This window comes from Amblyraja radiata, chromosome 37, assembly GCF_010909765.2.
Source record: "Amblyraja radiata isolate CabotCenter1 chromosome 37, sAmbRad1.1.pri, whole genome shotgun sequence".
Classification (NCBI taxonomy): domain Eukaryota; kingdom Metazoa; phylum Chordata; class Chondrichthyes; order Rajiformes; family Rajidae; genus Amblyraja; species Amblyraja radiata.
This window is the reverse complement of record NC_045992.1, coordinates 517,241-588,995: the sequence shown is the minus strand read 5'-3', so window position 1 is coordinate 588,995 and position 71,755 is coordinate 517,241. Positions and strand designations below refer to the sequence as shown.

The following is a 71,755-nucleotide window of genomic DNA, read 5'->3' as shown; positions in this document are numbered from 1 at the left end:
CGCTCTGCAAGTCCTTGTGTGACGACATGTGGGCCTGGATATATCCCCAGCCAATGTTCACACTGATCCAAATGCAAAGGATTGGGAACATTGGTTTCATTACTTCCGCCCCGGTTCGAAGTGAGACAGAAGCCAGCAGTGATGTCTGATAACCTTACATCAGCTGAATATAGATGAGGTATTTCTGATGCTGAACATTCTTGCCAAATGGTCTTGGGAGCGTCAACAAGCGCACGGTAGAAAGAACAAACTGACTGGTTGCATCGGGCCTTAATTTGGTAACTCTGTCCCCAGGAACAAAAGAGGCTGCAGACAGTGGTGGACACTGCCCAGTCCATCACAGGTTCTGACCTCCTCACCATCAAAGGGATCCATAGGATGCATTGCCTGAAAAATGACAGCCAGTATCATCAAAGACCCTGGCCACCCTCCCATCTCGCTGCTACCATTGGGAAGAAGGTACAGGAGCCTAAAAACCGTGACCTCCAGGTTCAAGAACAGCTTCTTCACAACAACCATCTCGTCCACACCACATAACCGAACCAGGATCTATTATTATTTATTGATATTGTTATTTACTGTAAATTTATTTGTGCGTTATTGTGTTGGTGGATCTGCAGAGTAATCATTGTTCTGGTGCCGGTACATGTGACAATTAATCATCCTTGACTATGGAGTTGGTGCAGCTCACTCCCACTGTTCATTGGCGGTTAATCTTGGTCTCCTCATCATTGCAAGACGTCCACACGGCAAGTTCTGGAGACACCTGCTCTTTGGGAAACCCTTTATTTGAGCTTTCCTAGATTTGTTGTGGATGTCACGTGTCCTCCAGATCCAGGTGTGGGAAGTTCAATTGCATCCCTTCCTCTGAGAACAGAAATCTCCAGGATATAGTAATCCTGGACATTCACTCCAGAAAATAGGAATAACGTTTTTGTATACATTTGCATTAAATCTGTCCAAGACTTACTATTGAGTAGGTTTGAGTAGCAAAAGCTTTCAAGTAGAGAAAAAGGCGAAACAAGGAACTGCAGATGCATGTTTACAAAAAAAAAGACACAAAGTGCTGGAGTAATTCAGTAGGTTCAACATATAAAACACATTTGGACAGGTACATGGATCGGAAAGGTTTAGAGTGATATGGGCCAAATGCAGGCAGGTGGGTCTAGTGTAGCAGACAGGCAAGTTGGGCCAAAGGCCCTGTTTCAGTGTTGTATTTGACTCTAAGACACACGACATTGGAGTAACTCATCGGGTCAGGCAGCATTTCTGGAGCATGTCGATAGTTGACGTTTCGGGTTGGGACCCTTCTTCAGACTCCAGCACTGTGTGTCATCACAGCGATGTTTACAAACAGCCATTGGGCAGGTTTCCTGAGGATGTTGGCAGGCACTGAGCCCTGTAGATGGACAGCATCACCTCATGTAACTATGCAACTCAACATTACCCCATGTAACTATGCAACTCAACATTACCCCTCAAATGCACCACATGATCACAGCCTTGAAGATCACAATGTTCAAGGAACATTGAGGCAGGTACACGGATGAGACAGTTTTAGATGGATATAGGATCAACACAGGCAGGTGGGACATGTTGGCCAGTGTGGAAAAGTTAGGCCGATGGACCTGTTTCCACACTGTAAGACTTTATGACTACGGAGATAACGTCAATGGGGTTATCTTCAAAGCATTTTGATATCCTTTGTGCTTCCTTTGTAGGAATATGACAGCAACTGAAACCACTGGATAACTCATTAACTATTATCTCATGGATATTCTGGAGACAGAGCATCCTCTGTGTACGAACTATATTTTTTAATTAGTAAAGGCTCAGTTTTCTCCCTTTCAAGTTGAGACAAACAAGCCAATCTCGAACACAAAATCATCTCATTCAGTAAATCTGTTCTATGCTTCAGGGAGAAGGAGGAGGATGTTTCTCTGACGTAAGGTGGTGGCAAATGTTGACACGATTATAACATGTGCTCTGGCAGTTCACAGGGTGCAGACTCTGCTCCAAGTTCCACACCACAGATGCTGTGAAAAGAGAGGTTGTAGTGAAGATATTCTGGGTACTGCCCCACTCCACTCCACTCCACTCCCTCACCCGCTTCAGGTGAGAGGGGATAGGTTTACGAGGGCCCTCAGAACAACTTTTTCACTCAGAGGGTAGCCTGTATCTGGAACCAGCTAATGAAGCAAAATCAATGATACATTTGGACAGATATATGGATAGGAAGATTTTAGAGGGATAAGGGCCAAATGCTGGAAAAAGTCTGCCAACAGTCTGCATGGACAAGTTGGGCTGAAGAGCCTGTTTCAGCACAGACACATAATCATGTATTGTCTTTCCACTGACTAGTTAGCTCACAATAAAATCTCTTCACTGTGCATCGATACACGTGACAATAATCTAAACGCAAACTCTACCACTCTGTGGCCAGTGGTATCCACTGCCTTCTGCAGCAAGTGAGTTAGGGTTCCTCCAGCACCAGCTTTGTCAACACAATATTTGAGGTAGTGTGTATGTTCCAAATTCACCCTGTTTGCTTAATTCTCAATAATCCGCAAGCTTTCTTTGCCAGAGCTGTCTCCTAGTGTGCCTTTGTTAGGCGGACAGGGATTATAACACAACACAAGCTCAGACTGACCTTTCAATGATGTACAGCAAGGCCGTTGCACTGTTAGAGGTGCCGGGCGTTTAATCCTGTGTAATCTTCACTGAAAACTTCACTCCATGGTCAGCCCACACCACCAGAGATGTCCTCTACAACAGATATAAAGAGAGATTGTGGAGGCTGGGACTAATCTCACTGCTACATAGGAAGACAAGGGATAACTATCAAGCATTATAAAACATTGGATCGTGTAGATAGAGTTTTTTCCAAGGGTGGGGAGACTAAAACTGGAGCACATGAGGTGATGGGGGAGGAACTCAAATTAGGTCTGATTGATATATTTTTCACCCAGAGAGGTGTATGAACGGAGCTGCCAAGGGAGGTGGTGGGCAGGTGCAGTAACAACATTTAAAATGTTTGTGGACCAAGGATGGGAAAGGAGTTGAGGGAAACGTGGCAGAGGAAAGTGATGAAGGCAGAGCAGATGATGTGGTTTACACGGAGTTAAGAAAGGGCCTAATGTGGACAAATGGGGTTGGCACGGACAGGCATGGTGATGGGTGTGGGCAAGGTAGGGCCAGTTGCTGTGTTGGACATGTTTACAGTTCTTTGCTCTCAATTCAAACACTTTGGGACCTGTTAAAAAGTTGTTTGCTACCTCCTGTCTTTCAGAAGCCCACTGGCCAGCCTTGACCCCCTCCACTGGCCAGCCTTGACCCTCTCCACTGGTCAGCCTTGACCCCCTCCACTGGTCAGCCTTGACCCCCTCCACTGACCAGCCTTGACCATCTCCACTGGCCAGCCTTGACCATCTCCACTGGCCAGCCTTGACCCCCTCCACTGACCAGCCTTGACCCTCTCCACTGGCCAGCCTTGACCCCCTCCACTGGCCAGCCTTGACCCCCTCCACTGGCCAGCCTTGACCCCCTCCACTGGCCAGCCTTGACCCCCTCCACTGGCCAGCCTTGACCCCTCCACTGGCCAGCCTTGACCCCCTCCACTGGCCAGCCTTGACCCCCTCCACTGGCCAGCCTTGACCCTCTCCACTGACCAGCCTTGACCATCTCCACTGGCCAGCCTTGACCATCTCCACTGGCCAGCCTTGACCATCTCCACTGGCCAGCCTTGACCCCCTCCACTGGCCAGCCTTGACCCCCTCCACTGGCCAGCCTTGACCCCCTCCACTGGCCAGCCTTGACCCCCTCCACTGGCCAGCCTTGACCCTCTCCACTGGCCAGCCTTGACCCCCTCCACTGGCCAGCCTTGACCCCCTCCACTGGCCAGCCTTGACCCTCTCCACTGGCCAGCCTTGACCCCCTCCCCTGGCCAGCCTTGACCCCCTCCACTGGCCAGCCTTGACCCACTCCACAGGCCAGCCTTGACCCCCTCCCCTGGCCAGCCTTGACCCACTCCACAGGCCAGCCTTGACCCCCTCCACTGGCCAGCCTTGACCCCCTCCACTGGCCAGCCTTGACCCCCTCCACTGGCCAGCCTTGACCCTCTCCACTGGCCAGCCTTGACCCCCTCCACTGGCCAGCCTTGACCCCCTCCACTGGCCAGCCTTGACCCACTCCACAGGCCAGCCTTGACCCCCTCCCCTGGCCAGCCTTGACCCACTCCACAGGCCAGCCTTGACCCCCTCCACTGGCCAGCCTTGACCCCCTCCACTGGCCAGCCTTGACCCCCTCCACTGGCCAGCCTTGACCCCCTCCACTGGCCAGCCTTGACCCTCTCCACTGGCCAGCCTTGACCCCCTCCACTGGCCAGCCTTGACCCTCTCCCCGACCAGCTTTGACCCTCTCCACTGGCCAGCCTTGACCCTCTCCACTGGCCAGCCTTGACCATCTCCACTGGCCAGCCTTGACCCTCTCCCCGACCAGCTTTGACCCTCTCCACTGGCCAGCCTTGACCCTCTCCACTGGCCAGCCTTGACCCTCTCCACTGACAAGGGGCACAGAGCACAACAGGTGAGAACACCAGCTGGGCGGTAACCAAGTGAAGCGCTGCCTTCCCTGGGGACCGCTTGGTCTGGATGTTGTGAATTAAATCCCTTAACATTGATTCCCTAGCACACAACAAAAACCTTTCACTGTACCTCAATACACGTGACACTAAACTAAACTAAACTTACAAAACTCAATTGACCGTTTCATGGGCTGATAGCTAACGAGATGATTTACAAACCTTCAATTGACAATGAACAGAAGATGCATTTTGGAGAGGTTTGGTTACCTCCAATTTTCTTTTATGTCTGAAGAAGGGTCTCGACCTGAAACGTCACCGATTCCTTTTCTCCAGAGATGCTGCATGATCCGATGAGTTACTCCAGCACTTGTATCTATCTACGATTTTATTTTGTTCCTCTGTGTCATTTGTTTTTGGAGTAATTGACTCTCAGTAAGGATAGGCTCTGTCCCTGCTCCCTGTAACTCTCTGTATCGCCCTGTGGCGTATGTACTCAAGCCAAGCCTGCTGTCCAGCTCCCAGCTGCTCTGGTGGACGGGCACAGATGGGCTGTTTGATCCAGACCACCAACACCCCTTCCACTTTAGTATCTGAGGAGCAGACAAGCTTTTATCTGACATTAGCCTTTATCTGGAGCCCAGGCCTGGTCAGGGCAGCGAGTTCTGTGTCACTCTAGGGAGCAATTGAGGCTGCAATACACGGCAGATAAAGCACCAGCAAGTTGCCCCTGCCTTTTGCCCAGGGCTAAAGCAAGCAATAATATTTAATTTAAACTCTCTTTTCAATGGTGGGAGAGGGAAGGAAGAGAGGAGATGAACAGAGAAATCTGAGTCAATGTTTCTGGTGATTTATGCAGACAGGTGGCGATCACAGGATGATGTGGAATATCCGAATGATTCTATAGCGAGCTACTTAACCGGTGCAGAGATAAGATATAGACAGAGATAACATCACATTATTATCTTAACCATCCAGAGCATAGATCACAGAATTGTACAGCACAGGAACAGGCCCTTCGGCCCATCATGTCCATTCCAAACACAATGCCAATTTAAATTATTCTCATCTGCCTGGACATGATCACTACCCCTCCACTCTCTGACTATCTAAAGGTTTTTTAATCACCACTATCTCCAAGAATTACTCCTCATTAATAAATGAAGTATAATTGTGGGCGATGTCTAGAAATACCCTGAGCTAAGACTGATGATGTTGATGTCAAAGAGGAGAATGCACACAGCCCTGAGAGATGACGCAGGACAGACCGTGAAGATGAAGTTTGAAGATAGCATTCTTCAATAATCGATGTGATGCTCTCTAATCTATTTTAGAACATGAGGGCGTACGTACCAAGGATGTGCAGGTCAGAATTACCACGCTCGGGGAGCAACCTGGCACCACTCCATGTCCTAGAGATAGATTCTAGCCCAACCAAAGTGTTGTAGCTTTTATCACCATACATAATCAAATCTTATTAGTGTTTAAATATAAATCCTTTCACAGCTTGTCCCACACAAAGTTTCATGTGAAAGCACATGATATTTTCAGCCTTGACTGTATAAGCAGTAGTGTTTTGCTGGGATGGGCTGGGATTTTGCTGAAAGATGCCTTCTCTGTGAGATTGCAGGATATTATTTACTGCCAGCTCCTGGTTTGGAGAATTGGACTCTGCGATGTCATGAGTCCTGCTTGGATGATCCTATCCAGATCCTAGTTAGTTGGTATGTCCTGGTTAGCTGGTAGTAACCAGGTGCTGGTGCTATTTCAGCAACCTAGCACAGCCCCTCCTCTAAACCACGGGAGCAATGGGCAGCTAATGTACAGTATAAAGATTTACACTCCCCATTCATTGTTGTGGGTTCTAGACACCAACGTCCCTTTGAGAAGCTTCTCATTTTATGTAGCCCCAAATATATTAATCTCCTGCCTGCTGAGAGACTGGGGCATCGGTGAAGTTAAATTCCATTCACAAGCTGCACTGGGATACCCATTTGTCAGAGACTCAACATAATGGTTTGGATCATAAGACGGTATTTATGCCCATGGTAACATGCTTTACAATTTCGGGTCTCAGTCACAAACCGTTCCCAGCAATGAATGTTTTGGGACAAGTTCCACACAACCATAGCTGGCAGCAAGATTTTTCTTGGCATGGCTCTGAGACAAGTTGAAGCATTCTGAAGGCTTGGTTGACAGAGGAATCTGAAATAAGAATGCAACCTTCTGCAATGATCTTATTTACAGTGAATCAACACTTTCTTAACTTCAAACCGCTCTTTCCAACAACATATTAGTGCCCATCGCAGTGATTCCAGGTCATTTGCCTTCACTTAGGTAAAAATCCATCTCCATAGCCAAAATCATACACGAAGGAACTGTTTTGTTGTGAAACTTCTTGTATTGCCACTCTCACGGCTCCAATGGACCAGACTAATTATTCGGCAAAGGCCCTGAATAACCACCCAAAAAACTTGTCCAAGTCTATTGTGGATCTGAGGAGCGGTCCTTGAATGCTCAAGTCCCCTCATGGTGAAAGGGAATATGGAGTGTGTCTATGATGAAACAATTGCAATAAGGGCCAGCTAAAAATACAAAAGCAATGAATACAATGATGCATCCCATTGTTTAATGTGTATGGTATTCTTGACAAAGTGTGTTTTGCATGTTATTTCACCCAAGGGCTCTCTTGGGGAAAGTGACAGTGAAATGCACGTCAGGTTCTTGTCCACTGCCCAGGGCAAGATGCCGTAAAGCTCTTGATCAAACAGCTCTTTAATCTTGCAGCAAACATTGCAATTAAATCTGCAAAAACGTTCATTTAAACAAGGATCTGGGATGCCAGTGCATGACACAGGATTACACAGTGGAGCATGTGGATATTCTCGCTTCATAGGTTACTTGGAGTTTTGGACAAAACTGTTTTGTGATTTTTAAACTGAATTAAAAACAGCTGTTAATTCAAAACTGAGAAAGCAGCTCCAAACATGTATTCAAACTCTGACCTTCCACTCTTCTATGATGCCAGCTATTTTATTCAAGAGGTTATTCAGACCAGGGCTGCCAGCTCTACAGTGGCGGATAAGTGGTGATCCCATTGAGATGGGGACTGGCAGGGACGATGCCATCTATTTTTGTAACTAACCTTTCACAAAGTTCAAATGGAATAATTAACTAATCTGGGGTTCGGTTCTGCGAGTAGGTTTAGAAAGTGAATGAATGTTCACAAAAAATAAATCCCTTGCTGGAAAATAAAATTTCAGTAGCTGCAAGAAGCCATTCTGTCCAGGTGCCCATACTATCATGAAGCAGAATTACAACTGAACTCTGACCTCAGTGCCACCCTCCTACATAAAACACCATTTCCCTTAATTCCCTAAATATCCGGAAATCCATCGATTGGTGCCTGGAAAATGCACAGTGATTCTGCCTCTTGTGGTGAGAATTTCAAGGATTCACCAGCCTCCCTGAAGAGATTTCTTCTCAACTACATCCTGAATGGTTGACTCCTCACTGTGATACTCTGACCTTGTGTATTCAACCCCTCAGTTGGGTAGACAGTCCCAGCATCATCCCGGCCATGTCCCATCTCAAAGGTATCACCTCTTTCTCCACCACTGTTGACCCGACAGCCCTGGTCTGATTAACCTCTTCACTGGACAAGGATTCTAGCCAGTGTCCATCTGATGTACCTGTCCTGCACTCCATTTATTCCAAGTATATCCACCCTCAGGCACAGTGACCAGACTTCAACACAGTGTTCCAGGCTGTAAGTTACTGCTCTCGTTCTCAAAACCAATAAAAACCACCATCTTCCCTGGAGTAATATTTCATGTCACTTTGCTTGCAAGAATACATGGATAGGCTGGGAGGGACGAGTGTCAAACACAGGCAATGGGACTAGTGTAGATGGAGCACGTGGGCCAGCATGGGCGTGTTGGGCCGAAGTACAATTTTCACAGTAGCAAGGAGGCTTTGAGGTATGGGAGCATCAACTCCAATGCAGACAATCAAATAGCCTGATTGCTGCTCTGGCACAGCAAGTCTTACATTTATATAACAACTTTAATGTCCATTGGAATAAACGTATCACAACTCCATTAAATACGACCAAAATTGATAGAAATGCGCAAATATGATCAAAACATTCATCACAACCTGAGCTCAATTACCATCTACTATGGAGTTGTATAGATCGCATTACATATTGTGGTTTGTACTATTCTGGTCTGGTTACCTAATATTACTGATAGTTGATTGTTTCATTGATATTTGTATTGTATATTTATTTGTTGTTGCAACAATGAGGCTGCAAAGCTGCAGTAGGTAACAATGTCATTGTTTCTGTTTCTGGTGCAAATGACAATTAACTGCTGAGTATTTGTTATCCTTCCTGGTCACTTTAACTTCAGACTGAGATGCGTTTCCTGCCCTAGACACCGAGACAACTTTCTTGTTCAAGTGCAGCTCACAGAGTGAACAGCGCAGGTACAGAAGTGATCAATACAACGTGACTAATACTGCAGGATAATTGTCACCAATGATCAATAACCAAATCGATATTCATTTCTCAGAGATACTGAACCCACCAAGAGAGAGCAGAATTGAGAATCCCAGTGAAAGTTTCCAGAAGTATATTTCTTGCACGTAGCATTACCCCAACCCCAAACACAGTTTAACAAGATATTTCTACCGAGACAAAAATTAAAGTTTTATGAAGAAAACTTTGAAGTTATTTGTGACTTGACCTTTGCAACAAACAGTGCAGTTAAAGATCAGAAAGTCAGTTGTGAGTCTCCTGATGCGGTCTCACCAGCACCCTGTTGAGATGCGTCACACCTTCACACTCCACCCCCTTGAGTTCTGGCCCACGTTCCATTGCTCTAGAGTTGGGGTTATTAATGTATTATTGTTGGGTTTACAGCCTGTGATGCTGCAGCAAGTCACCTATCGCCTTTTCCCTCGTTGCTACATACGTTAATTAACCACCCCGACCGTGGGCCTTGGGAGCAGAAGGCCCAAGGGTTCGTTGGCCTGTTCAGGCTCAGCCTGGGGTCTGCAGCAACTCAGGGGGCAATGCAATAGTATCCCCATCTACATCTACAACAGCCTCGGCTGTGATCTCAACGTACATTGCATTTACCTGGCATGATCACCATGAATGTCGGTGCTGGCTCGAAGGGCCAAATGGCCTCCTCCTGCACATAGTTTCTATGTTTCTATGATTTTAATTGATCCATCCTGTGGTAATGTATCACATTCCCAAACCTCTGCTCCCTCTCCTATATACACAACAATGCATCTGGAACCAGCCGTCATTTAGAAGTTTATACAATTACGACTTTTAAAAGGCATTTGGACATATATATGGATAGGGGGGGTTTAAAGGGATAGGGGCCAAATGCAGGCAGATGGGACGTGCAGTAGGGACAAGATGGGCAGAAGGGCCTGTTTCCCTGCAATACAGATCCATGACTCCACGTAGGATTTCCAGCATAGATTCTGAACAACAATTAAAAGGAAAGAGAAAGACTTCTGTTAACGAGAAATCATTCATTTTGTGTTTGCATTCTTTGCCCTGAGAATATTTGAGCTTCCATGTGGCTTTGGATGACTTTGGGGGAAGCACTGGTCTCTTGCCATCTGCTGCATTGAACCCAGCGCTCCGTGGGGCCTGGTTAGTGCAGGTAGTCACTTGTTTACTCAGCCTGTAGCAAGCTGGGCCTTTGATGTGGCAACCCACGTCCAGTGTCATTCCGTCAGCCAGCCCTGGCCCCTGCAGCAGCAGCAGAAAACCCGCCTTCCCCACATGAAACACATCCCACACTGGGCTCCGGCAGGATGAGACTAGTGAACAGGAGGCGGTAGGGAGAACGCAGCACCAGCGGGGCCGGGAGCAAGGGCCGTCACCACTACAAGGGAAAGGAAGTCTCTAGTTGAGGCTATTTATAGGGCTGTGGTTTATATTAGTATTCCTAAAATAACACCTTGACTGGCCCTTGATCCTTAGAACTGCACCACGTTCAGCAGTCACCACACGCCAGTGTAGCAAAGGCCAGTTGCTAAACTGTGTCCTGACTTACTGGTCATTCATTAAACTGGGGAGCAGTTTTACAATATTATGGTCTAGTTACAGAGTATCACTGATTGTTAATCCGTTGTAAGTTTATTTGTGTTACTGCGTTAATGGGCCTGTAAAGGCTGCAGCAGCAGAACAGAGGCCTCAACCGCCACTCCGTGAGTCCACACTCGCAGTATAGTGCATAGTGTTAAACTCGACACACCCTCGCTCACTACAGTCTTGGTCTCCACACACTCACTACAGAGTTGATCTTCAAATATTCCATCCTTCGTGGGAAAACAACTCATACTACATCAACATGAGACACAGTGCTGGAGTAACTCAGCGGATCAGGCAGCATCTGTGGAAACATAGAAAATAGGTGCAGGAGGAGGCCATTCGGCCCTTCGAGCCAGCACCGCCATTCATTGTGATCATGGCTGATCGTCCCCAATCAATAATCCGCGCCTGCCTTCTCCCCATATCCCTTGATTCCACTAGCCCCTAGAGCTCTATCAAACTCTAACATGGATAGGTGACGTTTCACAGAGTGCTGGAATAACTCAGCGGGTCAGGCAGCATCTGTGGAGAACATGAATAGGTGACGTTTCACAGAGTGCTGGAGTAACTCAGTGGGTCAGGCAGCATCTGTAGAGAACATGAATAGGTGACGTTTCACAGAGTGCTGGAGTAACTCATGGGTCAGGCAGCATCTGTGGAGAACATGGATAGGTGACGTTTCACAGAGTGCTGGAGTAACTCATGGGTCAGGCAGCATCTGTGGAGAACATGGATAGGTGACGTTTCACAGAGTGCTGGAGTAACTCAGTGGGTCAGGCAGCATCCCATCACAGTTCTTACTGTCTCCGACTACATTCTATCTCTGTCCCGCCCCCTCCATTGACATCAGTCTGAAGAAGGGTCTCGACCTGAAACATCACCCATTCCTTCTCTCCAGAGATGCTGCCTGTCCCGCTGAGTTACTCCAGCATTCTGTGTCTTCCTTCGTTTTAAACCGGTCTACAGTTGCTTATATTTTGGCAACGATATTCCCTCTCGAGCCTGACGTAACAATTCTAAGATATTTTATAGATCTGTTAACTCATCCCTGACTATTTCCATCAGCTATTTGCATGAAAATAAAATATGACTTTGTCTCTCCTTCGCCTCCCACCGGGCATTTGCAGCTCTTTGTAGGGCAGCTGCTGTTGCCATAGCGCTGGTTCTGGCATGGTCCCACTAACCCTAGCTAATCATGGGCTGCGGCCCCAACATCACCAAATCCGCCCGCACTGCCACATGTTGCCGCTCTCCGACCGGCATCTACCCGCCTCAACCCGCCCCCCACCCGCCCAGACCCGCCTCAAACCTCCTCAACCCGCCTCCACCCGCCCAGACCTGCCTCAACCCGCCCCCCACCCGCCCAGACCCGCCTCAAACCTCCTCAACCCGCCTCCACTCGCCCAGACCCGCCTCAACCCGCCCTCCACTCGCCCAGACCCGCCTCATCCCGCCCCCCACCCGCCCAGACCTGCCTCAAACCTCCTCAACCCGCCTCCACCCGCCCAGACCCGCCTCAACCCGCCTCCACTCGCCCAGACCCGCCTCAACCCGCCTAGACCCGCCCCTCACCCGCCCAGAGCCGCCTCAACCCGCCCAGACCCGCCTCCACCCGCCCCGACGCTGCTCAGCTCAGCTCAGCCCCTGAGCGGGAGTCGACACCTTTCTGCCTGTCGCAGACCAAGTGGTTTCAATACACGGTCAACTGCGGCTCTTCCCCCGCCCGAACCACTGGCTGAGCTCAGTCACTCGGGACTTCTCTGGACCGTGCCTTTGGTGACACATAGACCTCCCCTCCCCTCCCCCATCCCTCCCCCCTCCACACCCCAATTCTAGAGTGACCGGGAGATTATCTTGTGTGATATGTGGTATATCTTTATATACTAGGTAACCATCATAGTTCCAAACTGAAGTCCATAATGTAGCCAAAGACACTGCCCATAGAAGGCCACAGTTGCTGAGGTTCGTGTTGTGTTGGTTGCGGGCAAGCTGTGGAGAGAGTTACTGTTTTATCAGAATGTTGCTTTTATACAGCGATTATAATATCGCTCCATTACCGCTATTTATTTATTTATTGTATTATTGATTAGTGTATATTTATATGTGTGTCGGGCCTGCAGAGCTCAGCAAGAAGGAATGGCATTGGGTCAGGCAATCTGAAGAAGGGTCTCGACCCGAAACCTCGCCCATCGCTTCTCTCCAGAGATGCTGCCTGTCCCGCTGAGTTACTCCAACATCTGTAATCGGCCCAGCATCTCCCTCTGGTGGCAGAGTTGGGATTGTGCAACCGGCAAGACGCTTGGATACTCAGACCGATCTGTCTCCCACACTGAGCACAAGAGAATTCATTCTATGACACAAAGTTTGGAGTAACTCATTGGGTCAGGCAGCATTTATTGCAGGACGTGAATGGTCTTGAACCAAAAGTCACCTGTCCACGTTATCCAGAGATGCTGCCTGGCCCGCTGAGTTACTCCAGCACTTTGTGTCTTTTTTTTGTAAACCAGCAACTGCAGTTACTTGTGTCCAAGGATTCATTCTGTTGGCTTCCCTGCCCTCTCCTCTCCACAAGTGACTCCACAGCACAGAATCAGGCCCTTCGGCCCAACGTGTTCATGCCGACCATCAAGTAGCCATTTATGCTAACCCCATTGACCAGAACCTGATCTGTCAGTTTCCGTGCCTTGGCGATGAGGCTTGTCTAGATACCTTCATAATAATTCCCTGGGTCCAATTCTCGGACTAATCACAGCCTGGAGCCGGTCGCCTGGCAAATCCTTAACTGTTATTGCACACCTATAATTATAATAAAGAGCCCACTCAGCAGAATTCCTGACATTCACAGGGTACGGGTTTATGGAAAAACCAAAACCCTTTTTGCAATCAAGTCACTTGCTGCATTAGGCTGCAGTCTCAATTCCTGGAGTTCTATTTTACTAGATTCCAGGTGTCAGTGATTTGTTGTGGTTGATCTTTGACCTTGAACATAAAGAAGTAAAGATGAGAGAAAATAGCCAGGGAAATATCCAAAGAGAAAACAAATGAAGTGATATGACCCCCCCCCCCCCCCCCCCCCCCCCCCAGTTAGACCGATTTAAACCAGCATCTGCAGATCTTTCCACGACATTATTCCAGGTTTGGCAGGAGGCACCACTCTGGAATTGGGAAGTGGATCAGAGTTTCCAGGGCTGTTGTTGGAAGGAAGGGGCAGGTGGATAGTATACGGCAGGGGTAGGTGGATAGAGGACTGTTGCCAGGTGTAAAGTCCGTCCTCTCCAGGGGACCAGCGTCCACATGTGGACAAAGCCAGCACCATCTGCCGACTGCACTCACTCTGCGGTTCGGGGGAGTTGTGTTTCTGGAGTGTTCATACTGACGGTTAAACATTGGAACATAAACAGCACAGGAACAGGGTCTTCAGCCAACAGAGCGGAGAGGGGGAGAGAGAGTGAGGGGTAGAGAGGGTGCGAGGTAGAGAGGGTGCGGGGTAGAGAGAGTGAGGGTAGAGGGAGTGAGGGGTAGAGAGGGTGCGGGGTAGAGAGAGTGAGGGGTATAGGGAGTGAGGGGTAGTGAGAGTAAGGGGAGACTTATATCTGGTCTCCCAGTAACCTTCCTGTAGCTCATATCCCCTAATTCGCGCATTATTCTGGTAAACCTCGCCCTCTCCAAATCCTCCACGTCCTCTCTGCACCGGGGCGTCCACAAGTCCAATGCGATTTAACCAAAGTCCTATAAAGCTGCATCATTGTTTCCTGACTGTAATCCCCTGTGCCTGTGACCAACCCACACATTCCCCACACGTCCAACATTTGTTCCCAATTAACCACAGCAAGTCCCACATCATCCAGCTCCAGATAATAACCACATTTCACGATCACTTCCCAATCTGTCCCAGAGCTGAAGAATGTTATGTCATATTTTTTCAAATAAACTCAGGATTGCCAGGATACAAAGTTACTGAGTCCTTCAGCATGGAAACAGGCCCTTCGGCCCACTTTGCCCATGCCCACATAGTTGGCATACTTGGCTAGTCTTATTTGCCCGCGTTTGGCCCATATCCATCTAAACCCTTCTGTCCACATCTCCGTCCGTTTGTGGTAAGATCCCTCTAGAAGCAGGAAGGTTTGTAAACGTAAAGGGCGAGGGGGCAGAGTGAGGGGGCAGGGTGAGGGGTGAGGGGTGAGGGGGCAGGGCGAGGGGGCAGGGTGAGGGGGCAGGGTGAGGGGTGAGGGGGCAGGGCGAGGGGGCAGGGTGAGGGGGCAGGGCGAGGGGGCAGGGTGAGGGGGCAGGGTGTGGGGGCAGGGTGAGGGGTGAGGGGGCAGGGCGAGGGGGGTGAGCGACCTGTGCGAGGGGGCCGGGCGAGGGGGCAGGGTGAGGGGGCAGGGTGAGGGGGCAGGGTGAGGGGGCAGGGTGAGGGGGCAGGGTGAGGGGGCAGGGTGAGGGGGAAGGGTGAGGGGGCAGGGTGATAGGGAAGGGTGAGGGGTGAGGGGTGAGGGGGCAGGGCGAGGGGGCAGGGTGAGGGGGCAGGGTGAGGGGGGAGGGGTGAGGGGGCAGGGCGAGGGGGCAGGGTGAGGGGGCAGGGCGAGGGGGCATGGCGAGGGGGCAGGGTGAGGGGGCAGGGTGAGGGGGCAGGGTGAGGGGGCAGGGTGAGGGGGCAGGGTGAGGGGGCAGGGCGAGAGGGCAGGGTGAGGGGGCAGGGTGAGGGGGCAGGGTGAGAGGGCAGGGTGAGGGGGCAGGGTGAGGGGGCAGGGTGAGGGGGCAGGGTGAGGGGGCAGGGTGAGGGGGCAGGGTGAGGGGGGTGAACGACCTGTGCGAGGGGGCAGGGTGTGGGGGCAGGGCGAGGGGGCAGGGCGAGGGGACAGGGTGAGGGGGCAGGGTGAGGGGTGAGGGGGCAGGGTGTGGGGTGAGGGGGCTGGGCGAGGGGGCAGCTCCGGCTTGGCTCCACACCTTTGACCGCTGAGGCCGGGCCCGTGCGGTTTCCTGTGGCGAGGCGAACGCGGAATGCGGCGAATCTGCATATTGAGTGCGGACGCCCATTGTCACATTCTGAACAAAGTCACATTCCGAGTGAGTGTCTGAAAGAGGCTTTGAGTGCGAGTGGCTGCGGCGCGGGTTCACCTGCCGCGGGAGTCTGGAGCCGCCGAGCAGCTGTGAGCCTGGGCACCGAGTGGGATGCGAATGGGAACGAGGGATGGGGCTGAATGTGGAGCCACTGTGACAGGAGCCATGTGCCAAACTGCAGAGAGACGAGGCAGAGAAGCGGAAGCCGCTCGGCCGGCTGGCTGGCTACTTGCCCCTTGTGGACGGTGCCGGGACGCCATCACCGGGGGCTTGTCCCCAGTCAGTGAAACGGCCCGTGATTATCTCCGGGCGCCTGCAGTTTAGACGCGGCTGGACTCGGCCCGCGCCGGCAACACAAAGACAGTATCTCACGGCAGCTAATTTATGATGCCCTCAACGCGCCTTTCGCAGCGAGGAAAGTGCAATTGCATTTTCCGCCCCATTAAACAAGCCCTCAACAAAAGGCGTTCAAACTCCGCTCAGAGGCAGAGTTACATTTACTGTCTCCCCCCCTCCCTCTCTCTCTCTCTCTCTGCCGCTCACACAACCTACTCCCCAAACCCAACTCCTTTTCATAGCCGGGCAGTTCATTGTGAAGAGAAGATTTAATACTTGTTTATTCAGGATCCCATTGTGGGCGCGGATGAGAAGGGTCCGCGCCGTAACACGGCCACAACCAAGCCCACCTATTTGTTCTGACCTTTCTCTCCCAAAAGCGAAGCCATCCCACAATCACACAAGCGCCTGTCACAGTGGTAAAGGGGAAAGCATTTTATCACCTTCTTTCAGACTCCGTATTAGACTTCAGTCTAATTATAGCATCGCCCTGTTCACCTCTTTGATTCAGGGTGATGAAGCGAGCGTGGACTCGGACAGTACAGACTGTCTGTAACATTCAGGACTCTGCTTGCAACCTGACCGTTTACTAAATATAAAAACAATCGTCAGTCTGAAAAAGGGTTTCGGCCCGAAACGTTGCCTATTTCCTTCGCTCCATAGATGCTGCCTCACCCGCTGAGTTTCTCCAGCATTTTTGTCTACCTTCGATTTTCCAGCATCTGCAGTTCCTTCTTAAACCTAAAAACAATCGTCTTTCTTTTAGAAACATAGAAAATAGGTGCAGGAGTAGGCCATTCGGCCCTTCGAGCCTGCACCGCCATTCAATATGATCATGGCTGATCATACAACTCAGTATCCTGTACCTGCCTTCTCTCCATACCCCCTGATCTCTTTAGCCACAAGGGCCACATCTAACTCTCTTTTAAATATAGCCAATGAACTGGCCTCAACTACCTTCTGTGGCAGAGAATTCCACAGATTCACCACTCTCTGTGTGAAAAATGTTTTTCTCATCTCGGTCCTAAAAGATTTCCCCCTTATCCTTAAACTGTGACCCCTTGTTTTGGACTTCCCCAACATCGGGAACAATCTTCCTGCATCTAGCCTGTCCAACCCCTTAAGAATTTTGTAAGTTTCTATAAGATCCCCCCTCAATCTTCTAAACCTTCCTCGCGTTAAAGCTCAACTTTTAAAAACGGTAAAACTTCTCTCTGGTTAAAATTAATCGCTGTTGCTGAATTTCTAACCAAGTAAACGGCGACACTCCTCTCTCCTAGTGTCGCGGAGATGTGTGAGTGATGAGACGGGACTGTGGGACTAACACACGCACTGTGCTATCCATGCGGTGCCTGAGCGCCGGCCCGCGGCATTACCGCCCGGGTCATCCGCTCAATGTTCACCCCACCCGCCCAGCGTACATCATTGGCCTGGCTGAAGACCACAGACATCACCTATTCCTTTTCTCCAGAGATGCTGCCTGTCGCGTTGAGTTAATTCAGCATTTTGTGTCTAACTTCGGTGCAAACCAGCTGCTGCAGTTCCGCACACACTATATATATGATTTGGAGGAAAGAACTGCAGATGCTGGTTATATAGGAATATGAATCAGAGTTTATTTGGAGGTATTTCGTGGTGTTCAATAGTGGATGATTGTTGGGAAGAGGCTGTTCCTGAACCGGGACGTTACCGTTTTCAGACTCCTGTACCTATGACATGAGAATGAGGCCAGAACTTGTTGAGGTGGCGACCCCGGTAGATGCCGTGATGGACCGGGCAGTGTTCAGTGGGGAATGGGTTTAGTGAAGTGAGTGCAAGGGTGCCTGGCCTACACTGGCAACGTACAATCAATGAAAGGACCGAGTTACTGGGAACATCTGTGGCGGGACTGGGCCTCCAAATAACTAGTGCTGGGTTAATGCGGTACATTAGCTGGGACGGGTCCGCCCTCTCCTCACACTGTGCTCTCTATGTCCCTCTCCTGGCTCGAATGAGACTCTCTATCTGCGGCCTTTCACACACAGCAGGAGGTGGCCATTCAGGCAATCGAACTTCGAGCACGGCTGATCTCCTCTCCTGAGCCTTTTATATTCATGGTCGATCACTATTCGTCATCTACATCAATGATTTGGATGAGAACATACAAGGCATGAATAGCCAGTTTACAGATTACACTAAAGTAGATGGCATTGTAAATAGCGAAGATGATTGTCAACAATTGCGGCAGGATCTTGATCAGTTGACCAGCTGGGCTGAAAAATGGTTAATTGAGTTGAATACAGAGAAGTATGAGGCCGTTGCCTATTTCCTTCGCTCCACAGATGCTGCCTCACCCGCTGAGTTTCTCTAGCATTTTTGTCTACCTTTGATTTCCCAGCATCTGCAGTTCCTTCTTAAACAAGGGTGAGGTGCTGCCTGTTGGGAAGTTCAGCATGGGCATGGCCTACACACAATGGCGGGGCTAGAGCACAGGGACATGAGAATGCAGGCAGATATACAGGGGGGTAAAGAAGGCTTTCGGCACATTGGACTTCATCAGTCAGAGTGGTGAGTGTAGACGTTGGCAGAGCATGTTACAGTGTACAAGGCATCGGAGAGGCCTGTAGTAAACTGGAAAAGGTGCGGAGGGGATGTACGAGGATGTTACCAGGACGCCGAGGGCATGAGCTATAGGGAGAGACTGAGCAGGCAAGGACTTTATTCCTTGGAGTGTAGGAAGATGAAGGGTGATCTTATAGAGGTGTATAAGGTCACGAGAGGAAAGTGCACAGGTTTTTTTAAACCCAAAGTAGGCGAATCAAGAACCAGGGGATATAGCATTAAGTTGAGGGGGAAAAGATTTAATAGGAATGCGAGAGGCAAGGTTTTTACACAAAGGGTGGTAGTTATATGGAACGAGCTGCCAGAGGAGGTAGTTGAGGTAGGGACTTTCACAACGTTTAAGAAACATTTAGACAGGTACATGGATAGGACATATTTAGAGGGATGTGAGCCAAACGCAGGCAGGTGGGACATATTAGTCGGCGTAGGCAAGTTGGGCCGAAGGGTCTCTTTCCACGCTATGTGACTCCATGACGCTAGTTTATTTATTCATGTGTGTATATATTTATACAATGGTATATGGACACACTGATCTGTTCTGTATTCATGCCTTCTATATTCTGTTGTGCTGAAGCAAATCAAGAATTCCATTGTCCTGTCAGGGACACATGACAATAAACTCTCTTGAATCTTGAATCTTGAATGGTGAATGTTACGGGGAAATGCCACCACTCCAATCAGGCTCGAGTTCTGCAATTTAATTACCTGAATGCTGTCTTTGTGAACCCGATACCGCCTCTCGGGTTGCCCTGAGCAGAGTTATGTTTAATGGTAGCGGGAGATCATTTCAGGAGGAAGAAAGGAGCCACGCATCACCTTGTGGCTTGGAAGTTAACAAGTGTAGTCTTCCAACCACAAGTCTCGGAGTTGGTGGCAGCGTCGGCCAGGGACCTCGGACAGAGAGAACCCTCGGCTGAATTGAGTTCCCAGTCGCCACGCTTTCTTCATTGCACACATATGCATTCTTTTCATAGCACCCACACAGCTTTCATCCTCTATTAGTTGTGTCAAGTTCACTCTGTACTTAACTGCAGGTCTCAGCTCCAGCCCAGCTTCACCTAACACCACACTCTCAGCTTCTGAGGCAGATCAGAGACATCTTTGATCAGGTTGAAGCAGCTTTCTCAGACTTTAGAATTGTGTAGCAAGATCAAAGATGACTGAGGTCTTTACCGGAAAGTAAAACCATATTTAACTTAATCAGTACTTTAGGTAACATGGTACAAACCACAGGCAAGCTCAGATGGATGTCCGCGTATCAGGGAAAGCCGAGTTAGCATGTCTGTGTCACCTCAATGCGTCATCCCCACAGCATGTGTTAATGCTGCACCTCACTCCCATTGCGGGATACCTTTACTTTAAACTCATTTTGAAGAGGTGTTGGTTAATCGATGCAGAATCGTTGCAACACTAGAGACAGGACAGGAAGCCACCGTCATAACTTCAGCAAATATATCCAGAAACCAATGAGAAATGTGCAGCAAACTATTGGTGTTAGAAACGCAACCGTTCTGGCAACATCGCAGACAGAGAGATAGCAGGAGAACAGGAGGTTCGGCCCCTCTTACGTATATTGACCAATATGCCCCATCTAAGCTAGTCTCATTTGCCCATCTTTGGCCCAAATCCCTTTAAACCTTTCCAATCCGTGTACCTGTGCAAGTGTCATTTATATGTTTAGATTCACCTGCCCCAACTGTGCAGAGAGAAGCACAGCTCATGTTCATCAGAATGATTGTGGACCTTTTCCTCTCCATGGATGCTGCCTGGCCCGCTGAGTATTCCTCGTTTCAGTTCGTGTTTCACACCACTGTTGCTGTTACGTTGCCAGAACTGGACATGTGCTTTTAGTCATCGCTGTCAGGGAATAATTCATCGATGCTAATTAATTCTTGCACTAAACTGTGTTGCACATCTGGACGGGACGTACTCCACTCACAACACGTTTTTCATTGGAAGTCACACACTCCGCAGATTGAGACGTACAACATGATAACAGGCCGTTCGGCCCATTGTGACTGGGCCAGCTCCATACTAGAGTGAAAGCATTGCCTGCCATTCAATTGAGTGAGGCTCCATGAAAAACAAACCTGGTGTTAAAGCAGGAAGAATGGCTGGTGTTAATGGCAGCGTGCAATTAACGGCAGTGGTTCCATCAGGCAATGCAGATATCCAACTGCGCCCGACTCTGCTGTGAACGTAACTATCTGTTGCAGTCTGGAGACCAACTTATTCCACTCCGCTGGTGAAGCGAAGGAACTGCCATAGAAAAAACGTGCGAACTGAATTCAAACTGGAAAACAAAGTCTCTCTATAACGTTGTCATCCTGATGTTGAAGAAGATTGTCTCCATGATGGCTTTAATGCGAATTTGTTCCCCAATCCCATATGGTTAAGGCGTGTGTTTGACCAACCCCATGTGTGCCTGCCTGCTCCACACGTGTACAATTCCGCATGAACCATATTGTATATATATAGAGCCCTACAGCGTGGAAACAACTTGCCCACATCGCCCAACGTCCCAGCTACACAATATGTAAAGAAAAATAACTGCAGATGCTACTCTATACCAAAGATTGACACAAATTGCTGGAGTAACTCAGCCGGACAGGCATGGCCGGCTCTGGAGAGAAGGAATGAGTGACGTTTCGGGTGAAGATTCTTTTTCAGACTGATAGGAAGGATTTGGACAGCAGTGGGCCAAATGCAGGCAATGGGAGGGAGGGAGTGGAGGGGAGATGGAGAAGGGGGAGAGGGGAGAGAGGGTTGTGGAGAGAGTGGGGAAAGGGCGGCGTAGATGAAGGGTGGGGGAGAGAGGGGAAAGGGAGGCGTAGAAGGGGGGTGGGGAAATAGAGGGTTGTGAAGAGAGAGGGGTGAGGGGGCGTAGATGGGGGGGTTGGGGAGAGAGGGCGTAGATTGGGGGGTGGGGGGGATGGTGGTGTCTCACTGAACATTGAAGCGGGCGGCGCCGGAACCAGGAGTAAACGCAGCCCCTGTCCTTCCCCCTCTCCCCTCACGTTGGGAATTAAAGCCGGTCCCGCTGCACATGTTCACAATATAATTCCTCTCTGCCTGGTTCCACTTAAAATTAACAGTATGTGAAAGAAGTGTAATTAGACTGGGCTGAATTAATGTGTTAATGTACAATGATGGTCCCAGGGAGTCTCGCCGCCTGCTCCCGTGTCGCCGCGCCGCGCAGCGCCAACAAACAGCGTGTATGATTAACATGGACATATGAAGCGCAGTTACATCAAGGCCAATAAACAGTGTCTCGCTTAGATATGTACACGTGTAGGAAGGAACTGCCGATGCTGGTTTAAACAGAAGGTGGACACAAAATGCTGGAGTAACTCAGCGGGACAGGCAGCGTCTCTGGAGAGAAGGAATAAGTGACGTTTCGGGTCGAGACCCTTCTTCAGACCAACTTTTTGTTTCTATCTTCGATGTCAACAACAACGATGTTTAAAAGATATTTGCATAGATATGTGGGCAGGGAGGGTTTGGAGGGAAACCCGTCTGAAGAAGGGTTTCGGCCCGAAACGTTGCCTTTTTCCTTCGCTCCATAGATGCTGCTGCACTCGCTGAGTTTCTCCAGCTTTTTTTGTGTACCTAGGGTTTAGTGGGAGGTGGGTCAAATGCAGGCACATGGTACTAGCCCAATATGCCACCGCGATGGGCTGGGTGGCCTCATGGGCTATGACCCCTGCGTGGAGATTGCCGTTTATTCTACTCCCTCTCGGAGCTCGTGGTGTTGGGAGAGAGATTTCCGGAATCAATTTCATAAAATCGTTTCTTTATAAATACCACGGCAAGCAGTTTAAAGAACCGCGTCTCTCCGTTCAGATTCAGATTCAGATTCAACGTTATTGTCATTGTGCAGTGTACAGTACAGAGACAACGAAATGCAGTGTTGAGGCGGGTGTATGTATGTTGGTTGTGTCCGGTTTGGGAGGTGAAGTTAGACATCTTTGATGTTGTTCTTTAGTTTCCCTTATGCTGGTGCAGGTCAGGGTTTGGGTTTGTAGATGATGCAGATGTAGCAGATGATGAGACGGGCGAGCAGTTTGCGTTGGGGTTCGGATCTTTCAGGCTTTTTACACAACAAATAACCGCGCGTCTCCGATGAATGAATCGGTGCCCGGTGCCCGGGGATGTTGTGTTATCTCTCGCCTTCCGCTCAAAACTGTTTCACATTTCTTCCTTCTCACTCTTTGCGGGCATCGGTCAGTGCCCGTTACAATACACGGGCGGGGTGCAGCAAAAGGCTGTATTCGGTACCGCCGTTCTCCACCGGCCGTGAGCGGCAGCGGCGGCAGCGGCGACTCCGGTCCACACGCCGTCCGTCGGCCGGGGCGCGCCGGTAATCGCGGGCATTTCTGAATGTCCGATGACTCAATTAATTCGATCAGTTCCCAAATGAACCCAAAAACATAAGTTCACATGTTGATGAACCGGTAAATTAATCATCCAAACACCCGGCAATTTAAGCAGCACTCCAGCTAATCGAGTTTAACTCAACTAACGATCAATTGATTGGTCTGTAATTTGTCTTCGCTTGCTGCAAAAAACACAGAGTAACGTTCCCGCACAGCCCCGTCTGCCTATGTGTGTGTGTGACCGTGTCTGGTGTGAGGGCTACGTCCACACAAGTCACTGTATCCATCGACAACCCGGGCCCGGTTATCCCCACACCGACAGGTCCCGGGAAATGTGTGGTTCAGATGTTGTAAAATCACACACATTCACGAGAAATAAGTCAGCCAGCGGGAGAAATTAAAATCGATGTATTTAAGATATTGAGATGGGGCCTTCAAGAGTTATTTGTGTGGGGTCTGTAATATTTTACAACTAAATGCAGGTTTAACAAACATTTGAAACTGGACGTTTCACAGATACAGGCAACATAAACATAATTCAAGAAATAAATAATCCTCCAAGACTTTTACTTCGCTTTTTCCTATCGAGCATCGCAGAAACTCGCAGCTTTCGATCAGAAAAAGTAACTTCACCAAGGAATAATTTCAGGGTGAGATAGGGAGGGGGGTTTGAGCGGCGGGACTAACTGCAAATGCGAGTCACCTCGGGCCGGCAACGAGAGGGTTGGAAGATGAGTAATTATTGCAGAATGTGGTTTTAATTGTGTTTTCACGTCATCCTAATGTTACATGTTAATTTATAGTGACAGTTTTATTTCCCCTTGAAGAATATTTACTAACCCAGAAACGGCCACTTTCGGCTTTTTACAATAAAACGGATAAAACTCGCTTTGAAGGTTCTGATTGTCAGGTTAGCTGAGTCCGCCCGATCGGAATCAGTTCAACATGCCTAGACGCGAGGCAAATATTCTGCACTATCGTCTTCCCCACAAAGTCTCCAAAAACTCACAAGCGGCAAGGGGAAAAAACGGAATTTAATGGTTTAAAGTCGCTTTATTGTTGCATGTGCGAGGCAAACGCTGTGAAATTATTTCCTTATAAACATTCCAGTAGAATGATGCCGAACCTAAAACACATATTCGCAATTACCGAGCCCGTGAATGTTGGCCTTCACAACCAAATCCCCAAGCGGCCTTTTGTAGCGAGATGGCGTTCAAACTAACACGCTGCAAGTTTTACCAAAATGATTTGAAGATGTCTAAATATTCTTGTCACGGTTCCGCCGTTGTACAATGCGGCTCGTTCAGTCTGTAGCGAAACGGAATAGACACGGTTTGATTTTATTCCAGTGTAACTATATCTGATGCTAAATGTTGCAACAATAACATGTCGCCGTGTTTTATAATTCCGACATCTGTTGCAGTGAAAAACTTGTTTTTGACATTTATGGATTATGTTTCAAGAACAATTCGTCAGCTCTCCGTTTCATTTGGGAAGTGAATTTTACTCCAATTGCTCCGTGTTCGCTCAGGGAGCGCCTGGACTGATTCAGCTCAACGTGTTCTGATGGCGGTGCGGATGAGAGTTCCCAACAATCCACATGTTTCTCCCTATTCGCCGACACGCGGGTCAGAAGCGGCAGCCCCACTGGCCGTGAACCCCACATCGCCACCCCCCCCCCCCCCCCACACCCCCCACACACACACATACACACGGTTGCAAGGATGTGCTGCTCAGTAAAGTTGCCCCGAAAGTTAATTAAAATAAGTTTTCTAGTTGATGCAGCGGCCACAGAGGAATAACATCATGGCCAATCACTGAAGATACCTCGCGAGGCCCGGTCCCGAACTCTTAACACTGGCATCCCGCCCGTGTGAGGCGTCGCGCTGTCGGGCAAGGGTTGGGAGGGAGAGATGGAGGGGGAGGGTGAAGCTTCCCAATATTCTGGGCCGAGGAACCGCCACGGTGCACAGTGTGGGTGCCCGTGAAGTGCAGGCGCCTTCCTCGGGCAACAGGAACCGGGGGTTTGCCGCGAGTCCTCACCGGGACCGGGGAAGCGAGACGTTAACGGTGTAAATTACGTGGGAATGTATACCTTATCGCCGAGTTTTCTTCTGATTGAGAAACCAAGCCGACCGACACTCTGGGCCGCTGCTAGTTTCCCCACGGGTTTTATTCTGGGTTGAACAATAAAGGGGAGCCGAGTGCAGTAGACATTTTAAGACGTTCTCCAGATCAAAAAGGCACCTCCTCGGATCTTTAATCGCCGGGGTCGCGGGGATACCGTGATGGATAAACTGCAAATGCTACTTCCGTGCCGAATGTGGGTGATTTATAAATGATGATGTGTGCGCTGCTGGAAGCCTTTAAAATTATACTTGTTGTGGAGGGAATGTCTCGCAGCCACAGGGTGAGAGTGATCAGAGAAAGACCAGGAGACGGGGAAGTTTTGAGGACAATTGGTGCAGTTGAGTTAACTGTTGCCTCGTCTCCCTGACATCGCTCGACTGATTGATCCGGCCGCGCCGGCGCCTTCCATAACATCACTCGTCTGCCTAGTAAATACCTCCACTTATCATGAAGGATTGGTGTAGCTTTTAATTGGAACCCTGGGCAGTGTGTGTGTGTGTGTGTGTGTGTGTGTGTGTGTGTGTGTGTGTGTGTGTGTGTGTGTGTGTGTGTGTGTGTGTGTGTGTGTGTGTGTGTGTGGAGGGGTGTGTGTGTGTGTGTGTGTGTGTGTGTAGGGAGGTAGGTGTGTGTGTGTGTGTGTGTGTGTGTGTGTAGGGAGGTGTGTGTGTGTGTGTGTGTGTGTGTGTGTGTGTGTGTGTGTGTGTGTGTGTGTGTGTGCGTGTGTGTGTAGGGAGGTGTGTGTGTGTGTGGGGAGGTGTGTGTGTGTGTGTGTGTGTGTGTGTGTGTGTGTGTGTGAGTGCGTGTGTCTGTCTGTCTGTGTGTGTGTGTGTGTGTGTGTGTGTGTCTGTGAATGCGTGCGTGTATCTGTGTGTGTGTGTGTCTGTGTGTGTGTGTGTGTGAGTGAGTGCGCGTGTCTATGTGTGCGTGTGTGTGTGTGTGTGTGTATGTGTGAGTGCGCGCGCGCGCGCGTGTGTGTGTGTGTGTGTGTGTGTGTGTGTGTGTGTGTGTGTGTGTGTGTGTGTGTGTGTGTGTGTGAGAGAGAGAGAGAGAGAGAGAGGGAGGGGGGAGTAAGAGCGATCACATCCAGTGAAAGAATGCAGCGAATGCACGCGTTCTGATACAGATGGGGTTTAAACTCCCAGAGCGAGTGCCTGTACCGGGCAGGGCAGTCTGGCCCGCTAGAGGTTCCCGTACAGTTGAATAGCGTTAGTGCGGGTCTGCAGCCCGGGGCTATCTGTAACCGGGACTTTGATGAACTGCCGGCCCTTTCAACATCATCATTGTTCCTGGTTAGACTCGGCCTGGCGATCGGGGCGGCGCCTTGGTCGTCACAAGCCGAGCGGGCCAGCTGATTGGAGCGGTCGCGGTGACAGGAAGGGGGCGAGAGGTTTAAAGCGAGCGGCTGGGCTGCGAGTTGGGAAAGTTGGGCGGCGAAGGTGGCGTCTTGGAGACCGTGTGTTGGATGAGCCATGTCCCGGGGTACGGACTAAGTGGCGGAGGCGCGGCGCGGTTCCCGGGTGCATGGCCCCTTGTTCTCGGATGATGAATACTCTGGCGGGCTCCCTGCCCGGGGACACCAAGGAGAGGGAGACGGGCTGGGAAGCGCCAGGGAACGGGCCGGCGGACACCAAGGGGTGGCGGGCAGCCAGCCTCCCGTTCAGCGTCGAGTCGTTGATCTCTGATCGGAAGCCCAGCCGGACAGCTGACCCTCCCTGCGACCCCCCCGCGCAGCCCACCCTCACCACTGAACAACCCTGCTCCCGGACTGAACACCCGAACAAACGGCACTCGGAACCCGGAGCCGACGACCCGGCACCGCGCCGAGCGGACAGTCCCACCGACAAGGAAGAGCTGGCCTGGGCCTCGGACGCTGCCTACTCGCCCTCGCCGAGTAAGTGTTGTCTGCGGGCGGCGGCGACCGGCTACTGGGAGAGGGTTGGGGTTGGGGTTGGGGGTGGGATGGGGGGGGGGGGGAGAGAGAGGGTTTGTGGGGTGAGGGATGAGGGGAAGAGATAAGTTGTGGGGGGAGGGGGGGGGGATGGAGGGGGGAGACGGCGCGTGTTGTGTTCCGCTCGGAAGCTCGTTCTGCTCCGGCCCCGGTGGGTGTGATCGGGTGTGAAGTCAGTGGGGGGGGAGGCAGCTGCCTAAGGGGAGACAACCCGCCTGAGAGCCCCCACCCTATCCCCGAGCCCCCATCCTATCACCTACCGGCATCAGTCGGCGACATTACCTGGCGGCGCCGCCACAGATGCACAACCCGCTGCACGGGCCGAGATGTGGAACTTTCGTGGGAAAGTTCAACACTTACCTGCGCAGACACGAAAAGCTCCCAGCGAGAGACCGCGAACTCCAACGGAATGCTTTTTATCCGTTGGTTTAGTCACCCGAGGTGGACAAAATTTCTGGGGGGGGGGGGATAAAGAGATATAACTAGTTAAAGTCGCCACCGCCCACAGACCTCAACATCCAGCGGCCGCCAAACATTACTGCGAAAGTTTAAACCCGGAGATATCAGAACTGCAGATGTTGCGGGTCAGGCAGCATCTGTGGAGGGGATATAGTCTGACCCTGACCTGAACCGTCTGTACATTCCTTCCCGACCCACTGAGTCTCTCCGCGCGGACAACTCCCCCATGGCGAGACTGATTCACCCCAGAATCCGGCAGGTCGTCACATCCTTGAACCCTGTTTAGTCAAAGAAAGGCTCAGCGGTGGAGCAGTTGCCTCACACCACCAGAGAACCGGGTTCGATCCTGACCTCCGGCGCTGTCTGTGTGGAGTTTGCACGTTCTCCCTGTGACCGCGTGGGTTTCCTCCGGGTGCTGTCAGCCGCACGCCGAGAGAGGGGTTTTATCACTCAGTCTGAAGGAGGGTCTCGACCTGAAACGTCGCCCATTCCTTCTCCCCTGAGTTGCCGCTGAGTTACTGCAGCATTTGTGACTAACTGTATGACTGTGTGTGGTTGCAGGAGCGGCCAGTCCGGCCCCATGCGCGCTGCGCAAACACAAAAACAACAGGAAGCCGAGGACACCCTTCACCACGTCGCAGCTGTTGTCGTTGGAGCGCAAGTTCCGCCACAAACAATACCTGTCGATCGCCGAGAGAGCCGAGTTCTCCAGCTCGCTCAACCTCACCGAGACTCAGGTGAAGATTTGGTTCCAGAACCGGCGGGCCAAGGCCAAGCGGCTTCAAGAGGCCGAGCTGGAGAAACTCAAACTGTCCGCCAAGCCGCTCCTGCCTTCCTTCGGCCTCCCCTTTCACCTGGGGCCGCATCTCACCGGCCCCTCGCTCTACGGACCGACCACCCACTTCCAGCGGCCGGCGCTGCCAATCCCCGGACTCTTCACTGCCCCCGTCACGTACGGCATGTATTATTTATCTTAGAGCCCTTGGACACCGCGGGGGCCCCGGACAACGGCCCGCCCGCCCGTGGAGAGCGGAGACACGGCCTGTCCGCCTCGCCTCGCCTGTCGACAATAGGTTCAGAGCGGACCCTCGCCTCGCCTCTCGCCGAGACAGTCACCTCAAAAAAGCTCAATTCAGCACAAAAACACGTCCACCGTGAGACGCGCGGACCGACGCCGCCGTGTCTCCAGCTCCACTTGTTCCACGGACAACATTTTTCCCTTGGAGCTCCAGCGGTTCCCCAACGTGAATGTGGGGGCGGCTTCACCGGCCGCCGCGCCGCAGACCGCGACCCCGAACCAGGCACAAAGTGGCGGAGAACTCCAGGGGAGGGAGTGGACAGACGAAGCTCCAGGTCCCGACCTTCCTCCAGTTTGTCCCCTCTCGGCACAGCGATTAGCCCGGGCCCGGATGGCCGGTAGCGGCGGCGGGGTGAAGCCCGAGCGGCGGAGAGGTGCCCGAGGTTCCCAAGCATCCGCTTTCCAACAGAATCTATTGAGCGACAGACGGGCCGACCGCGGGCCAATTGTTTACCAATATTAAATATATATTTTAAGTGCATTTAAATATGTTAAGAATTGTTTACATTTTCTTAAATAGTGTACAGGTTTCTTGTACAGAAGTCAGGAGGATTCTACGTTTTGTACATTGATCTTCAATAAACTTTCGTTTCTTTTTCTAACTCCATTTTAATAATGAATAGCAAAGTTCCCCAGGAAAAACAACAATGATTTGCCGCACGCGTTAGAGGCGAGTGCGGCTCCAGGAGACGGAGGCGATTAGCGGCCGAACGGCGGGTCCCGAGAGCGGCGGGGACGGGCCGCGAATGAACACAACGCCGGCGCTTCACCCTTGGGATGGAACGGATGTCGATCGGGGCCGCTGCCGAGATACACCGTGCAACTTCGCGGTTTACTTGAGTTGGATGTTTCTCTTCTCAAAGGTTTGGGACTTTCTTGAAGCTCTTCCTTGATGTGGGGGAGATGTGGAGAGAGCAGGTCTGGCGTTCAATGAGCGCGCACGGCGGCCTCTAACAAGTTTACCTTGCCTGCCATGGTCTTAAATACGGTTCAAATTACTTTAGTGGCATTAAGGGAAATTTAAAAAACGTAACATATCTATTTGCTAAGTGTTTGCGCGTCGCGATCACCAATGTTGGCTGTCGTGACCGACATCGCCCCGTGTATTTTTCTCCGGTTCCTGAACTCGGTTCGTGGTTTCCTTCCTATTCGGGGTGGCGCAGTGGGTAGAGTTGCTGCCTCACAGCGCCAGAGACCCGGGTTCGATCCCGACTACGGGTGCTGTCTGTACGGGGTTTGTACGTTCTCCCCGTGCCTGCGTGGGTTTTCTCCGGGTGCTCCGGTTTCCTCCCACACTCCAAAGATGTGTAAATGTGTAGGTTAATTAGCTTCGGTAAAAAAATATAACATTGTATCTAGTGTGTGTAGGGCAGTGTTAACGTACAGGGATCGTTGGTCGGCGCGGACTCTGTTTCCGCGCTGTGACTAAATTAAACGAAAATGTCAGGCGCGGAGAGACAGAGGCTGCTGAAAAACACCGTGACAGGGGAGTCCAGGGGTCGGGGGAACGGACAGTCTGAGGAAAGGTCCCGACCCTAAACATCACCTGTACATTCCATCCACAGATGCTGCCCGACGCGTTGAGTTCCTCCTGCACTTTGCGTTTTGAAAACCACTGCGTCTCGTTAATCTGCAGAACTATTTATTTATTTTTTATGATTTTGAATACAGAAGTGGTTTTAAAAGTGAGAGGATATTTGTTGTAAAGACTGGAGACGATTATTGGGGGGAAAATTCATGTTCCCCTCTTTCACTCTGAGTTTAGAGGAACCGTCAACAGATCCAGGTGCCTGTTTGATGTTTTTATTGGGAAAAAAATACGAGTGCACATCAGGGCCTTTACTCCGTGGAAAATATAGCTGGTCATTTGGATTGTTACACAGTTTAATGCTTTAAATGGGTTATTTTAGATGCAGGTAACGGGTCAGAAGTTATTGCCTCCGTTGCAGAGTGAGGCTAAACGCAAATTGGAGGAACAGCATCTCATATTTCGCTGGGGCAGCTTACAGCCCAGTGGTATGAATACTGATTTCTCTCACGTCAAGTAGCCCTGGCATTCTCTCTCTCTATCCCTCCCCCACCCAAGTCGCACCAGCTTCTTGCTTTCACCCAACAAACAGCTAACAATGGCCTGCGTCCTTTATCGTCGTGACCTTGTTGCATATCTTTCATTTATTGTTCTTTATCTCTCTACATCATCGTCTATATCTCTCGTTTCCCTTATCCCTAACCAGTCTGAAGAAGGGTCTCGACCCTAAACGTAACCAATTCCTTCTCTCCATAGATGCTGCCTGTCCCGCTGAGTTACTCCAGCATTTTGTGTCCATCTGAAGTTATTGGTGTTGTGGGCATCAGACGCCGCACGGTGCTGCCCAACACCCCCATCTAGTGGCGGCCGCCGCCATTGCCGGCAGTTTCCGCCGGTCGCCTCGACTCGCGAGTGACAACCACTAAAGTGTTTTTGTTTAAGTAAATGAGTCCAGATTTCCAAAGGATCCCAATTCTCCAACCACCCACCTTGCCCTGGCTGCACTTGCATTAAGAGAAGGAATTGGTGACGTTTCGGGTCGAGACCCTTCTCCAGAGATGCTGCCTGTCCCGCTGAGTCACTCCAGTTTTTATGTCTATCTTCGGTTTAAACCAGCATCTGCAGTTCCTTCTTACACTTATACCATGTATACAACCCCAAGTCAATTAACCTGCAAACCTACACGTCTTTGGAGTGTGGGGGGACCCACGCAGGTGACGGGGAGAAAGAACAAACTCCATACAGACAGCGCCCGTAGTCGGGATCGAACCCGGGTCTCCGTCAACAACTCTACCGCTGAACCACCTTGCCGCTTATTTCAACACACAAAGTGCTGGAGAAACTCAGCGGGTCAGGCAGCACCTGTGGAGGGAACGGACAGAGGACATTTTGCCTTTTGTATTAAATATCAGAGAGAATGATTTCCCCCGCCCCGCCACTGTATTAAACGATGCCATGCCCTTCTCCACACTCTCCCTCACGCTGCCGCGTGTATTAGAGCGGCTGGCAGTGGGGGTAACCTCACGCTGGGGGATCCTTCTCCAGACTTCTTCCGTGTTGCTTTTCCTGGGTGGGTTGTGACCAATTCACCCGCGCCACATTCGGTGGGAGTTTTCTTGACCCTTGTGACTCAGCCCAGACACTGCGTGTATCAGCGACGTGGCTCGGGGAGAAGGTCCAGTGTCCGCAGTGGGGGAGGGGGGAGGGGGTGGAACAGTACCCGAGTTTATGGAAGGACAATCAGCAGCTTTCAACCCGAGGATGACGTTGTTCACGATAAGTCTCTATTTGAAGAAGATCCCTCGTGGTCAGGCACTTTACATATTATATATAATTCAATAACAATATTATTGATCAATTTACTCCATCAAAACTAACGCCATTGTTGACACAGAGTCATTTGCCAGAGGGTTGGCGTGTTTCTACTGACTCAGTCTGAAGAAGGGTCTCAACTCGAAACGTCACCCACCCCTTCTCTCAAAATGCGGCCTGTCCCGCCGAGTTACTCTAACTTTCTGTCTATCTTCAGTGATGTCGGGTCCGGCTGCCTCTGGTCTCTGACACCAGCCCCTTGGAACCGTCTCTGCCCTGGTGCTCCAACGACAGCGACCACGTCCACAACGGGAAACAGATCCCGCTTGAGTCGTTCCTACCTTTGCTGTTTTGTTTTGATGCATTGTTACCTTAAACTGCGCAATTCATTGGTTAAGAAATGACTTGAATATTGTGACACGATTATGCTTCGTGGCCAGGCTGTGTACACATTCTGCATATGGTACTTCCACAACACAATATGTCTCTTCCCTACATGGAACATCAACAGGTGAGAGAACATGACCCAGTAACCCAAACCCATTTCAGTAATGTAGAACATAGAACAGTACAGCACAGGAACAGGCCTCTCGGCTCACTTTGTCTGAGCCAAACATTAAGAGTCAAGAGTGTTTTATTGTCATAGGTCCTGAAACAGAACACTGGCATTCTTACTGCAGCAGCACAACACATATGTGACATAGTACTCGGTAAACACCAGAATCAACACAATGTCCAGGTCAACTCTGATCTGCCTGCATGTGATCGTTATCCCTCCATTCCACGAATATCCACATGCATATCCACCATCATATCCACCACCACTGCCATTCTAGGCACCCGCCACCCTGTGTAAGAATAACATGCCCCGCACATCTATTAAACTTCCCCCTCACCTTAAAGCTACGCCCTCTAGTGTTGGACATTTCCACCACGAGAGACAAGGTTCTGACTGTCTACACTATCTATGCCTCTCATAATTTTATATACTTATATTTAATCTACCCTGACCATCCGACAATCCAGAGAATATAATCCCAGTTTATCCAAGGCTACAGGATTCTCCTGGGCACCGCAGTGTAGGGTTAAAACCAGGACATCCACAATGCAGCTTCTCAGAGTAAATCCATTGCACATGGAGCATGTGATGACCAGCCCACACCACAGAGTAATGTCAACTAGGGGGAAGGATGGGGCCATGTGGGTGAAACTTCTTTCAAAGTTATCCAGACCAGATTGAATTTAGTGCAAATTATTTAATTCCTGATAGAGTCATAAAACAGAGAAACAGTGGAGCTTTGTAAGTGTGTTTATGGAAACGTGTCCCCCTTGCTAGGCTGCCCACAGGGTGGCACAGTGGTAGAGTTGCTGCCCAGCATGTGTTGGATAGGAATCGCTGGTCGGCACAGACTCAGTGGGCCGAAGGGCCTGTTGCCACACTGTATCTCTAATTTAAACTAAACACAGGGACAGCAGAATGGCTGCTTTTTAACTATCCCTAATTTACACTGAAAACTAGTCAGTTCAGAGCAGTTAGGGCTGGACAATAAATGGCAGCAAAGGGCACATTGAGTAAATAAATTATATGGTCTGAATGACCGAGAAGTGTAATGATACAGTGCTGTGTGGGAAAGCAGAAGAATTCTGAATACAACAGCTCCTTTGTTACCTAACTGGGATATACAAGCTCCATTTGGCATTGCTCACATTCTCTTGAAGATCAACATGTTCCAATGGGACTGTGGTGTTGATGCACATAGCAATTTAGAATATCTATCAAGATGTTTGCCAGAAATGTGCCAAGTAAGCAGAGTTTTAGTGGAGATAAATCTTCCTTACCAGCTGATCAGAACAACTGTTGGGTGACAGTGCATGGGAGGCTGGTTCAGTGAACCTGGAACCTGATCTTCTAGGTACACTGTCAGCCCATTCTCCTGCTCCTCACTCAGCGATTTGCTGTTTAATCTGCTTCAACCATCCTTTGGGAAAACCATTTAGAACGGAGATGAGGAAACACTTTTCCACACAGAGTTGTGAGTCTGTGGAATTCTCTGCCCCAGAGGGCAGTGGAGGCCGGTTCCCTGGATACTTTCAAGAGAGAGCTAGATAGGGCTCTTGAAGATGGCAGAGTCAGGGGATATGGGGAGAAGGCAGGAACGGGGAACTGATTGGGGATGATCAGCCATGATCACATTGAATGGCGGTGCTGGCTCGAAGGGCCGAATGGCCTGCTCCTGCACCTATTGTTATTGTATATTTCAGGAAGAGCATTTTAAATCACTGTGAACAAATATCATCATTGCATGTCCCATCCACCTCATTTAAATATATTTCACTGGTAGCCAATCCACCTCCAGTCCAGTCCAGTTGCTGAACACCATTATATTTTATTTCGGATTATTTTGTGTGCTGAAATCAAAATCACGATATCTGAATGTGAATTAGTGTCTCCAGATCATGAGTTCAGGGTTCAATATTATGAGTCCATTGGGTAGACCATTAGCACGCAATCAAAGCTTTTCACTGTACCTCGTTACCCATGACAATAAACTCAACTCAGACCATGACACCACACTCCAATTTTACATTAAGCAAAATTAAAAGTCTTAGCTTTGAGCACTCGTGGAGTTTCTACATTTGGCAAATTTCTATAAATATCTACAGCTGAAATTAATTTACCATCTCCAGCAATTGTGTTACATTGTGTTAAATGGTCAACAATTGACCAGATATTAACAGTGCCCCTCTGCAACAGGAGCCAGTGATCATACAATGGACAGCTGAGTCAATCTCAAAGACAAAATACCCAGTGTATAGTTAAACATTGACCCTAGTGACACAACTCGCCCAGGTACGTTGGCTCATGCTGACTACACCTTGAGCCTGCACTTTCCACTACCAAGAGGGAGAAAGGCAACACGTGCATGTAAGCACCACCACCTGCAGGCTCCCTCCAAGCCACACAACAAGCTGACTTGCAAAGACATCACCATTCTTTCGTCGAAATCTTGCAATTCCCTCCCAGCAGCATGCAAGAGTACCTTCTGTAGATGGTGCACCAGTTTAAGGAAGCCCACTACCGCTTTCTCAAGGGCAATTAATGATCAACAATAAATGTTGGCCTTGCCAGCAATTCCCAGATCTCAAAAATAAAATAATATAATTGATCTAAACTCCAAATTTGTGGAGAGAAAAAAAACTGGGCATTGCTCACACTCATGTTTAATATCTAAAGGTATATACGAAACAAAGAATCTGTGTTGAACAAGACCATGATAGGGTGGAATTCATAAGTTCATAAGTCATAGGAGCAGAATTAGGCCATTTAGCTCATCAAGTCTACTCTGCCATTTAATCATGGCTGATTTATCTTTCCCTCTCAACCCCATAACCCCTGACACTCATACTAAACAAGAACCTATCAAATCTACACCTTAAAAATATCTATTAACGACCTCCACAGCCTTCTGTTGCAATGAATTCCATAGCTTCGGCACCCTCTAATTAAAGGATTGTGGTGCAATGACCACAACATTGATTATCTAGGTTACAACATAAAGAATAGTTGCTTCACAATAGTAATGTACAGTACCAGCAGTTACACATCAATACTTGATGAATGGGGAGAAATCGAACAATGAGAAATGATTGTCAAAACCAAGGAAACATGAGTTTCTGTACTAGAATCTTAATGATCCATGTAAAATTAGTGGGCATTTTTGAGTAAAGGAATGCCTGTTATTACTGATATATTTATAAAATTGCCATAGCATTGAAACTGAAGATTGGAAACGTGCAGCATTTTAATTTTAAAGTCTCTCCTTCATTTAACTTTTCACAATTGCATGTCAACCCTCACACTGTTATAGCCTCGTGTCAAGTTCAGTTAGGATGATATATACAGGAAGGATGAAACCGAAGATAGACACAAAATGCTGGAGTAACTCAGCGGGACAAGCAGCATCTCTGGAGAGATGAAATGGGTGACGTTTCAGGTCGAGACCCGTCTTCAGACTGAAGGGTCTTGACCCAAAACGTCACCCATTTCTTCTCACTAGAGATGCTGCCTGTCTCGCTGAGTTACTCCAACATTTTGTCTATTTTCGGTTAGGATATTTGTAGCATAATTGTCATAGACAACACACAGGATAATTGTCCAGTAATCCACTGCAGACAGTTTTTTACAAGGTTGGTGCCTTGTGCATCAGGGCACAAATAGTTGGGTATTTGTAATGTTGGTTGCTCCTGCTTTATGGACAAGAGTAAAGTCTCTAACTATCTCACAACCATAGACTGTGAATTTATCCCCAGCCTCGACGTGACTTTAAAGATCAGATGATAATTCTAAACAGCCTAAGCCTTGCTTCAGTGTGCTGCCAAGCCCAATTCCAATTATCTTGTGATCATTCTAACAATCCATTACTTTCAGCTGCATTTTTAGCAGCAGCATGAAACCCGTGTTTGGGTTAAAAGGAGCAAGATTGTATCCCAGCTGAATCACTTCCTTATACCCAAACTCACATCTGACAGGAGACAGAAAGCAAAGACTTTACTGCACAATTATAGATTGCTGAGTGAAGCAAGGGCTCACTATTTCTTTCCCTAACTGATTTATTTAGCTGGGAGATGAGGCTTTACTGTTCTCACATAGTGTTGGAGAAAGGAGCATTATATTGGTTAGCTGACCATTAAGTTGGTCAAAGTAAAAATCCTCAAGCATTTGTCTGGACAAATGATTCCAACGTTGATGGTGGAAAAGGACTAATATTGTTTTTATTTCTTTATTTAACTTTTTTGATTGTTTATTATGTTATCCACTGAGTACAGTGTTTCTAAACCTGTTATGTTGCTGCAAGTAAGAATTTCATTGTTCCGTTGTGGTACGTTTGACAATTAAACACTCTCGACTTTGATCACAAAGCCATCATCTGTAATTATACTTGTACAATGAATGGCAGCACGCAGAAAAATAAATAATCACTGGTGTGAGAAACTGAGGGACACAGGGGAATAATGAACACTGTACTTTTCATGGGGTGACTTTTGTTTTAATCTGGTTGAATCTGAACCTCACGGCTGACTCTCCCCAGAGAATATTGTTTTAAGGTTACCGTTACTACAGATCATTGTTTGTTTCATAATTTAATAATTTTTAATATTGGTATCATAGTTTCCGAGTCTCTCAGCTTTCCCAAACGCACTTATCCAGGATATATTCAGAGTGAAATAGAAACTAATCTATACTTTACTGGATGGCCACCAAGTGCAGTTGGGACCAAAAGGTAATGTTAACAAACAAAAGAATGTCTAACAGTAGAACTAATTATTATAACAAAACATGCTCATTGACATGGGTTGTTACACTTCAAATGTTCCGTCACAAAATGCCCTGCCACTCCACCATGCATTGTCCACGCAAAATTAGAAGTATAATTAGTTATTTTATCACCATTCAACAAGGGAGTAAAATATTTGTTTCTGTTGTGCATGACACCAGTAAATTGCCAAATTCTGGTCGGCTTGTGCACTACAACCTTCCTGGAAATTATTCCAGAAATATTGGCTTGAGTAAACTAAATATTTTTAAATCCCGATTGAGCTAAAATTAGCGTCCAAAGAGCAGTATTGTAGAACATAAATACATAACGGCATCCTAACCAAAGTTCAGTGGCTTTTGCTTGGAAATAAAAGGTCTTTGATGGAAATTGCATAAATGCAAACAATAGCGTTATTTTATTAGCAGCATTTCAAATTGTATGTTTTATATAGCTGTTGTGATTGATTGGCTGATAATCGCATGTCAACTGGAGCCAACATGATCCCATTTGGCTGGTGTCAATATGACATCTTCTTCCAAATTCCCATCTTGATGTCCTTGTTCTGGACAAGAGGGCTGCTGTTTAGTGACTGCTCAATCCACAACATGCATCACTTCTTTCTCCTTGGGTTCTTAAAGCCACGGATTGATCCATGACCAAAACAAATTGTAGCTGGCACCCTGTAAAGAAACGCAGAGAATGTTGAGCTACAGAGATACAACACAATCAAGCTTCACTCACACTCAATGCTGATCTAATGATCTGAATCAGAGGAGTGGTGATGGTGAAATAGCCTGGGGTAAAATATGGGGCAACAGTGTCGGGATAAGGGGGTTGAGATAGAGGTTTTCCCCAAAGATTTGTGAATTGTTCCAATTGCCCATTGGAGAGCTGTTGAGGAAAATGGAGGCAGATGTCTCAAAAAGGCAGCCAGCATCATTAAAGGCCCACACCACCCTGGCCACACTCTCATTTCATTTGTTCCATTGTGAAGAAGGTACAGGGTGCTGAAAACCATGACCATCAAGTTCAATAGCTTCTTCCCAACAACCATTAGGCTCTTGAACTCTACACAATATCAACCTCAAGTATGAACTATGGGCTGACGTTGGTTCACAGGCAGCTTCAGGATTTTTTTTATTGCACCAGAATTGGAGCTGTTAATTTATTGAACTTTTGTTTATAATATATTATCTATGTGTATTGTGTTTACAAGCTGTTATAATGCTGTAAGTAAGAATGTAATTGTTCTGCTCTCGGTACATATGACAATTACACACTTGATTGGAGTGTACATTGAATGGCTCAGCAAGCTCCAGAATCCTCATGGGCTCCCCCATAAAGTATTCACAGGATCCACAGCCCTTTGGAACATGGATGTCAGGAATGGCGCAATTTAACATTAAAATTACAAGCAATATTTGTCATAGTTTCATTGTGAAAGAGTCGCGGTGAAGCTGTGCGCATTGATTGCTCACAATACCATTCCTATTCTTTGGCACATGAAGGATGGTTGTTAGAAGTACATCACCTGCATGAGCTGGAGAGTCGTTGTGGTGCTGTGGCAGTACTGGATCTCTCTAGTACAGCTGGACTCTCAGCTTCCATTGTTTCTCCTGACTCTTGGTCCATTGGTTGTTCTATGGTTGTTCTGCAAAATATGTCTTTTGTTTCTTTTTGACAAACAGTTGCTTCCACTTCCATATCATGAGGACTCCTGTCCTGATTCTTCTGATGGCTGTGGGCGAGAAGGAAGAACATAACACTTATTTTAAACAGGCACCAAATAAATTGAAGGTTTTGAAATTTGAAGCTCAATTTTTTTTGCACTAATTTTAAGTAGGTGCAAGTTGCATTCAAGCTTGAAAAAGCAATTCATGGTGCATCATAAGAATGTTATTGATCGAAAACTGGATGCCAACTCCGAGATGGAGATATTATGGCAAAATCTTTTAAGGAGAGAAGGGAAAAGAAGGCATGGAAAGGTTTTCTAGAGCTTGAAGCCATGGAAGCTACAGAGTACAGGAAGGAGATAGAGAACTTAATAACATGGTGTCAGGTCAACAACCCCTCCCTCAATGTAAATGACTTCAGGAAGCATAGTGAAGTACATGCCCCAATCAGCATCAGTGGTCTCAAAGTGGAAATGGTTGAAATCTTCGATCCTTGATGTAAATATGAAAGGAATAATATAGAAAGTTGACTAATGGCCCTGGCATTTTGAGAGTCATATATTTTGCTCAATTTATCACCCTGAGAGTTAAGCAAAATGTTGCAGGAAACGGTTTCCTTACCGTGTAAGTTTCTTTGGTTTGTCAAACCTAAAGTCAGATGGATAACCATGAACTTTGACCAAATGTTTTTTGCGATCACTGAAAGTCTTGAATTTTTCGGTACAACTCTCTATCAAACACTGATACTAAAAGGCAAAATACAAAGTGCTTGGGTTACAAAAATGAACGTTGTGTAATTGTACTAGCATAATGGTATTAATGGACGTATTTTAGTAACACATGTGGTACTCTCCCCGAGTGGTCTATCAATCACATCCCAGAATGGTGCAGGAGTACTTATCCACTTCAGAGTCTCCAAACAAAACTCCCAAACTTCAACAGGTGGTCTGTTCAATATGCCCTGAAAAACCACCGAGAGCTCCTCCAGGGAGGGTGATCAGTACACACAATGTCAACAATCTTCATGGATCTTTACATGCAGGACATAATGTTTCTAGATCACTCTGGATTTCTGAGTCCATCTGTCCCGAACCTGAAGAGGCACTTGTACCTCGGCATCATTGGTGGGTCTGAGACACATGCAGGCCAGACCTGATACGGATGGCATATTTCATTCAGTTGAAGGACATTGGTGATCCAGATAGATTTCTAGTAACAATCCAGTGTTTTGGGGGGCACCATTACTGAGACCAGCTTCTTTAAGTTCAGAATAATTTAATTATACTTCCTCTTCTCCCCTCTCCCATCAGACATGAGGTACAGAAGTGTGAAAGAACACACCTCCAGATTCAGGGACAGTTTCTTCCCACCTGTTATCAAGCAACTGAACCATCTTATCACCAAGAGAGTGGTCCTGGCCTACCATCTACCTCACTGACCCTCAGACTATCTTTAATTGGACTTTACCTTACACTAAACATATTCCCTTTATCCTGTATCTATACACTGTTGATGGTTTGATCGTAATCATGTATAGTCTTCCATTGACCAGATAGCGCACAATAAAAAAGGTTTTACTGTACCTTTGAACACATGTCAATAAACTAAACTAAATTGCCTACGGGGAGATTTGAACGTACCTCTGGATCGGAGTACAGTAACATAACCATTCTGGGACTCTACCCCAACTTACCATGCTCTGTTTTGCTGCCAATATTTGGAAGAGTGAGTCATGCCATTCCAAGATGTGAATATCAAGCAGGTGAGTGGATGGAAAGGAGCGTTTGCAGGAGCTGCAGACATTGCGGTGGAAGGCATTGTAATGGTGCTCATAGTTCTCTAGGGTGTCAAACAGTTGGCTGCACCCTGCTATGTGGCAACAAAATTCAGAGACCCTGAAATGGATATACACAAGTTAGTGCTTCAGTAGATTAAAGAAATAGATTGTCAAAGAGTTTTAATTCAATATATTTGTTCTCACTTGGGTCTTTCCATCTCTCCAGCACCAGATGTGGCATTTCGCAGATACAAATGTCTATGAATGTCACCATCCTAAAGCAACATAAGAATAAAAAGTGAAACTTTGGGTTGCTAATTGCAGAGTTCAGCAAACTAGAATATCATCATTCATTTTCGGTGCACATGACAAAGAAACACTTAACTCTCCGGAAAGCGGAGCACCCGGCCTGAGGAAACCCACGCGGTCACGGGGAGAAGGTGCAAACTCCGTACAGACAGCACAGAGATCAGGATGGAACCCGGGTCTCCGGCCGTGAGAGGCAGCAACTCTACCGGGCGCCGCCCGCTGACAGGGCCCGAGGCCCGAGGGTGCCGCCGCTCGCCCGCCCCCAATACAGAGACCGGCACCGGGACCCACCTCGAAGAACGGGTCGTCCCCGAGCAGGAAGATGCTGCTGGAGGTGAAGGTGAAGATGAAGGGCGCCGTGGCCGGGCCGCCATCAACATCAACATCAACATCAACATCGCCATCGCCCGCGTTCCGCATCCCCCTCCCCCCCAGCAACCGTCCCCCTGGCAACCGGTCCCCCCGGCAACTGTCCCCCCAGCAACCGGTCCCCCCGGCAACTGTCCCCCTGGCAACGCCCCCCCCCTGCAACCGGTCCCCCCAGTAAACGTCCCCCTGGCAACCGGTCCCCCCGGCAACTGTCCCCCTGGCAACGCCCCCCCCCCCTGCAACCGGTCCCCCCAGCAACTGTCCCCCTGTCAACGCCCCCCCCCCCCCCAACATCTAGCAACTGTCCCCCTGGCAACCGGTCCCCCCGGCAACTGTCCCCCTGGCAACCGTCTCTCCGGGAACCGGTCCGGTCTCCCCGAGCGGTGTTCCCTCACTCCCTCCCGCCGGTGGCCCCTCTGTCCCAAAAGCGAGGCGGAACCCAATGAGGGAGCCCGTGCTTTCCGGGGGACGGAACAGGACGCGCCGAGTGGCTGCGGGGCGGAGCTCCGTTTGTTTTGGCCTCGACGGAAGCGGCGGCATCGAGCGGGAGAAAGAGGAGAGGAGAGAGGAGGCGTCGGGCCCTGCCCTGCCCTCAGCGGCCGGTAAATACACCCCCTGCGGGAGGAGCTGCTGGCACCGCGGGCCCGGGCCCTCTCCCTCTCCCCGCCCGGGTAGCTCCTCGCCCCGGGGAGAGGGTGGGTTTACAGCGGCCTCGGGCTCACGGTCAATGGGCGCCGGTGTAAACACACGCGTGTTGTATAACGCTGTTGTTGCGTGAATGTCATGGTCCCGGTAAACGCTTGAGCCCCGTCAGTAACAGCGAGAGGGGAGCAGGTCCTGGAGATCAGTGACAGAGTCGTGGGGTGGGTGGGGAGGAGGGATGAGGCTGAACTAGAACTTGAAAAACACAATCTGTTCCCAGCGTTTGAATAAATATCTATTTTGTTCCCTGCTGATGCAGTGTCGCTTCCTCCAACAGACCCCCACCAGGAAGGTCTCAAAGCCCTCCTTTTCATCCACTAACAGAGACCCAATCAATTTCCCTCTACTACCCTCCACCTGGCGAGACCTGTACTCATTACTCCAGCACTTTGTGCCTTGTGTGTATTCACCAGCATCTGCAGTTCTATGTTTCTACTTCAATTTATAATATATTTTTTTGCATTCCAAACTACTCGGATTGGTACACTGAGGTGAACATAACATGGAAAAAGACAAAGTGCTGGAGTAATTTGGTGGGTCAGGCAGCATCTTTGGAGGATGTGGTAAACTGGAGAGATGTTGGCTGTCCTGCTGAGTTATCCCAACACTTTGTGCCTTTTTTTGTAAACCAACATCTGCAATTGTGCTCCCTTGTCCCCTTGTGTCTCACTGTGAACATAACTCAGGTTTCATTTGGAATAAATCAAAGATATGGAACTTGCATCGGTGTACCCTTAACAACAATGTCCCTTTTATGTGCTGCATATATTTTAATAGGTTAAAGTTAGAATATTTAGAAACAATTCTGTATGTTAGTGCAAATAATTTGTACTATAAATGATAAAGACAAAAGTGAAGTCCAATTGAATTGCATGTCCTACAAAATTCTAATGGGAGTAATATTAATTATAAGCCATGATGGTTAATTGCATAGTTAAGCTGCTTAAATGTGGACTATAGGAGTTGGATCTTCTTGTAGTTCCAAAATAAAATTCTCATTGAATAGTTGGAAAGTGGTCTATTTCCCTACAACGTGTACTGGTCATTAAGCCAATGTCTGCATAAAAACAATATCCAGCACATGTTCCTATTAAATAAGTTCAAATGAATTGGGAATCTTCAGTTTTGGCTCAGTGAACATATTTCAGTATTTTAGGCCTGTGCTGCCTGAGCTCTTGAATGTTTCTAGCGCTTCCTACATCTATAGATGTTTTTCATGTGTTACGATTAGGTTTGGTTTAGTTTCATGTCATAGATTTATGAGAAAAGCTCTACATAAGTTGTCCACTTTTTGATTGCCTTTTGATTCACCCATCTAGAAATATCCATATAATATGTTGAAGGAAAATTGACCTTTACTTAAACTGCCAATTTGGAATTAAAAGTTTGTAGAAGTACAATGTATTTAAATCATTGGTCACATTTACCACTCCTAATATGTTGGAAAGGACTATAGATGCAGGTTTACACCGAAGATAGACACAAAATGCTGAAGTAACTCAGTGGGACAGGCAGCATCTCTGGAAAGAAGGAATGGTCATCTATTCCTTCTATCCAGAGATGCTGCCTGTCCCACTAAGTTACTCCAGCATTTTGTGTCTATCTGCCACTCCTAGGTTTGTTTAAGTTTAGACAAGATTTTTTTAGGCAACATATCATCCTCATGATGACTGGGCTGCTGGATAGTGGACTTAGATATGTTGAAAGGTGTGATTATATTGTTGTGATTGACATTATTTTAACTTTACCTCAGATTTTCAGCAGATTTACAGCTTTTCATTTACAGGAAAAAATCATGAGTGAATTCCGAATCCATCACGATGTTAACGAGCTGCTCAGTTTGCTTCGAGTCCGTGGTGGTGACGGAGCTGAAGTGTACATTGATCTCCTCCAAAAAAATAGAACTCCATATGTCACAACCACTGTATCTTCCCACAGTGCGAAGGTAATGCTGCCCGCATGTATCCTGGCATGCCCATTCTTTCTCATAATAAACCTGCTTTATTTAAAATACATTACTGTTAAAGACTGGAATGCACAGCCTAAAGATTAACAAAAACAGATTCAATCATAAATTTTAACAAGGTGAATTAGATGAATGGGAAATAAATCTAGAGCTGAAGGGGGAAATAAAATAGAATGAAATGGAAAGTTTTTTCAAAGCATGTAAAGGTGATGGGTCAACTGGTCATCTTTGTGTGTGTGTGTGTGTGTGTGATATAAATGAGGTTACCACTTTGGTGGCAAAAACAGGAAAGTAGACTATTATCTGAATGGTGGCCGATTAGGAAAAGGGGAGATGCAACGAGACCTGGGTGTCATGATACACCAGTCATTGAAAGTAGGCATGCATGTGCAGCAGGCAGTGAAGAAAGCGAATGGTATGTTAGCATTCATAGCAAAAGGATTTGAGTATAGGAACAGGGAGGTTCTACTGCAGTTGTACAGGTGAGACCACACCTGGAGCATTGCGTACAGTTTTGGTCTCCTAATCTGAGGAAGGACATTCTTGCCATAGAGGGAGTACAGAGAAGGTTCACCAGACTGATTCCTGGGATGTCAGGACTTTCAAATGAAGAAAGACTGGATAGACTCGGCTTGTACTCGCTAGAATTTAGAAGATTGAGGGGGGATCTTATAGAAACGTACAAAATTCTTAAGGGGTTGGACAGGCTAGATGCAGGAAGATTGTTCCCGATGTTGGGGAAGTCCAGAACAAGGGGTCACAGTTTAAGGATAAGGGGGAAATCTTTTAGGACCGTGATGAGAAAAACATTTTTCACACAGAGAGTGGTGAATCTCTGGAATTCTCTGCCACAGAATGTAGTTGAGGCCAGTTCATTGGCTATATTTCAGAGGGAGTTAGATGTGGCATTTGTGGCTAAAGGGATCAGGGGGTATGGAGAGAGGGCAGGTACAGGATACTGAGTTGGATGATCAGCCATGAACATATTGAATGGCGGTGCAGGCTCGAAGGGACGAATGGCCTACTCCTGAACCTATATTCTATGTTTCTATATACACACACAACCTTTTCCTTGTTTAATATATTTACAGTGTACTATGTTGACATATTCTGTTGTGCTGCTGCAAGTAAAAATTTTATTGTTCTATCTGAGACATATGACAATAAAGCACTCTTGACTGACTCTTACACCAAAATGTCACCTATTCATGTCCTCCAGAATTGCTGCCTGACGTGTTGAGTTACTCCAGCATTTTGTATAACTCCTAATTCTATGATGGGTAACGAAGCGTTATTTGAACATGTAGTCCTGCAGAGTGGAGTTGGATACCTCTGGGGACAGTGAGATGCTGATGTTTTCAGCAAAGGCCAGTGTCTATAGTGTTTTCGGTGAAGGCTGTGGGAATGGAGGAAGAGTGAGCAGAATATACAGCTTTGTATTCACTGAATAAATGCTAAAATGTAATTTGTTATATTTACCAGGTGAAAATCACTGAGTTCTCCAGAACGCCTGAGGAATTTCTAAGGAAATATGATGAGCTGAAATCAAAAAATATTCGGAATGTGGATCCATTGGTTTATCTGTTATCAAAATTTACAGAAGATAAGGAGGTACTGAGTTTTAAAGTATATTTTTAGTTTCTTTTACAAGCCTTTCAATAAAGCTTTCTGTAACGCTGATGTCTTTCTAAAAGGGTTTCTTGCGTACTTGGAATGTTTGATGAATGTGTTTGAATCTTGATGAACGTCCCCATGTTTAGAGGGTTAGAATCCACCTGATTGCGACCTGATGCCATTTTATACTGTGTTCACAATAAAATATGACTTTTTATGACAAATCACTGTTAACATTTATATATAACTGGAGAAGAAACACTGTAGTTGTTCAATGTGCCTGTTATTGCCTAGACTACTTCAAGAAATTGTTCCCTCATTCTCTAGTTTTGGCACTGAAATTTCAATAAGCTCTGCCTGCATGTGTAGTAAGTTACCATGGACTTTGCCAGAAGTGAAATTAATTTTCTGATTTACTTTAGTCCAAATTTAATGAAGTAAAATGTCCATTGGACTTAACAGTAGGGAGTCTGAGGGGATTTGTCGGTGAATGGTAGAACTTTGAAGTTTGAAGAACAAGGGGCAGGGAACCCATATATTGAAAAGAAATAGCTGAGATTAAACAGTAATAAAACAAAATAAATAGATGCAGCGCTTGAGCTGAGTATAATGAACAGTTGAAGATTAGAATCGATGACCAAATTCTCACAGACTTGGTAACCAGTTTATTGACATTGCAGGTTGTAGAAGTTTGATTCTAGTCTAACAGCGATCAAGATATTCCGTGAATATTTGATAGAGATATTTTGCTGCATTAAACACAGCATATAGATAGACAATTTTTTATAATGACAGGAAAGTTTAAAATATAAAAATTGGAGAGCAAGATAAGATGAAGTATTTTCATGTCCTGTTTCACTATTATTGCATCTTGCCCTTGGGGCTTTGCCATTTTTGCCTACTTTTTTCTGACCAATGATGGTAGCATGGAAGTGATCTGTTCCCAGACCTGTTTTAAAGCTGCCCTGAAGAGAGCTGATCAGCATTGCTTAAGTGGAGAGGCTTAAACTGACCTGGCCTTCCTTTGGAAAACATCTCCAGTGAAGCGCCTGTCCTGGAGAAGTAGCAGCAGTGTAGACTCTGATCAAATGCTACTTGGCACAATGTGTTGGGTCATGAGTCTTCTGCTGTAGCCAAAATAACCTGGAGTTTTGATATTGCCTTGTGTATGAGATTACTTATGTAAAAAGTGGAGTGAATTTAGCAATATAGTCTTATCTGCAAGGATGCAATAAAAATTACTGCCTATAACAAAACTATCTAAATCAGTTGTGGATAAGTGCTTATATAATTGTAAGCAAATATCTGTTCAAATCTTCCTTCACCAGAATCATGCAATAAAAATATCAATATGCTATACTAACTGATTTATGGTTATTGTTAAATTTCAGAATTATGATTTTACACACACCTTTGATCAAACCGTTTTAAAATATATTCAATTGTAATTCCATTTAAGTTATTTATTCAGGCAAATATTTGTGGAATCTGCTTGCACAGATCCATATAACGAGTTTGATGAGACGAGTACAAAGTTTGATTTTCCAGAACAGCCTGTCAGTTTGCTCCCTGATGCACAAGGCCCTGCCACAGAGAGTTGCAATGCCACAACAAGAAACACTCAGCAAACAGCTGAGGACAACCTCCATGGCCAGCTAAGCCTCACCCCCAGTGCTTTCTTTGCTGGCTGTAAACTAAAACCCTGTCAAGAAGAATGAGTGCAGTCAGAAGTAATTAACGAGAATTGATTTCTTTAGCTTTCCAATAGCTTTCAAGAATAATCTTTAAATTAATTTAAATTAAAGCAATTTAAAAAAACATTTAACTAAACTCAGCTAATTAAGAAAATGTAAATAAACTAATACTTTAAAATAAAACAGAATACATTGGAAATATTTAACACTTTATTCCTCATCTGACATGGCCTGAACTGCTATTTGCAGCATTTTCTATTTTTATTTTAGATTTACAAGATAAGATTTTTTCCCCCTAATATTTAATGGTATATAAAATTGTGAGAGGCATAGATACAATAGACAGTCAGAGCATTTTTCCCAAGGTGGAAATGTGAAAGACAAGAGGGCATAATTTTAAGATGAGAAGGACTAAGTTTAAGGATTTATGTGGGGCAAGTATATTTTTTACACAGAGTGGCGGGTGCCTGGAACGTTGCCAGATTGGTAGTGGATGCAGTTACAATTGTGGTATTTAAGAGGCTTTTGCATTGGCATATAACATGCAGAGAGTAACTTGGCTCCATGTTTGACTCTATTGAATCAGATATCGTGAGATGAAGGGCCTGTTCTTGTGCTGTACTGTTCTATGTTCTAACTCTTTATCCTCACAGCAGTTCCTCTGTATGTAAGTGTATGGTGGCTATTCCTGGCATTGTTTCTTTGTGCAGCTGTCCCAGGATAAATATTGTGCCTCTGTAGTGGGTTTGTGCATTGCCACTGGACTGGACTGGACTGGTCTGGGACACAGCTGGTATAATTGATGGCAGCAAGATCAGGACTCTGATTCCGCAGGTGTCCCTAGCTTTATGACACCTATGGGGAAGGGACTGGTGTTTCGCAGCAAGGTCCACTCATTGTTCACTCTGTTTGGTGGGTTGGACGAACGAGGACCTTCAGATGAAAAGTGAAATGATAGAAATATCAGAGCTTCAGTTTTACACAGATTAGAAAGCCAAATTGTCTTCCAAGGTGTTAGATAATTATAAGCATGAAATTGTTTAAATATGTTTGATATTTAAAAGCTGCAATTTGAAAGTAAATTAATGTATTTTCCCGATAGACGCTGCAGTACTTGCAGCAGAATGCGAAGGACCGAGCAGAGCACTCCTCCAGTATCATGGCTAGTGGTGCTGCCACATTCAGTGTCCCCACAGCAACTGCCAAGCTCTCTCTGCAGGAACTTGAAGAACTACGAAAACAACTTGGCAGCGTCACCACCAGCTCAAATTCACAACAGGTTCGAGATCAAACTAGAATTAATTGCTTTAGTAAATTGTACATTTATCAGATTTCTCATGGCTCTGTAGAGATACAAAACATCTCAATAAATGCATGTAATGAGCCTGTACTAATTTGGCACACATGTAATAATATTCCATCAACAGCAAATTATTATTTTTAAGCATGATTAACATTATGCTTTCTCTGTTAAGGATTACTGAGCACTGTCAGTTGTAGATGCTTAAGTCAGTTATGTTAAGTGTCTCACTAAATTTATTTGTTTAGAGTGTTGTACTTATGGCAAATTAGGGTGCATTTAAACTACTTTGTAAATGTTCTGTTTCTAGCCACTTGAAGTAGTTCGCAAGCTCCTTCGTGACAAACACAACAGAAAAAACCCCGGGCAGATCATCCCGCATTTCCCAGCGTGGGTATATACGAGGCCAGCATTGCTGGGGGACTTTCTCAACAGTTCCAGTCCGATCACTGAAACAATCGTTTCTATCGGTAGGTAGTCAGTGTCCAACTTGTAAATGGAATTATGATACTGTCCTTATTCTTGGGTCACTAAATACCAAGACAATTTACCTTGGAATTGTTGATGCATTGAAAGAAAAATCATAAAATCTGTATTATTTTGCACCTAAACACCGCATTCTTACTTTATCACCATTAATCTCACCTTCAATACCTTCCAAACTATATTGAAGCTGTAAATGCATTGTATTTTGAAGGGATGTATACCTTTGGGTGCTTTTAATTTGAAGAAGTTTGCTGCAAGAACTGGCATCTGCTTCATTGTACTGCGTCACTAGAATCTTGTGGTAATATTGGTTATTATTTGTTTCCTCCTGTAATAATGATGCAAGAGATAACTACCTATTTGTAGGTGTTACATTCATGAACAATACACACGGTGTCGGACTTTGTCAAGATGGTGAAGATGCCCTGAGTTGCCCTTCACACAGATTGATTCAAACTCTGCCCCACATTGAATCAATCCGATCGGTCTAACTGGAGCCATACTTGATTTTGTTTTTATTCTTAGTTTGACATCAATTCACAGTTTATTCAACTTTAAATTAAGAAAGGATCTTTAAGTAACGTGAAGATGTGTGCTGTTCATATCTGGATATAATATTACTCAGAAAAAGACTCAATATGCTGGAGTCAATCAGCGGGTCAGGCAGCATCTCTGAAGAACACGGTCAGGTCAGGACCCAAAATGTCACCTATCCAGATCTGAGGAACGCGACATATCCTGCTGAAGAAGCATCCCGACCTGAAACGTCACCTATCCATGTTCTCCAGCGATGCTGCCTGACCCGCTGAGTTACTCCAGCACTCTGTGAAACGTCACCTGTCCATGTTCTCCACAGATGCTGCCTGACCCGCTGAGTTACTCCAGCACTCTGTGAAACGTCACCTATCCATGTTCTCCAGACATGCTGCCTGACGCACTGAGTTACTCCAGCACTCTGTGAAACGTCACCTATCCATGTTCTCCACAGATGCTGCCTGACCCGCTGAGTTACTCCAGCACTCTGTGAAACGTCACCTATCCATGTTCTCCAGACATGCTGCCTGACGCACTGAGTTACTCCAGCACTCTGTGAAACGTCACCTATCCATGTTCTCCACAGATGCTGCCTGACCCACTGAGTTACTCCAGCTCTTTGTGTCTTGCAGTTCCTTGTTTCTGCAACATTACGCAGCTTCTGACACGTGACAACTGCAGATTGAAACACGTCCTACTGAGGCTGATCTTTAACGTTTCCTATGTACTCTGTCTAATTAACTAGGCATCACATCCATAAAATATCTGGTTTTCTGAATTTGGGCTATAGCTAAATTTCATTTAATTACAACATTTTGTTGGAAATCCATTCCCTTTAAACACATCAGATGATGTCTCTTTATGATTTCATATCCTTGGTCACATGCAGATTATCTGTTTTTAAGATGCAAATTTTTACAACATTTTATTACTGGATCGTTTGGAGCAAATTCATGTGATTAATAAATCTCGGCAACATTACGTCAGTTTCTATATCAAACTTCTCTTTTCGATTAGGAACTTTACCTCTTGCTACACAAGAACAAATGATCGTTGAAGACTTGCTGTACGTCTTGATTGGAGTAGATGGGAGATATATCACGGCCCAACCATTGATGGGGAAACACAACCGCAGCTTTGCAGTTGACCCCACACTGGACATGTCCGTCAAGGAGCTTGTCAATAGGATCCTGCCAATAGCAGCAAGTTATTCCTCTGTTACCAGGTGAGCAACGTTGCAGGTGTGAAATATTTAGAGATGGCATTGACCATCAAGCTGAGGCAAAGAGCCAAGCCATGGGGCAGTGTGCACCAGCCTTCTCACTGCGCAGTCCCCAGGCCTGAAGGTTGAGCAAGAGTGTTGCGACTTATCAGTTGGCCTCGGTATGCCTAGACCCTTCCACCTCTCCACCTGAGCCTGTCAGATCATTCTTCTGTACATCAACGAGACCAAGCGCAGGCTCGCCGATCATTTCGCTGAACACCTCGGCTCAGTCTGTCTTCACCTACCTGATTTCCCAGTTGCTCAGCACTAACTCCCCTTCTCATTCCCAATCTGACCTTTCTGTCCTGGGCCTCCTCCGTTGTCAGAGTGGGGCCCAGAGCAAATTGGAGGCACAGCACCTCATATTTCGCTCGGGTAGCTTACTCCCCATTGTATGAACATTGACTTCTCTAATTTCAAATAGCTCTTGCTTTCCCCCTCTCTCCATCCCCTCCCCTTTCCCAGTTCTCCCACCAGTCTTACTGTCTCTGACAACATTCTATCTCTGTCCCGCCCATTCCCATGAAGACTTTCCTCAATCTGAAGAAAGGTCTCAACCTGAAACGTCACACATTCCTCTCTCCAGAGATGCTGCCTGTCCCGCTGAGTTGCATCTTGTGTCTACCCGTCAGATCATTTGCTGCTTCAAAAGGGTGCAGAAGCTTGATCGTGTGCACCACCAAACTCAGAAACAGCTTCTTCCTCTCATCTATCAGGCTTCAAACTCCTTCCATAAGCTAGGATACTGTCCCTCTTGGACTTTGTCTATGGAACTGTTACACTACAAATATTCTATACTCTGGATCTTCACCTTTGCTCTATCTATTCTACTTGAGTTTGGCTTGATTGTATTTATGGATTGTTTGTATGGTATTAGCTGAACTGATTGGATAGCATGCAAAGCAAATATTCCACTGTACCTCTGCACACGTCATAATAGTAAACCTAAACTGTGGACGTGTTCTTCCTGTCACTTTTGGTCTAGGGATCTACTCCATCCTTTTCCAGACTGTCATACACACCCCTACCTACATGCCAACACCAGGGCTCACATAACTCACACTGCAGAGCTGATGATGTTCATTGTTGAGTTCAGTGTGTTCTGTGTAGTAGCTTTTCTCTTATTATTTCCCAGTGGTCTTGGAAACATCCAACTATGTTATTCAGATTCAGCAGATCATGAAGGTTGTGGCTCAGGCAGGTACATTGCCTGTGTGTGCACATTGTAGAGTGGGAACACAGGGTAAGCGGACCCGTGGAATGTTTATAACATTAGGTGGGAATGACAGAAGCAAAATAACTCCTACTCTAGCCTGACTGGGGAACATGTAGCAGTGAAACAATGCTCAGAGAAATGTTTGTTTCCCAGCTTTGATAATTCCATTGATGTTGCTGCAGATTCATTGAGGATAAATCATCGTTTGAGCACGGCCAGGTAAACCACGCCTTAGCTGCTGCAATGCGGACACTGGTGAAGGAGTACATGATCCTCGTGACACAACTGGAACATTTACAGAGACAAGGACTGCTCTCGTTACAGAAACTTTGGTTTTATGTTCAACCAACCATTAGAACGATGGAAATTATGGCATCAATAGGTACAATGTTATTGTCTTCATTGTAATTTCCATTTAAAGCCAAGCATAAAAAGTCTTGAAAGTAAACCACGGTTGTAATTCATCTATGCCTGTCAGCGCACCTGCAGCAAATGCAAGTAGTGCTAACTAAAACATTTGTCATTTGAAATCATTCTTTCAATGTTTGGGGAGAATGATCCTTATTTGAAGTACAAAACCATTGAATAGCTTCCCTAAGTTAACCACAGTCAACAGATTTTAAAAAATTTTGCAAGGCATTTTCCACAAAATAAACGGTGTACAGATAGCAACTGTTTCAATAGATTGTTCTTCATCTTCTATCCTCTACCAGCTACCTCCGTGGAGAAAGGAGAATGTATGGGAGGATCAACGCTAAGTGTGCTGCATGACAGAACGTTTAACTACACAGGAGATAATCAGGCACAGGAGTTGTGTCTCTACCTAACCAAAGCAGCAAGTGTACCTTACTTTGAAATTTTAGAAAAGTGGATCTACAGAGGAATTATACAAGATCCTTACAGGTATAAGCAAATTCTTGGAAATCCTCAATGCCTATAAGATTATTTCAAGAGTATTGAATCCTTGCAGGAAGGTTTGCTGGTGCTACTCGGAAGGATTTAAACTGGAGAGGCAGGGAGATGGGAACCAGAGTAGTGGGTCATACATTGGATTTGGTGATGCAAAGATAGAGGCTAGTACTAGTAAAGATAACGCAGAAAAAACGAATTAACTCATTCTGCTTGGAATGTTTTAACTTGTCGTATTAAGCAGGGATGTAATGCTGAGGCTTTATAATGTGCTGGTCAAACCCCATTGGCGTTTTGTGTGCAGATCTGGGCCCCATATCTGAGGGGATGTGCTGGCGTTATAGAAGGTTTAGAGGAGGTTTAGAAGAATGACCTGGGGATGATTAGGTTTACATATGAGGGGCGTTTGATGGCTCTAGGCATGTACTCACTGACAATTACTGAATAGTGAAGGCCTGGACAGAGGATGTTTCCACTAGTGTGAGAGTCTAGGACCAGAGGGCACAGCCTCCGAATAAAAGGACATCCCTTTAGAAAGAAAGTGAGAAGGAATTTCTTTAGCCAGAGGGTGGTGAATCTGTGGAATTCATTGCCACAGACAGCAAATCATTGGGTATTTTTTAAAGCGGAGATTGACAGGTTCTTGATTAGTAAGGGTGTCAAAGGTTACAGGGAGAAGGCAGGAGAATGGGGTTGAGAGGGAAAGAGAGCTCGGCCATGAGTGAATGGTGGAATAGACTGGGCTAAATTTCCTAATTCTGCTCCTATGACTTGTGTTTTGCGTTACAACTTATTTTTTTAAATTGAGCAAATTGATCTTTGTAATGTGCAGTGAGTTTATGGTGGAGGAGCATGAACTTAAAAAGGAGAAAATTCAGGAGGATTACAATGACAAGTATTGGGATGAGAGGTACACGATTATCCAGTACCGAATCCCATCATTTCTGCAGAAGTTGGCTGACAAGATACTTAGTACAGGTAACGCAACCTTTTGGCTTTCTCCATTACAGTGTATCTCTTTGTGTTGATTTAAAATACTATAAGTATATATGTTTTAGTGTTGAAGTGAATTGATTAGTTTTAATATTAAAATCTTATTTTCAGTTAAAACAGAAACACTGTAATAAAAGTGCATGAGACAGAGCTATTTAACTGAAATTCCAGGTGTATATCATTTGTTGGATTTTTATTTAAGGAAATCCATTTTTAAACTTTCTATAACAACGATAATTGCTCAAGATTCCAGCATATACTTCTATAAAATATTTGTACGTACCTATAAAATGTTGGGGTTTTAAATTACATACTACAAGAATAATATTTGTTTACTATTAAAGAGGTCGGCCATTAAGTGTTATAATGAGCGGTTAATATATTTCCCTAAAAACCTGCTGAAATTTAGGTAACTTCCTTCTTGGACAACGTGTAAGAGATTTTCTATTTCACAGTAGGAGTACATGATAGCACATCATGGTCAATAGATGTTGTTTAAACAATCATATAGAACATTTTCTGATTAAGGGAATGCAATTTCTTGATCTGCTGGAGGAGCCGAGAAGTAGAAATCCTCGGTCTCTTTGTCCTTTCTTTCCTGTTATTTAGCATGGTCCAAGAAGGACATCGGGTTTTTTCTTTGTTTTAATTTGACGATCACATTTAAAATATTTTCCCATGTGCTTAATGACATTCTTCTAGTTTGGGTTGGTGGACAGTCTGTAGGAGGAAACGCCCGCTTTATTTTGGCCATCACTGTGATGATAACAAACTGTGTTTTCTTTATTTTCAGGAAAATATCTGAATGTTGTTAGGGAATGTGGTCGTGATGTGACGTGTCCCAATGCCAAGGAAGTGATCTACACTCTGAAGGAGCGTGCATACGTGGAACAAATTGAAAAGTCCTACAACTATGCCAGCAAGGTTCTGCTAGACTTTCTAATGAAGGAAAAAGAACTCCTGGCACGACTCGGGTACATAACCTTAAATAGTTTATTGAGAAAGGAAATGTTTTCTTCTGTTTATTGCCTGCAGTAAGTGAGTTGCTATAAAAGGTCTTAATTTCCTTGTTTGGTGCTACTTGTACAATAGATCATCAGCCAATAATCCCATGGGAACATTTCTGAAATTTAAACTATGTATTAAATTATTCCCACAAATGGATTTACATGTCCCTTTCGGATTTGCCTATGAGGTTCTGCTTGTATCATTAGTATCTCCACATTTAACCTTGTTGAAGGCATAGTAAATCAGTGGTCATATTTAACACAAATAAATAGTCACATCTTGCACCAGATCATTTTAGTTGTAAAACTGGCTGTAGTTCATTAGAGACAAGGAGGCACAATTAAAGTTTCTGCTCTTTGGTTTCATGTTCAAGGTTTTAAAATCAAAAAGAAACATAGATCCATGTGTAGTAGTAGAAGTGATTCTCATTGCCATGTCTTTAGTTCCACGTCACAGTTAATTGAAATTTAAAATTTTAAACCATTTTCAGTTTTCAAATTTAAATGAACACTATACCAAACAGTGTAACATTCTACTTTACCCTGAAGCATCAGATGAATGTTAATCTTCATTTGATGAAGTGACCTTCAGAGAAGCTTTTTGTAAACACAACTTTCCAAATCCCTGGGATTTGTGTCCAGTATATAATCGCTGATTTTTGTTACCATGCCCCATATGAACCTCATTATTAGCAGAGTAAGGAGTTATTTTAAAAATGTATTGATACCAGCCAGACAATCCCTTTGAAATTTTAATCTTGAATATGTAGGTCAGAAATTCTACATTTTTTTTTCACATGTAAAAGTTGGCTATTTTAGTGGAATTGCTTCAGGACTTGCAGAAAGTCCGATTTGTTTCAGTTCACTGTTGCTGACTGTTTATGGCATTCCAATGTAGCAATCCTTGGTTGTTAATTGAATCTAAGAAAATACAAACTTTATTTAATAACAATGCAAAGAATATTGCTAGTGAGCTGTTTAAACTCATTAACTTTGAAAATCTCCCTCCAGTCTTGATATGGCTTGTTTTTCTAATCAGCCCCATGTGGCAAGCAGGGCAGGCTCACTGTCAAATGTGGTTTAAATGTCTGGTGGAATGTGTTTGCAAGATCAAATGAAGTACAAACAGAAGTTGGCCATTCAGCCCCTTGAGACTGTTCTGTCAGTCAGTACGATCATGGCATATTCAATATCCCACGTCTTTCTCCATAACCCGTGATTCACTTGTTGGTTAGAAACCTATGTATTATTTATGACAAAATCTTAAGATAGATGAAACCATCATCTTATGGAACTATCAGAATCGTGTCTGTAGCCCCCTCCCCCAATCTAAACATGAACGTGACTTGAGAGCTTTAAACTTTTCTAAACAAGGCCAGTTTTTTGATGGAGTAAGACTGCTGTAAATAGAAGTTGTTCGGACAGGGTTGGCTTGGAGTCTGGAAAAAATGGATAATATTAATACAATGTTTAAAAGCACTAGGTTTTAAACATGTTTCTATAGTCTGAACAAGGGTCTCAACCCAAAACGCACCCTCCATTTCCATCCAGCATTTGGATCCTCTTCTGTCTTAATTCTGTAGTATTGCCTAGATTTCACAGAAGCAACTAGTTGTGTGACTTCACTTGCTTAGGCAGGTACTCTGATGTCACAACTAAATTTAGTAGTGGTCGATGTTATTACCCATTCTTCACTCTTATGTCTAATCTGTGTATGAAATCTTGAGGAGACTAGTTAGAGTGAATGCACAGCCTTTTACCCAGGATAGCGGAATCAAAACACAGGGACATAGATTTAAGGTGAGAGGGGAAAGATTTAATGGGAACCTGAGGGGCAGCTTCTTCATACTTCTGATTGGGTGGGACAATCTGCCAGAGGAGGTAGTTGAGGCAGGTCCTATAACAGCATTTAAAAGACACTGAACGGGTACATGATTAGGAAAGGTTTAGAGGTATATGGGCCAAAGGTGGACAAATGGAACTAGCCTAGATAGAGCATCTTGGTCACCATGGGCATGTTGGACTGAAGAACCTGTTTCCATGCTCTATGTTTCTGACTCAAACATCATTTAATTGTAACCTGTTGTCTGGTTGAGACAAAAAATATTGCCTCTTATTTTTGATGCAAATTAATTCTAATGCATATTGTCAAAAGCTGTATTTCATTACTTGTTCCGTGCTAACAAAATTGTTACCATGTGTATTTTAAATCCTCCTTCGACAAACTTTGTGGTTATTAATTATCCTGTTCTGTACAATAAAATCAACATATGGTACTGCAATAAAATGTTTGCTATCTTGATTGTATTCCAGGTCAATAAAACACTACTTCCTGATGGATCGAGGAGATTTCTTTGTCCATTTCATGGACCTTACAGAGGAAGAGCTGAAAAAGTCAGTGGATGATATCATCACCACCAGGCTGGAAGCTCTTTTGGAGCTAGCTCTGCGAATGAGCACAGCCAACACTGACCCATTTAAGGATGATTTGAAGGTTTGTGCAAACAGAATTGATGGATCCACAGACATAGAAATTGGTGGAGTTGTGGATAGCAAGGAATGTTGTCAAATGATACAATTGGATGCAGATCAATTAGAAATTTGGGCAACAAAATGTAGGTGAGGTTTAATCCGAGCAAATGTGATGTATTTTAGAAGGTCAAATGCAAGAGGAAAGTTTACAGTAAATTACAAAACTCTTAGGACCATTAATGTACAGAGGGATTTTGGGGTGCAAGTCTATAGCTCCTGGAAAGGGCCGATACAAATCATTGGTTTGAAAACACATACCTCCATATTCAGGGATAGTTTCACCTTGGTACACGTGATAATAATAAACTAAACTATAGCGTGGTAAAGAAGGTGTATGGCAAGCTTGTCTTCATTAACAACATCTGGAGCTTTGAATATGTAATTTAATAAAAATCCCCATGATGACAGATTATGAAGAGGGTGCTTAGTATTGAAAGGAATGGTCTAATGTGATATGGAGTACATGTATGAGTGAATTTAAAATGTAGGTGCAGGAAGAAGGTGGATGATTTTGAATGTTACTATCCTGATGCTTAATTTGGGAAGCGACAGTACTGTGATACAATGGGTGTTTGTTTTTGATATTGAGACGATGAAGTAAATAATGGTTTGAAGAATGACAATAGTGCAGCAGAATATTTAAGGACATTTCAAAAGGAGTTGGTGGGTGAAGGAGCTACGTGTCGCTAGAATTGTACCTGGCTAACTGGAGCGTGGCTGAAGCAAAGCCTATTAATTACATTTTAAATACAGTGTAGTTGTAGGGGGAATATCCAAATAAAGTAACCAGAAAATTGAGTCTTGGAGAAATGGCATAAACTTATTGTTCTGAATAATTCCACCCTCCCTTCCCTGTGATTCACAACTGTAACTAGGATTTACTGGTCACTATAATCTGTTAATTTCTCTCTTCTTCACCATTTTTATCAATTCCAATTCAAAGTGATTGTTCTGCAATTTACCATCATTCTGGAGCCCCAAAACTTTTGATCTTTAATTCTCTTTAAAGTATGTTTTGTAAACAGTGAGTAACAACGCCCATCAACATGTGGACTTTTAATTTTAACGTCTACCCAAGTGTCTGCCTAGATACGAGATCTATTGTGAATGTGCATCATTCCCAAGCATTTAACCATTCTGTTGTCTTACATTTATTGAAATTGTATTCACATTTTATGTAACTCTGGTTATGTCGTTCAAAATCCAAAATGATTCACTTAGTGTTTTCAGTTAATGATGACAGTTTGGATGTAGTAAATTAAATGCATGATTTTATTCTACTGCAGATTAATCTTATGCCGCATGACCTCATCACTCAGTTGCTGCGGGTTCTTGCTATAGAAACCAAGCAGGAAAAGGCCATCATCAATGCAGACCCAACTGAGATTGCCCTTAGTGGCCTGGAAGCTTTCTCCTTTGACTATGTGGTGAAATGGCCATTGTCATTGATTTTAAACAGGTGAGTGGTTTTGTCCAACTACACTGTAACATGCAAACCTATCGCCAAACTCATTCTGCTTTGGTCTATTCATCTGGCTAAGTCCTGTATGAGCAAGTGTGGATTTCTGCTATTGTTGAAGCTGTAATTTAATGTTAGAAGATAACTTAATATCTGGAATTTCACCAGCCTCAGTAAGGAAATGCTGCTTGTCAGTTAGGAAGCAATGTCAGACCTGTACCTGATTGGTGTTGCTTGGGGTGTTCCACACTGTGACACTGAATTAACAGTGAAACATCACATTAGTGTGCTTGCCCTGACTCTAAAGCTGAACGATCACAATGCACTAAAATCTAGACTAATAATTTCTGCAGCCCTTTTGTCAATGGCATCTTCCAGCATGAATTGTAATCATCGTACGCATGTGCTTCATCAGTGGGACATTGAAGATGCCATGGCACTGTTCAGATGCAAGCTTAGATTGTTCTGGTGTACAGGCTAATATTTCCTTGATGGTCATCACATATGTGAATAGTTGACCAACTGATGTATTGTTTTTGCTCTATACATAGATCACACACAGAAGAGTCAATTGCACCTCAAATTAAATCTGACCATGAATGGTGCTTTTTGACAATATGATGGGAAACTAGAGTTCCCTTCATGGGAACAAGGAAGTCCAGTATGACTGAGAGAAACTATAAAATAAAATCTAATATTAAAATAAAACCCCACTACAAGTAATTTGAATAAATCCAATGTGTACAATATCAATCCTGTGTTTGGGGATTTTCCATTGATTGTGAGAAAAGTAAAATATAATTTTGCGAGCCATAACAAACAGATTCTTCTTTCTGCATTTAGCCCATTACAGACTCCAGCAATGATGGGAAAGCAGCCACTCATTGTCTGGAAAATGAGTTAATTTGATCTATAGAGAATAGTGCTTCATTCAACTATTCAGTCATATATGAGCAGCAATTTAGGTTTTTAAGGAATTATAGATGTATAAGATCCTGGTTGTGAAGTTAACATAGAAGCTTGTCAGAACGTTCTCATGGCTGTGGTATTCAGATTTATATTGACATCTTAATCACTGTTATTTAACAGCTATGACATCAGTGGAAAAGATTCACAGACCGTTGCCAGGATTTTCTTTTGACCACAGCCCATTACACTGACATTACAGCTCGCTGACTGATTTACAGGCAGGATGTGTCGCCCAGCTCACTGGAACCCGTCTGTCAGTGATCTTCTGTCTGACAGCAAGTTCACTTGGCAGAAGGAAAGGCCATTAAACGTACCTGGGAAACCTGGCAGTAAATGCTTACCTGGAATTGAACCTCATTAAATAAAGCTTGTGTACAGTGCATCTCACACACTTTTATAGGATCGTAGATTTTTAGATATTTTAAGAATACTTTGACTGCCTTAACAGTGACATCTTGAAGCTACATCAATACAGAAAGAGGATCAATTACTGCAGTGATTTAAACATTGTGTACAAAACAATGGTGTAGAAATGAGGTACTTGTATGGCACTTTTCATTTATTAAAGTACTGGAATTATTCATCTATTTTATTGTTACACTAGTTAGGAACTGAATTTTATTTTTCATTCATTGTTGGTCAAAAACCAGACAAAGGTAGAGATGATCTCTCTGTCAATGATTTTTTTGGAAAGTGTTTAAGCTCTCAAATTAAAATGACTCAACAGTTTTTATGACACATTGTCCAGATCTAACCATTAACAAGTTTACTGCTCCAGGCTGGCTTTGTGTTTTCTAATTTCCTACGGCCAAAGCTTTGTACTTTGGGCATCAGTGGCTTGTTTGTGGAGGACAAATTAAAGAATGAAGAATGTGTGGTGGCATGACATGCTTGAAGCGTGTTACAGACCTGGGTCTTTGAGCCCGTGCCTTCAGAGCTTCCCTCATCTTGTACCATATCTTTACACCGTTAACATTGCCATTGCTCTGTTGCTGCCGTGATTAAGCAGCTGTGTAGAAAAACTTACATGGCCTTGTGTGCTATCAATGAATCTCAAATAAAGAGAGCTTTCAAATTCTCATCTCAGGTGGTGGAATATGTTTTGCATAAGAAATAATATCTGTATTCAAGAAATAAGGAAAACAAATATAATATAAAATGATAAAACATTTATAAATCTTAAATTTTAAATAGTTCTTAAACAACTTTATTTTTAATTTAATTCTGATCCCAACACAAATATTGGAGTGATTATGACCTATTAACACTAACTTATTTATTTTGCAGTGGATTCAATCACTTTTTTAAGAGTGGCAAGATATTAGACGGGAAGAGCTAAAATAACGTTTTCTTGCCCTTGAGTTTGATGTTCTGTGTGTTTAATTTGGATACATAACGCCGTGCCATAGTCGCACTGCAACGCTACGGAAAGGAGGCATTATGTAATTGCTGTGAATGTTGCCAATAAATATCTAATTTCAAGTTCTAGTTGCATTATGTGAGCTCACTATTCATTTTTTTTCTCAATAGGAAAGCTTTGACAAGGTATCAAATGCTGTTCAGACATATGTTTTACTGTAAGCATGTGGACCGGCAGCTGTGTAACGTGTGGCTCAGTAATACAGTTGCAAAACAGTATTCATTATACTCTGCGAGATGGTAAGGATGATTATTTGAGACAGTGCTCTCCCTGTATTTAACGTCTATCGTGCATTCTCGACATTTGTGGCATTTATGACACTGCCTGGAACAGTGTATTGAAACATTTATGAATTCTGATCTTGCCAGTTCAGATCACTTTGAATCTGTTGTACAATCTATCAGTAGAACATTATAAATAAGTGGTATTCCTGAAGTGACCTGAGAATCAATTGAATTAAGTAAACTTGTCATATTATGACTCAGTGACTTTCACTTTGACAAAGCTTTCCTTTAACTTAGTGTAGGTTGTATCTCAAAAAAAATAGTGTTTTGACTAAAGAGAGTGGGAGAGATTTAAAAAATGAATGTGTGGATGTCATGTGAGTTTCTTTCTGTATTTTCTTTCCATACTACATTAACGTAATATTTTGAATAACGTACAGCTGATTGAAATCCACTTTAAAAATGCAGTACTTGTGTGAACATTTTGTTGCTTATGTGTACTGTAAGTTGAGAACCTTGCAGTATTTATTCAGCCAAAATATGTAATGAACTGCAACATCATCTGAGCTAAGTGGAAGGAATGTCTCGTTTGTATGGCACTGTCAGGGGGTAACATGCACACACTGTCATTTGTACAGTCAGATTAAATAATTTCACCTATTAGACTACTTCTAATACCTGTAATGGAAGAATTAAAGTTGTAACAGTCCTTGTATTAATATTAACTAGGTCTATGTTGTTTAGAATGTACAAATAGATATTCTCAATGTGAATTGTTCCCAGTTAGTCAGAGTTCCAGTGAGCGTCAAACTTAATTTGCAAAACGTAACCTTCTGGCGCCTAAACTGTTACATTGTGTGCTTTTATAAAATTCTGAATTGATATCACTGAAGAAGAGCATTCATTGGAATATCTTGTTCTGTTTGGTATCTGATAGCGCATTTGCCATCTCAGTCCAAAATGTCGTTCCTTTTTCCAGACATTAATCTGCCCTTACACTGAAACATCCAGGCCCGTCGATCCAACTTGAACATGCCAATCAAGATGCTTCATGTAAACAAATCTTATAAACGCATATACCTCTAAACCTTTCATATCCATCTACCTGTCCAAATATTTTTAAATTATTGTTATTGTACCAGCCTCAATTACCTCCTGGCATGCTTTTCCATATAGTCACCACTCCCTGAATGAAAAAAGTTATCCCTCAGATTCCAATTATATCTTTTCCCTCTTACCGTAAAGTTACATCCCTCTCGTTCTTGATTTCCCCTTCCCCAGGAAAATGACACTGCACATTCACGCTATTCCCTTCATGACGTTATACACCTCTATAAGATCACCTCAGTCTCCTGCACTACAAGGAATGAAGTCCTAGCCTGCCCTCGAGTCCTGACAACATCCTCGTAAATCTTCTCTGCACCCTTACACTTTGACATAGGCTTCAGATCCAGGTGGAAATGCCACCACAGTATCCTGCTTCACTGCAGATGATTTGTATAACTTACATAACTCTTTACAAGCTTAGCTTCTGAACAACCAGCTAAGGGGAAGAAAATGGAAAAATTGTAAATTTGAATTTAATGTACGTGAATGGTGCAAGATTAATTTGAGGAAATTATGACTGGGGACCAAAGCTACTCCCCTGACTGTTCATAACCAATAGGTTTTAATTAGGGTTTTCAAGTTCAGGTGCCAGAAGCTCACTGTTACAATAATTTTATCTTTTTAGGTTTGCTGCTGCTTTCACCTTGAGACAGCGAATGCTGAATTTTGTGCAGAACATTCAGTATTATATGATGTTTGAGGTTATGGAACCCAACTGGCACATCATGGAAAATAATTTGAAATCGGTAAGCAATAAACAACTTTAAATTGTAGTCATAGAGTCATGCAGCGTGGAGATGGTCCCTACGGCCCCACACATCTATGCTAGACTAGATGTCCCATCCAAGCAGGTCCCAGAGAGTCAGAGAGAAATTAGCTGACATTTTTTTTGAAAACCTCCCTCTTGCCAAGTACTTTGTTCCAACTATTCCAATATAAAGTATGACAAGTTGATTTAATGTCTGCTGCACTCCTCTTGATGCTGTGGGACTGCTTACTTCTTCAATGTGGAGGACATTACTTTGGCATGTTTTCCAGTTATAATCATGAGCTAAATTACATTAGCAAATATAAATGAACGGTTATTGAAAGCAATTTAACTTTAATGAATACTCTGAATATGTTTTGTATTGTTTCCTTTCCTACTGTATCTCTAAACTAAACTAATCATAACTCAAATGTGGAAGACATTACTGTAGAGACAGATAATGAAATCAAAATGTATGCTAGTCATAGTTCTGAAATGTAATATGGTAGTTATTAAAACATTTAAATGCAAGAGTTCATAGTTATTCCTTAATAATGGCTACAGTGTGCATTCTCTTGATACATATGGAAGTATTTGTGTAAACATTTATCTTGAATGTTTTCACTGAATGCAGAGATTTTTGTTGTTACATTTGTTTTAACTCTTATCATTTTATCTATTTGTTTAAAAAGATAAGCAGCATGTGTTGTGTGTAGTTTTATTTTTCAAATCTAAGGGCGGGTATACGTATACGTTGAGAAGAGTGATTGGGGGCTGAAGTATGAGGTGATTTGCTTTGAGACTCATGAGGATGTGGTAGCATCAATGTTGAGAAGCGGTTTCATATGTCTGGAGCATCTAGCGTTGGCGAGCATGGTCTATTGTACCGAATAAAAGTCGGCCATTTAGAAGAAAATTTGCTTTAAGCAGAACACTGAATCTCTGGAGTTGTCTTTCACAAAGGGCTGTGGATGCTTGACTGTGGAATGCATTCAAAGCTCTTGTCAGTAGATCAGTAGGTCATTACTGGTATCAGGTAAATATGGAGTCAAATTGAAGTAAATATTTTATAGCTTGTATTCTTGTGTTACTTTGGATAGTGTGAAGAATGGAAACGCTTGGGTTACAGTTACATTATGGTTGCAGTTGAGGAATTCACTCATTAGAGATGTTTTAGTCCTCAACGATCATAATGTAGACACATCGTACTTAACTAAAACTTTATGCACAAAGACATTTGAGGCAAACATGCATGCTTCATAATTTATGTCATTTGTATTTTGTTAGGCATCTAACATTGATGAAGTTTTGAGCTATCATACTAGTTTCCTGGACAACTGTATGAAGGACTGCATGTTAACTAATACAGTGCTGCTGAAGATCTTTTCAAAGCTGATGTCGGTGTGTGTCATGTTTACCAACTGTATGCAGGTGAGCCAACGTCTATTCTATTGTACATAATCCTAGTCATTTAAGTGTCTATATTTGTGACAAAATACTGGAGTAACTCAGCGGATCAGGAAGCATCCCTGGAGACAAGGAATGGGTGCAGTTTCGGGTTGAGACCCTTCATCAGACTTGAGACCCTTCATCAGACTTGAGTTTAAGATTAAGATGCACGGGATTAACAGTGATTTATTCATTTGCATTCAGAACAGGCTTACTGACAGGGTTGCGGTGGAGGGACAATATTCAGGCTGTATGTCTCAACAATGGAGTTCCATAGCATTCTGTGCTGGGACTTCTGCAGATGACACCAAGATTGCTGGAGTCGCGGACTGTAAGGAAGGCTGTCAAAGTATACAGTGAGGCATAAATCAGCTGTAGAAATACGCAAAACAATGGCAGATGGAGTTTAATCTGAGGAAGTGTAAGGTGTTGCACTTGGTAATGGGAAAATATACAATTAATGGCATGACCCTTCAGAGCATTGATGTACAGAGGGATGTCTAAGTCCATAACTCCCTGAAAGTGGCAACGCAAGTAGATAGTGGTAGGCAAGGCATATGACATGTTTGCTTTAATAGGTCAGGGCATTGAGTATAAGAGTCAGCTTTATAGGCCTTTTGCTCGGCCACATTTGAGTATTGCATGCCTCATTGCAGAAAGAATGTGGATGCTTTGGAAAGGGCGTAGAGGAGGTTTACCAGAATGATGCCTGGATTAGACACAGGGAGAGGTTGGGCAGACTTGGATTGTTTTCTCTGGAGCACCAGAGGTTGCAGGAAGACCTGATGGATATGTATCAAATTATGAGAGGCATAGATAGGATAGACAGTCACAACTTTTTTCCAAGTATGGAAAAATCAAATACTAGAGGGCATCTGTTTAAGGTGAATGAGGCAAAGTTTAAAGGAGATGTGCGGGGCCATGTTTTTGCACAAAGAGCGGTTGGTGCCTGGAACATGCTGCCGGGGTTGGTGGCTGAGGCAGATACAATAGGGGCATTGGAGACACTTTTGGACAGGCATATGAATATGCAGGGAATGGAGGGATATGCGTTATGTGCAGGCAGGTAAGAGGTATTCTTGGCGTCAAGTTGGGCATGGACATTATGAGCTGATTGGCCTGTTCTTGTACTGCCATTTAGTTTATTGTCACGTGTACCGAGATACAGTGAAAAGCTTTTGTTGCCAATCGAGTACAGATTGTGCCAATCGTTCACAGTGTACAGATACATGATAAAGGAATAACATTTAGTGCAAGGTAAAGCCAGCAAAGTCCAATCAAAAGTCGGAGGGTCACCACTGAGGTAGAGAGTGGTTCAGGACTTCTCTCTAGTTGTGTACTGTCCTCTACCTTCATACCTCCATGTTCTATTCTCAGAAGTTCACTCAGAGCATCAAGATTGACAGTGAGATGATGCGCCTGACCCTGGAACACGGCACAATGAAGGGGCCGCCCACTCAGTCCGAGCGGTCCGAGGAGGTCGAAAAGAAACGACTCACCAAAAAGGTGAACGACCCCCTGCCTGTGTGTTTGGTAACGTTCCTGCCTGTGTGTGTGTGTGTGTGTTTGGTAACGTTGCTGCCTGTGTGTGTGTGTGTGTTTGGTAACGTTGCTGCCTGTGTGTTTGGTAACGTTCCTGCCTGTCTGTGTGTGTGTTTGGTAACGTTCCTGCCTGTGTGTGTGTGTGTGTGTGTTTGGTAACGTTGCTGCGCGCGTGTGTGCTTGGTAACGTTCCTGCCTGTGAGTGTGTGTGTGTTTGGTAACGTTGCTGCCTGTGTGTGTGTGTGTTTGGTAACGTTCCTGCCTGTGTGTGTGTGTGTTTGGTAACGTTGCTGCCTGTGTGTTTGGTAACGTTGCTGCGCGCGTGTATGTGTGTGTGTGATTGGTAACGTTCCTGTCTGTGAACATTCTGCCACAGATATTTTGTATTGAAAATGCAGTAACCAATTAAAATGGAATGACGTATTACAGTTGTTTTAAAAGAACACAATCTCTTTGTCCTTGGTATTGGCAATTTAAATACATCCCAATAGAATGAAGTGGTTCTTTGTAAATATCATTTTGTAATAACAGCCCTTTGTGTTAATCAGTACACACCTACAGAAAACAGTTGTTTTATCCATTGACCATATAACTGGGCGGCTGTTGTGGGAAATGAGAATGTTAACAGAATGTACTCCTTGAAGACCAGGGGAATACAGAGGTTGATTTGTAACTGGGAGCACTTGATGCTGACAGTGGGCCTTGGTATCTAGAACATTCTACAGCATGTGGTTCCATGGTTTCCCTGAGTTGTGTTCAGTCATTCTGTTCATGGCCAGATTAGAAGGGTAGTAGCCTCTGGTCCTGCTGGTCTGTGTGTGGGGTGCAGGGCCTAGTGTTCTAATGGCGGCTTGTTCTCAGTTTGCAGCAGAGCATATCGAGGCACTGCATTCAGCATCTGGGTTTGAGGGAACCATCAACACCTTTGACAACAACTTCTCTACCAATCTACTTGATCTGCTGGACAGATTGAGCGTTTCAAGTACGAATGACTGCGAGCATAGTATGATCAACATTATATACAGGTGAGGCGCTGGTACATGCTGCCTTCAGCAGCCAAGTATCTGACCAAGGCTATCGCTGCTGGTGCTGAAGTTACATTGGTTTAATTATTCTGCCCAGAAAAGTCAGGGGACATGAAAGAATGGGTGTATCGTGGGTTTAACACGGGGCCATTTGATCTCCCCATTCTGTTTTGTTTTTGAATAAATCTATAATCAGTTAGTTTTTATGAAGATCATAGTTCAGTTAACAAAATCAAGTCGGTTTATTCTGCCAGATGCTTCTTGCAGTTGTTCCAGGAGTCCACTCCCACTTCACTGCACATTCTCCATTCGGTTTTACAGTAACTTGCAGTAACGATTTAACCTTTAAATGTTTGCAGAAAATTCATCCTTCTTCCACACTCTGCATAAGTGTTTTAACTCCGATCTCCTTTAGTAATTTCTCTCATTAATATTAATGAATGGTGTAAGGTGTAGGCAGCAATTCTCTCCGTGTATCCAGCACTTAGTGTCTCCACGTCACACTCAGGGGAGTGTCTATTCATGCTTTCCTGGGGCAGGAACAGAAACATCTGGGCGTTACTGCAACACAGCAGTGATGAATATATTGTATGTTAGCTGTCTGCACACTCAGGTTGCTGAAAACATCCCCTGGTACTATTTGTTAAAGAAATGCAATTAATATCCAATGCCCAGGCCAAGATTTATGCCTCAATCAACAATAGTAAGAGCCAATGTTGTCGCATTGCTCCATGTGGGAGATGCCGTGCATATTGACAAAGGCATTCTATGCCCCACAGGTATCTTATTTATGATTTATGCAGAGTAAAGGCTGTGTACTTCCAGCCCACCAATGTGTTCCCCACGTGTGTGTGATGGATGGTCTGCCCAAGCTCACTGTTCCACCTGCTGGCAGCGCTGAAAGTAAATACACTGCTGTCTCTGCATTTGCCACTTGGACTCTGTGTAACACAGCCTCTACTGGCCCAAGTTGTCATCAGCACATTCCATTCAATCATTGCCATTCAATGTCAAGCAGTTTGAAGAGCATTGTCCTCCACGTTAGCTGGGTTGTGACAATAATCTTTTAATTAAAATCATTAGATAATGTAATCTGGTCACTAAGTCAACAGAATGATGTTAAACTGGAAGGTTTTGCAGAAGAGATGTACAAGGATGTTAGTGGGTCTGGAAGGCTTGAGTTCCACAGAGAGAGAGGCTGGGCCTGTCTTCCATGGAGCATTGGAGTCTATGGGATGACCTTATAGCTGTACTGAATATAAAATCCTGATGGGCATGGATAACATGGATTGCCATTCTTTCCCAGAGTAAGGGAGTCTAAAACTAGAGGACATAGGTTTAAGGTGAGAGGGGAAAGATTTAATGTGGGCAGCGTTTTTGAAGGTAGGTGAGGCAGGTACAATTACAATGTTTAAAAGGCATGTCAGGTATTTGGACAGGTACATAGATAGAATAGTTGAGAGAGATATAGGCCAAACACAGGCAAATAGGACTAGCTCAAGTGGAGATCCCGGATGGCGTGGAAGAGTTAGACTGAGTGGTCAGCTTCCATGCTTTAGAACTCTGGCTATTTTAACGGTTTTTGTCTTGTTCCATTTGCAGGTTAGATTTTAATGGATTCTACACTGAGCGTCTGGAACGCATGTCAGCGGAAAGAAGCAAAGTGCCGGTGCAGCCAGGAGCTGTAGCAAGAACACCGTTACCTGCAGAGTGAAATGTTGGCAACGGCTTGTAAATCTCCCATCCCATTCACCAATTACGGCAAGGAATAATGTGTAATACCAAGCCTAGTACAAATAGCCACACTCTAAATAAGGTTCAAATATGTAATTAGATTATTTGCAGCTGTTGTGAATAAGATTAATTTGTTAATACCATGTCGGTTTGCAGCTAGCTCTGAAGAGAATAAGATGGAGTTATTTTTATGTACAGTCTGTGAAATGATCAGAGGTTGATAGGAATTCCAGCACCTGGGAAATGTTTACATCCCAGATAATCCATCCCTTCCTGCTTACCTTTTCCTGAAATGTCTTCCTGTTCTCACTGTGAGCATCGGAAAAGTAGGAGACTGAAGGAAGGGGGCAGAGAATTGGCTCGTCCTTCATTGTGAGAAGTCCTAGATCACGAGGTGGTGTCTGCATGTCATCTTTGGTTGGCACCAAGAGGCAAGCAGGGTGAGGGTCATGTTGTGAAGTTTATAGCAGTGTTATGTTGTATTGTAGGAAGGTGTAAATGGTGGTAGGTTTTATTTCCAAAAGCTGAAATGGAATATTTTCAATTTTTTTTATTTTAAAGTCATAGTGCCTTCAATCATTTCACTTTATCTGAACATTGCACAGTTTTTTATTATCTGAAGTATAATCTGACTAACAAATGTGTAATAAATATTTCAGTATGAAATGCACCTAAACTGCAGCTTTGTGTCTTTTTCTTTTACCCATTGTTTCTGCTGTGAATGTCCTGTCTCCTTATCAGAAATTAATTAAATAAAGCAAACTTTTGCATACGTACTAAGCCAGATGCAAACTTTGATTGGAGGGTTTTCATCATCGATGTATAGGTTGTTCTACTATGTCACAAAACTTCATGCTATAGAAAATAGCATTACAAAAACAATGATGTCAATGGGGAAAGGAGGGCGAGAACAAGAGGTTTCTCTTCAGGAGTTTCAAAATATTGTTTTAATAGATAAAGGTTTATTTGGTTACTGCAAGCTAAAGACGCACAAGGGAAGACACCAGCAACGTGCCTGAAATTGCAACTTCAGGGAGCAGAAGTTAGTGAAGTTGCTATTACTAAGGAGAAGGAACTTGGGAAGCTGAAAGGTTTGAAGGTGGATAAGTCACTTGGAACAGATGGACTGCACCCCTGAAAGCGGCATTAGTGGTGATCTTTCATGAATCACTGTCCTGGAGGACTGGAAAATTCTAAATCTAGAAAGGAGCAAGGCAGGAGGGGAAACTATAGGCCGGTTATCCTGATTCCAGTGGTTGGTAAGATTTTAGTCCTTTATTAAGGATGAGGTTACCGAGTACTTAGAAGCACAGGATAAAATAGGCCAGTCAGCATGGGTTTGTGAAAGGGATATTTTGCCTGACAAATCTGTTGGCATTCTTTGAGGAAGTAAATAGCAGGACAGACAAAGTGGATGTTGTTTACCTGGATTTTCAGAAGGCCTTTGATAAGATGCCACACGTGAGGCTGATAAAGAAGATGAGAGCCCTGATATCAGAGGGAAGATACTAGCATGGATTGAAGGTTGGCTGGGTGGCAGAAGGCAAAGAGTGGGAATAAAGGGTTGGCTGCCAGTGGCTAGTGGTGTTCTGCAGGGGCCGGTGCTGGGGTCGTTACTCTTCACGTTGTGTATAACAACGATTTGGATGAGGGAATTGAATGCTTTGTGGCCAAGTTTGCAGATGATATGAAGATAGGTGGAGGGGCAGGTAGTGCAGAGAAAGAAGGGACTCTTCAGATGGATTTGGACAGGTTGGGAGATTGAGAAGAGAATGGCAGATGGAATACAGCATAGCAGTGTGGAGTCATGCATTTTGGAAGTAGGAATAAAGGCGTAGACTATTTTCTAAATGGGAATAAATTCAGAAAATGGACGTGCACAGGGACTTGGGAGTGACGGCGCAAGCTTCCCAAAAGGTTAATCGCAAGTTGAATCGTTAGTAAGGAAGACAAATACAATGCTAGCATTTATTTCAAGAGGACTACATTATTTTTTAAAAAAGGGATGTAATGCTGGGGCTTTATAATGCACTGGGCAGACTGCATTTGGAGTATTGTGAGCAGTTTTGGACCCTACATCTGAAGAGGGATGTGTTGGCGTTGGAGAGGGTACGAGAATGATCCCAGGGATGATTGGGTTAACATATGTGCTTGACGGCTCTGGGCCTGTACTCGCTGGAGTTTAGAAGGAAGAGGGGGACCTCATTGAAACTTAAAGAATAGTGAAAGGCTTGGATAGAGTGGTTGTGGAAAGGATGTTTCCAGTCGTGGGAGAGTCAAGTACCAGAGGGCGCAGGCTCAGAATAAAAGGACCTACCTTTAGAAAGATTAGGAGGGTGGTGAATCTGTGGAATTCATTGCCACCGAAGACTCTGGAGACCAAGTC

At 45.2% G+C, this 71,755-nt stretch overlaps 3 protein-coding genes across 3 annotated transcripts; 2 read left to right on the top strand and 1 right to left on the bottom strand.

The window, feature by feature from the left end:
• Positions 1-26,287: 26,287 nt before the first annotated feature.
• On the top strand, positions 26,288-29,291 carry LOC116966387 (homeobox protein MSH-C-like). Its single transcript, XM_033012590.1, has 2 exons — positions 26,288-27,095; positions 28,173-29,291. Exons 1-2 carry the CDS (start codon positions 26,456-26,458, stop codon positions 28,586-28,588), a joined length of 1,056 nt encoding a protein of 351 aa, XP_032868481.1. The 5' UTR covers positions 26,288-26,455; the 3' UTR covers positions 28,589-29,291.
• An 8,302-nt stretch (positions 29,292-37,593) lies between these two features.
• znf511 (zinc finger protein 511) lies at positions 37,594-41,548 on the bottom strand. Its single transcript, XM_033012624.1, has 6 exons — positions 41,398-41,548; positions 41,002-41,072; positions 40,714-40,915; positions 39,642-39,766; positions 38,879-39,085; positions 37,594-38,027 (listed from the first exon to the last, which is right to left on the bottom strand). Exons 1-6 carry the CDS (start codon positions 41,524-41,526, stop codon positions 37,958-37,960), a joined length of 804 nt encoding a protein of 267 aa, XP_032868515.1. The 5' UTR covers positions 41,527-41,548; the 3' UTR covers positions 37,594-37,957.
• Positions 41,549-41,811: 263 nt separating this feature from the next.
• On the top strand, positions 41,812-70,045 carry tubgcp2 (tubulin gamma complex associated protein 2). Its single transcript, XM_033012966.1, has 18 exons — positions 41,812-42,077; positions 43,964-44,122; positions 45,626-45,754; positions 48,554-48,730; positions 49,062-49,221; positions 50,789-50,996; positions 52,434-52,633; positions 52,965-53,154; positions 53,993-54,138; positions 54,947-55,127; positions 57,474-57,654; positions 58,979-59,151; positions 61,651-61,779; positions 63,497-63,617; positions 64,907-65,050; positions 66,446-66,574; positions 67,472-67,635; positions 69,238-70,045. The coding sequence occupies exons 2-18, from the start codon at positions 43,973-43,975 to the stop codon at positions 69,347-69,349; spliced, it is 2,694 nt and encodes an 897-aa protein (XP_032868857.1). The 5' UTR covers positions 41,812-42,077; positions 43,964-43,972; the 3' UTR covers positions 69,350-70,045.
• Positions 70,046-71,755: the final 1,710 nt, after the last annotated feature.

Coding starts and splice junctions, on each gene's coding strand:
- LOC116966387 (XM_033012590.1), top strand. CDS start 26,456: ATGAACTGCCGGCCCTTTCAACATCATCATTGTTCCTGGTTAGACTCG. Junction 27,096..28,172: donor TGCCTACTCGCCCTCGCCGA/GTAAGTGTTGTC, acceptor GTGTGGTTGCAG/GAGCGGCCAGTCCGGCCCCA.
- tubgcp2 (XM_033012966.1), top strand. CDS start 43,973: ATGAGTGAATTCCGAATCCATCACGATGTTAACGAGCTGCTCAGTTTG. Junction 53,155..53,992: donor ATTATACAAGATCCTTACAG/GTATAAGCAAAT, acceptor TGTAATGTGCAG/TGAGTTTATGGTGGAGGAGC. Junction 67,636..69,237: donor ATGATCAACATTATATACAG/GTGAGGCGCTGG, acceptor TTCCATTTGCAG/GTTAGATTTTAATGGATTCT.
- znf511 (XM_033012624.1), bottom strand. CDS start 41,526: ATGCGGAACGCGGGCGATGGCGATGTTGATGTTGATGTTGATGTTGAT. Junction 41,073..41,397: donor GGGACGACCCGTTCTTCGAG/GTGGGTCCCGGT, acceptor ATGTTGCTTTAG/GATGGTGACATTCATAGACA. Junction 39,086..39,641: donor AAACCAAAGAAACTTACACG/GTAAGGAAACCG, acceptor TCTCGCCCACAG/CCATCAGAAGAATCAGGACA.